Source organism: Coffea arabica, chromosome 7e (genome assembly GCF_036785885.1).
Source record: "Coffea arabica cultivar ET-39 chromosome 7e, Coffea Arabica ET-39 HiFi, whole genome shotgun sequence".
NCBI lineage: Eukaryota > Viridiplantae > Streptophyta > Magnoliopsida > Gentianales > Rubiaceae > Coffea > Coffea arabica.
This window is the reverse complement of record NC_092323.1, coordinates 40,413,776-40,485,864: the sequence shown is the minus strand read 5'-3', so window position 1 is coordinate 40,485,864 and position 72,089 is coordinate 40,413,776. Positions and strand designations below refer to the sequence as shown.

At 37.3% G+C, this 72,089-nt stretch overlaps 1 protein-coding gene and 1 long non-coding RNA gene across 2 annotated transcripts; both read right to left on the bottom strand.

The window, feature by feature from the left end:
• Positions 1-50,361: 50,361 nt before the first annotated feature.
• Positions 50,362-53,728, bottom strand: LOC140011442 (uncharacterized). Its single transcript, XR_011818598.1, has 2 exons — positions 53,267-53,728; positions 50,362-50,606 (listed from the first exon to the last, which is right to left on the bottom strand). It is a non-coding gene; the product is annotated as an uncharacterized lncRNA (long non-coding RNA).
• Positions 53,729-56,769: 3,041 nt separating this feature from the next.
• LOC140011363 (uncharacterized) lies at positions 56,770-67,017 on the bottom strand. Its single transcript, XM_072060155.1, has 6 exons — positions 66,649-67,017; positions 66,171-66,519; positions 65,754-65,931; positions 65,085-65,475; positions 64,506-64,952; positions 56,770-57,309 (listed from the first exon to the last, which is right to left on the bottom strand). The coding sequence occupies exons 1-6, from the start codon at positions 67,015-67,017 to the stop codon at positions 56,770-56,772; spliced, it is 2,274 nt and encodes a 757-aa protein (XP_071916256.1).
• Between the last annotated feature and the right edge of the window lie 5,072 nt (positions 67,018-72,089).

Below are 72,089 nucleotides of genomic sequence, written 5' to 3'. Positions count from 1 at the left end.
GCTACAAGTGAGGAACTTCCAAGATAAGAAGCGAGGCTTTCCTGGTAGTAGTTTAGGGCAGGGGAATAAAGGTACCTCTCCCAAGTTTGGAAGGGGAACCGGAGGAGGAAGGAAGCCAGGAATGTGGAGAGGGGCCCCGCCAAGAGGCGGCCAATTTGGGCGAGGCCAAAGGGGAGGTTCTCAAGGAGGTTCGGTTTCTGCATCTCGCGGTCCCTGCAGGTATTGCGGAAAGCCAAACCACATGGAGGATAATTGCTAGAGGAAGGAAAGAAAGTGTTTGCGCTGTGGGAGTGCAGACCACCAAATAGCCAATTGCCCGATTCTGCCACGAGACGGATAGGGAAGCCAGCAACCGACGAGGACCAATTCTGGACCAGTTAAAGTGGAAGGGACCAAACCTAAAGTGTCGGCTCGAGTGTATTCGCTAGAGCCACAACAGGTCCCTGACTCTTCTGAGGTCGTAGAAGGTACGATCCCTGTATTTTACCGATTTACGAAAGTTTTAGTAGATCCAGGTGCCACTCATTCATTTGTTAACCCCGATTTCATGTGTGGTATTGATATAAAATCTGCTAATTTACCTTACGACCTAGAAGTTAGTACTCCGACGGGGGAACACCGTTTGCTCACTAGCATGATTTATAAGAATTGTGAAGTTTGGGTAGAAGAGAGGAAATTGTTAGGAGAGTTAATAAGTTTGTCCATTAAGGGGTATGATGTAATTTTTGGCATGGATTGGTTAGCTCGGTATAATGCTCAATTCGATTGTAAGAGAAAAGTAATAGAATTCCGTATTCCCGGGGAGGCGACTCTAAGGTTAGATATAAGGGGTAGATTAGCCTCATTTGCCTTGATCTCGGGTATTCGAACTAGGAAATTACTAAGTAGAGGGGCGCAAGGGTTCTTAACTTTTTTAATCAATACCCTCACCGATAAACTGAAGGTAGAAGATGTACACGTGGTGAAAGAATATCCAGACGTATTTCCTGATGAATTAGTAACCCTACCTCCGGAGAGAGAGATAGAATTCAAAATTGATTTGTTACCAGGAATGTCACCTATCTCTAAAACCCCATATTGGATGGCCCCTGCCGAATTTAGGGAGTTAAAGTTACAGTTGCAAAACCTATTGGAACGAGGGTTTATCCGTGAGAGTGGATCTCCGTGAGGAGCCCCTGTGTTGTTTGTGAAGAAAAAGGATGGGAGTTTGCGGATGTGTATAGACTACCGGGGGTTGAATAATGTAACGGTTAAGAATAAATACCCACTGCCCCATATCGATGAATTGTTTGACCAGTTGCAAGGAGCAATGGTCTTCTCGAAATTAGACCTCCGACAGGGATACTATCAATTATTGATTAGGAAGGAGGACGTACCAAAAACTGCCTTTAATTCTAGATACGGGCATTTTGAATTCCCAGTCATGCCATTTCGACTAACTAATGCCCCTGCTGCTTTTATGGATTTAATGCATAGAATTTTAAACCCTACCTGGACCGATTTGTCGTTGTGCTTATCGATGACATTTTGGTTTATTCAAAAACCAGAGAGGGGCATGAGCAGCATCTACGAATTGTCTTACAAACCCTGAGAGAGCATCAATTATACGCAAAATTTAGTAAGTGTGAGTTTTGGCTGGAGAAGATTTCTTTCTTAAGGCATGTAATTTCACAAGAAGGTATCTCCGTTGACCCGGCGAAAGTAGAGGCAATGACGGAGTAGAAGAGGCCAGAAAATTTCACTGAAATTCGTAACTTTCTAGGGCTGGTTGGGTACTATAGACGTTTTATTAAAAACTTTTCTCGACTTGCCGGCCTTTTAACCGACCTGACAAAGAAAAATGATCGTTTTGTGTGGGATATTAGGTGTGAAGCTAGTTTCCAAGAATTGAAGAGAAGATTAACCATGTCCCCCGTACTAGCTTTACCAAACGGAATAGATAACTTTACTGTTTATACTGATGCCTCGAGGGAAGGTTTGGGGTGTGTACTGATGCAAAACAAGAATGTGATATCTTTTGCCTCTAGGAAATTGAAAACTCATGAGCAGAACTACCCAACCCACAACTTAGAGTTAGCTGCAGTTATTTTTGCTCTGAAGAAGTGGAGACACTATCTGTACGGGATAACTTTCGAAGTTTACTCTGACCATAAGAGCCTTAGATACCTCTTCTTGCAAAAGGAATTGAACATGAGGCAACGGCGATGGATGGAATTTCTGGAGGACTACGATTGCACCATCAACTACCACCCATGGAAAGTTAACGTAGTGGCCGATACCTTAAGTCAAAAGGCTCAAGTTGCGGGGTTAATGATTAAGGAGTGGGACTTGTTAACGTCAATTAGCGAATGGAACCCTTGTCTTGGCAATAAGAAGGTGATTTTTGGTAACATTAGAGTGACATCCACTTTACTGGAGAGAATTAAGGAGGCCCAGAAGGAAGATTCGATGGTACGGAAATGGGGGGGAAATGTGGAAAAGGGAGAAACGTCTGATTTCAATCTAAGTCTCGAGAGAGTTTTGAAGTATCGAAATCGAGTGGTGGTGCCCAAAGATGAAGTATTGAAAAGAAAATTCTTGGAGGAAACTCATCGGTCAAAGTATACAATCCATCCAGGTAGTAGTAAGATGTATCAAGACTTGAAAGGGGCCTATTGGTGGGACAACATGAAAAAGGAAATTGCCCAATACGTGCAAACTTGTCTCATCTGTCAGCAAGTGAAGGCAGAACATCAAAAACCATCTGGATTATTACAACCCCTTGAGATACCCGAATGGAAGTGGGAAAACGTAACAATGGATTTCATTTCAGGTTTGCCACGAATGCAACGAGAACATGATGCCGTTTGGGTGATCGTCGATCGGTTAACCAAATCGGCCCATTTCTTACCGGTAAACATGAAGTATTCCATGGACAAATTGACTCAGTTATATATGGATGAGATTGTAAGACTACATGGAGTCCCTGTGAGCATCGTTTCGGATAGAGATCCCCATTTTGTGTCTAGATTTTGGCAAAAGTTTCAAGAAACCTTAGGGACCAAACTCAACCTTAGTACCACTTATCACCCCCAAATGGATGGGTAATCTGAGCGAACCATTCAGACCCTTGAGGATATATTAAGGACTTGCATCTTAGATTTTGGGGGTAGTTGGCGCCAACACATGAGTTTAGTGGAGTTTACCTACAATAATAGTTACCACTCGTCGATCCAAATAACACCAATCTGTCAGAAAGACCTAATTACAGAAAGAAGTGCCGATCACCAATCTATTAGGATGAAATAGGCGAAAAGAAGGTTCTAGATCCAACAACCATTCCATGGATGGAAGATGCCCAAGAAAAAGTCAAGTTAATATGTCAAAGACTTCAAACAGCTCAAAGCCGACAAAAGAACTACGCGGACAACCAAAGGAAAGATTTGGAGTTCGAGGTCGGAGACCGTGTTTTGCTTAAGATCACGCCACTACTAAGTGTCACTGCGGGTAGAGGAAAGAAACTTCAACCTCGGTTTGTAGGACCTTATACGATTCTTCAACGAGTTGGAAAAGTGGCGTACAGCCTCGAGTTGCCGCCAAGTTTGTCCCGAGTTCATGACGTCTTTCATGTCTCGATGTTCAAAAAGTATTACCCCGATCCGACTCACATCTTACAACCGGAGGAGATTGAGATAGATGAATCACTCACCTATGAGGAAAAACCTGTACAGCTACTCAACCGAAAAGTTAAGGAGCTGAGAAACAAACAAATTCCTTTGGTGAAGATTTTGTGGAAAAATCACGGGGTAGAGGAGGCGACCTGGGAGGTGGAAGAGAAGATGCAAAAGAAATACCCTAACCTATTTACGAATCACGGTAAGAAATTTCGAGGACGAAATTTTTATAAGGGAAGAGAGTGTGAGAACCCGAAATTTTCTTATTTTCTAGCCATTATTTTATTTATTTACACACATTTTCTATATTTTCTTTATTATGAAAAATTTTTTAAATAATTTTTATGAGTAAATATAGTTTTAAAATTATTTTTCTAGTATAATTAGTTCAAGAGATATTAGGAGCATAGTGGACGTGGGACCCACTAGTGGCGTTAAGTGCGATAAATTTGACCAATTAAATTAAGTTTTGTATACCAGGATTAAATTACTAGGTGTTAAGAGGTAATTAGAGATTACTTAGATGGTTTAATTTTGGAGAGACAAAAGGATAACTTCAAGCCTACAAGGTGCCATGTGTCACTTTTTAATTCAAACTTGATTTTGACCACTATTCCCTAACTTTACCAAATATCCAATTTGACCCAAAATCATCTTCATTCTTGCTCCTCTTGGCCGAACTTCATAAATAGAAAAGAGAGAGGAACCTTTAACTTATTTCATCTATTTCTTGCACAAATCTTGTGATTCAACTACCAAAACTTAAAATCACTCCATAAAATTCCTTTGCTAGGTAGGATTATAGAAGGTGGTGGAGTTGTTTTGGAAGAAAGAAATCTAAGCTACTACCTTTCTTGAGGTGTCAAGGTATGTTGTGTAGAAATTCATTATTTGTTCTTAATAATGGTTTATTAGTGACTTGTGGTGGCTAAAAATGTTATTTTGTGGAAGACTTTATGGTTTTAAGTGGAGTTTGTGAAATTTCTGATTTTATTCATGATTTTTCTGATTTGATATGATAAGTGTTGATTGGCCATGGATGATGGCTTGATAGGGTCTAAAGTGGAGTTTTGGTGTGTTAATTGTAATTATTTGCGGAGAATTTCAGTTTTGTGCCGAAATTTCAATTTTAGGGTTTTAATTTGGGGCTTTTCTAGGGTTGTTGTGGAACTCTTGATTTGGCTTTAATTAAAGGATATTGTAACCCTAATAAGGTGTATTGAATGGCTTATGACTTGTAATTGTGGTTGTGGTTGTGTTGGATGAATATAAATGATTATTTGTAGGATGGAAAATCTGAAATTTTAGGGGAAATACTGTCCAATTTTTTAGTCTAGGTGATTTCATGGTAATTGGCTTGTTGTGAGTGGACATGAGTGCCTTTAGGGATTGTCTAAACATTTGACACCCCTTGTTCCATATTTTGTTTCCAAGTTCTGTTTTGGCCATGCATTAGTCGTTTTGATTAGGTTTATGACTCGTGTGCGAGTCTCAATTGTGTTTCTTGATTATTATAGGATGTGCCGATGACTCAAGGCGTACGTCGGGCAGAAATTTGTGACTTTACTTTGCTTGAATTGGTGAGTGTACTACTCACGTGATTGTTATTTCATGGCTTTATTGTACTTGACATCTGTGATTGGACTGTTTGTGCTTCTGCTTGTGCTAGATGAGACGAGGGTGTACTTGATCGCTCTCGTACCCTATGACTTATTTGACTGTTTACTGTATTACCTAGAATCCTCTTGTTTATACTTGAACTGATGTCGGTTAGACGTGTTTCCAACGACTTTTACTGTTAACTATGAGCTCAACCTCATTAGAAGTCAATTGACTCGAGCCAGTAAGGACTTGGTCGAGGAAAATTGACAAGCCATGGGGACTGTTTTGAGGAATCTATGGGTATGAGACTCTTGATTCCGGTATACTCGAGTATTACCAATTCTGTTCTGTTTGGTGTTCGGGCCCGGTAAGGGGAATGTGTGGTGGACGGAAATCAGAGTAAAGAGAGGTCTACGGTTATGGTTATGCTTTATACATTGATAGAGGGTCAATGAGGTATAGTCAAGTATGGCAAAAGAGGAAAAGGGCTATTGAGAGTCATCCGTATCCTTTTACTCTCATTTGTTGTGTGGTGTTAGTTTGGCTCACTTGATGAACGTATTTGATTTGAGTATCATTGTGTTTTTGTGCTCTTTGAATGCTTGAGGGATGGTACCTCATTGGGCGAAATCTCACCCTATTAAATTTTGTTTTCCTTACAGGGAACAACCTTTTGGACCTGTGATTTTTGAAGAATGAGTTGAGCTAGTCTAGTTATTTTGTATAGCTCCTCAGTGATTGGAAATCCTAATGTATTTTGATCCAAATGTTTCCCTTTTGATTTGTAAATGTGCGAGTATGGTATCTAAAAGTGTTTAGTCATGTTCATGTGTTATTTTGGTTTGTAAATGTCCATTTTCTAGGTTTATATGAAGTTACTTGTATTCGATTGGGTTTCGGACAGGTTCGGATTTTGATCGAAGAAGGAAAAAATTTTGGCGGGAAATTCTGCAGTGGAATCCGGCCTCAAATCCGGCCAGTTTTTGGCCGGATTGTCAAGGATTTTTGGATCCAGTTGGATTTGGCTACTGCCTCCAATCCGGCAGGGAATCCGGCCAGAATCTGGCCGGATTGTGACGTGACAGTCACTATTCACTTTCCGTTTTGATTTTCGTTTTTCCGTTTCGTGATTGTTGATTTGTTTAAGCGCGCTAATTTATTTCAGAATGATTTGAGTTGTGTATAACCGTCTTAGTAGTCCTGACGAGAGTTGGGCAGGCAGTTCGTTGACCCCTTTGGTACGCCTTAGGGGAAGGTGGGGCTGTCACAACATTACACACCAACTTCATACAACTTTGAAAGCCAAGCAATTCACAAAATACAAACCGATATTCTCCATGCAATTCTCAAACTTTAAACACACACAAAAGGAAACAATACAATAACACAAACTTTTACAATCACGCAGCTACTAGCTCAACCCTTAGTTTAGATTCCACTTAAACTTCATGAATCTAGTTTTGAACAGTCCCACTAGACCCAAGACCCAATTTCTTCTTTCGGTTCCACTTCCCTAGGTTCTTCTTCCTCCGGATCCTCCTCTATTGGTTCAACAGGATTTCCAACTCCAGGAGCCTCCAAACCTTGGCCTTCCGCATTTAAATTTTCTCCCACTACCTTTTCCATTAGGACCTCACACTCAGCTAGAATTCCTTCAGTTCGGTATCTTACTTGCCTTACCATACCTTCCAAGCGATTATTAGTCGCTTGTAATTGCTCCCTCTAGGTGTTGGTCATTTCCTATTCAACCATCAATTCCAAATCCATCTCTCAGATTCTCTCACCTTGCATTCTAGCAACTGCCCTCATTTTTTGAATTTGGTTATAACATGCATCGCTTCGATTTGCCAACCTCTGCCTTTCATCAACTATTGCCAGTACTACCCAATCTGGGTAGGAATATGTCCTCCAACAATCACACCGTCTAGTCATTCGTCGAGCTGGGAAATATTGTCGAAAAGACTGACCAGGTCCTTCTTGATACCAAATAGTCCTTCGTCTCCTTTGGGATGATTCAGGAGTATCTCTTTTCGGACTACGTCCCCCTCCATTCCCTTCCATCCCTACAATTACACTGTTAAAATAATTAAACTCTATTTAGTTCAGCTAAATCCTTTACCTAACACTTTCTTTAATAATTTAAACAGTTTAAATCACATATTCATTAACACCACAATTTCATTTCAACCTAGGCTCTGATACCACCTGTGATGACCCCACTTCCTCCCAGGGCGTATCCTAGAAGTTAGCGGATCGCCTGCCTGACTCTCGCCAGGACCTCCTAATAACATATTAACTTCAGAGATAGTAGATAAATACTTCCATTATCCTTATATTAACTTCACACATAATGAATACATAACCAAAACTAACCATACAACTCTTTTACAATACCTAGTACAATATAATGTTCCAACTTTAACAAAACACTAAAAGACTGCACAACTCAAAATTCTCCAAGCTAACTTTCTAAAATCCTTCGTTTGATCCCTGTCCACCAACTCCTGTAAGAAAAACAAAGCTAAAAGGTTGAGCTAAACCTCAGTGAGGTTTGTCGAGTAAGTAACAGTTAATAAGCACTTGAATCATTACAATTACATAAACGGTGCACAATGCATTCACTGGACAATCACATTCAAAAGGATACACACTCCACCTGGAAGTCATTTCAATGTCATTCCAGAGTCACAAGACAATAATTTCAATATCATTACATTAACTCGGCCAATTTAGCCCCTCATGTCCTCCGAAATAATAAACAATCTCCTACATTCAACAACTAGTTCAGTAATCTCCCAACTACCAGGTAGTACTCGAGTATACCAAAACATTTACCCTATCCGACCAAGTCCCTTGCTGGCTCGAATAGTCCGTTGAACAGAGGATTTTAAGGTCCAATTCAGCCGAAGGCTTACATTCATGCACATTTATAGTATCATTCAATCAATAATCAACCTTCGAATTCAACTAAGTCGAGTGCGATAAAGTACACTCCCGACTCAGAAGACGAGAGACCATTGATATACATATCACAATAAATCACTAGCAATATTCAAAACAAGCACATTTCTCACCTAAATTCATTTAAAGAAACATAACCAGTTAAACATATACATTCTACAACACTCACCAAAAATTCAAATGACTACTCTCGAGTCTCGAGTTAGTTTCCTGATTTACAGCTACTTCCTGGTACAAGTCAATAATTTCATGGTAAATATATAATTTGTAGACAATCATTTATTAGTCTTTTATTTAAAATTATTAAAATCAATTTTGACCTTTAAACTTATTAAAATCAAGTTTGACCTTAAAATACAAATTTAACATTCTCAATATTTATTCATCCTTTTATTTTCGATCTTATTAACTTTATTATTTTTAAACCATGAGACATACCTATCTTCAAGTTTATAAACTTGTATAATCATTCAAACCAATATACTTTCTCAATTCAATATTAATTACGGCTTATAGGTACTCCATTTTCCCTTTTTAGAACTACTAAACTCTAGGTTGTTTGTAAATTAAATTTTATTCCACAACCCTAACCTCTCAAGTTTTATAGTCTCTAAAATATTCATGAAGACAAGATCAAGTGATTAGAAGGTAATTTATATATATAATTATCATAAGTTTTCCTCTCAATTGGCTTAGTTTAATTCTATTCGTAGAACTAGATGTAGTCATTAAATCTCAAGGCAGCCGTAACTATCATTTATGTAAGCTTACAAAGTTGGAAATTAAAAGAATTGCTGCTCAAAATATGGTTTCCTCAAGGCCAGCATCAAAGCAAGTTACATTCGGAAACAGGACAAAAGCACAATAAAGGCAGCTTTGCCATCCTTTGATGTTTTGATCACAACTGAAACTACACTCATCGGATTGAGGCACATTTTATAACGTTTCGAAACTAAGACCTAGACCTACATTTCTTATGAAGACATCGACATCCAGTTCTCATGTTTTCAAGGCCAAAAAGGGACGGTTAGAAGCAAATTCTGCTTCATTCTCTTGGACAACAACCACAAAATTTTTAGTAATATTATTTCAAGCTTTAAGCAAAAACTCTATTCTTTCAGTCGCTTCAAACTCTAAATACTTAAGGTACAATCAGCCCAGCATATACTAAAGCAATTAGCATCTAGTTTCAACAAATTATTCAACCAAAAGCCACAACTAATTCTGTCATCAGCTAACTACCACATCCGGCAATAAAACAATTTACTACACGGTAATTTCCTTCAATTTTAACTCCAACTCAACATCAAAAACATAATTAGCAAACTACAGAGTACCATCAGCTGGGATATAAAGTTTTCAGCCAACGGAAATCGAAAAGCAATGCTGGTCCAGGTGCAAATTCCCTCCCTCGGCCATGTTTTCAAATTTCTCACAGCAATCAATCTAATACAAATTTTCCCCAAACAATCTCTTTAATTTGTGTTCAAATCTTTCATGCATGTTCAGACCAAGCCATTATACGATATATATAGATTAGAGTTTAACATAAAGATTTAAGGCCATAATTCATGAGGACAGCTAGAAACCTCTTCATTTCCCTCTCTCGGATGAAGCTGGAAAATTCCAGCAAGTTTTCCACCTACGGTCTCAACCCACAATTCCAGTTTTTCCCCAAGTTTCTTCAACTAATCTTCTTATAATACTTAAGGTAAACATTTTACATGCATTTCCTGTGACGCCCCCACTTCTCCCAGGGGCGAACCCAAGGGTATCTGCAGGACGTCTGCCCAGCTCTCGCCAGGACTCGGTACAAATTCAATTCAAACTTAAAATCTAATACTAACAATAAAATCGGAATAAAAGTACGAAGTCATTTCCATATGTAAATATTCAATCTTACATCACAATTTCAAACTTACAATTACTTTTCCCAAAATATACAACTTCCAAAAGTTGTCTAAACAATTGCATTCAAAATTCTAATCAAATGAGCCATCAAGTAAGCTTCTTCATAATTCCTTCCATTTCAGCTCCTGTTAAGGAAAACAAATCTAACAGGGTGACCGGATGCTCGTGAGGCCAAGAAAACATGCAAGACACGTAGTTCAATAACAATAACACTTACACAATAATGGAAACTATAACATTCGAGTAGTTCACAATTTATAATAAACACACTTGAGTAGGGTGCAGGAGTAGGATGCAGGAGCTCTCAGGAGTTAATTTTTCAATTGATTTGCCCCAAGTTCAATTTAATATATTCTTGTGACGACACCCCGTCACCCGGGTAAGTAATTACATTCGTAGCACTTCACTTATTCCATTTATGTTTCTGAAATGACTCGAGAGGTACCTCTCACCAAATCAGTGTGGTACTTGCTATCGTTCAGGGGTTTAGGGTACTGAGACGATTCGAGGGGTACCTTCCACCCGAATCGGTGTGATACTTACTATTGTTCAGTTTATAGTTCTGAAACGATTTGAGAGGTACCTCCCACCCGAATCGGTGTGGTACTTACTATCGTTCAGAGGTCGATGAGACATCGCGCTAATCGACTAAGAATGCTTTGTGGTTCTGAGATGATTCGAGAGGTACCTCCCACCCGAATCGGTGTGGTACTTACTATCGTTCAGAGGTCGATGAGACATCACTCGAATCGACTTAGAATGCTTTAGGGTTCTGAAACGACTCGAGAGGTACCTCCCACCCGCATCGGTGTCGTACTTACTATCGTTCAGAGGTTGATGAGACATCGCTCCAATCGACTTATGCAGCCATAACATATTTTTCCAAGTCAAGTCATGTCAGGTCAAACAATTCAAGTCAGCTCAAGCGATTCAATTTAGGTCAAGCACGAGTCATTTATTTCAAATAAGAACGAGTATGGTAAAGTACACACTCAACTCCATTTCCAAAATTTCAAGTCATTGATATCAAGTAAGCACGTATCAAGTTCACAGGATTTTCACTATTCATGCACTAATAATAATCGAGCACGTAATATCCATGTACAATTGTCAATCATATTCATTCATATAATAAGTATCACGTAGTTACACGAGAAAGAGGACGAGAGCGATAAAGTACACCCTCACCTCGGTAAGTTTACGTATCATGTATAACACTCGTACGACTAATATCTCAATCACATAAGCATTTAACATACACTTGACACTCACCAAGTAAACAAGAAGAAAAGTCACTTAAAGTTCAAGTGTCCACCGTGGGATCCTCTTGAAGGTCCTCGCACGAGCCTGAGTAATTAATAATGATTCATCACTCATAAACCCCAATTATCGAAGAAGATTGCACTAGTGCACAACCTAAGGAAATCTCATGAAAATTAACCCCAATTATTCGTAAATCGAGGCTCAAAGATGGGGTTTTAAAACACAAGAGCAATCGAGTTTTCATCTTTGAAATCAGGTATAAAACGTTCAAGTAATTTCGAAGGAATAAGGAGAATTCGAAAAGTTCCATTTCCTTAAGATTCGGAAATTTCAGTTTTGATACGAGATCTTTGAAAAATCGTATCTCACTCTTTACAAGTCCAAAATTGGAAAACTTGGTACCATTGGAATCCTCTTCCAAAGTACTAAAAGTTCCTAAAATACACTTTTCCATGATTCCAAACGGAAAGTATTCAAAAATTAGCTCAAAGTTGCTGTTTTGGGCATTGAAGACAGGTTTAGGCTGGTTTTTGGCCAACTTTGAAAATTCGGCAAAATTCACACAGTACAAACCAGCCTTTGAAATTTGTAACTCAATTAGTGTTGCAAACAAGGTTTAAAACACAATAAGCGGATCAAGAATCGGAGTTTTGAGTACCAAGATATGGTAGCTCAAAGTTACTAGAATTTCCTTGTTAAACAAGGGTTTTCCAAACTCAAGTCATAAACTTTGGAAGCTTAGTTGAGCAACGAAACAGACTCGGAATGGCACCAAATAGTAGTATAAAACTACCATATAATAACTACTTCTCTGAAAAATTTCATAGAAAAATATGTACGGGAAGATGATTAACGAAACCACTAAAGTTCCAAGGAGTTCCAAGGCAAATCTGCCTTGGACTTCCGTTTTGCCGTTTTCAAGCATTTGGCCAAAGAAAATCCCTGAAACATGGTTTATTAGTGTAGAAAAGGTCTAATATTCATCCAAGATGTGTTTGGTAGGTGGTTTACACCAAGAATTTCGAATAATAAGTCCCAAACCAAGATTAGTTAAGGATCAGTCCAAAATGAAGAATTCCATCACTGAGTCAGTTTCAAACTTTAGTCACAAATCTCTCAATTCAACTTGGAATTGAGCATGGTTGGTGGCGTTGGTAAACACATTCATAAAGCTACAATTTTTTAGAAGAAACCATTTTCAAAATCCGTTCATAACTAGCCCGCATTTGAGCATCAAGTTGTAGTTCATGTTCTGCCCCGTAGTGAACCAATGAAACAGGACAGAAATTTTTAAACGAATGGTTTGGATCACTCAAGTGGAACCAGGATGTGCATTTTATACCAACAGAAATCTGGGAATGTCTAGTTTCCAATTCCACAAACGGCACTCAATTTCAACATCGGAGCAACAAGTTATGGCCGAAACAAGAAGACTGCCCAGGCAATCCGGGAACAAAATTCCAGTTTGCTAACCTTTCGAAATTTCAGCATTTGAGTGACCAAATCAAGTTATTTTTCAATGAAACGTTTTACACAACCAATATAACATGTAAAAAACATAAACAAGCCATTAGAACCTCAAAATTTTGCACAATAGTGGTCAGGCAAGGCAGGGGTAAAACGATCACTTTTGCTCCAAGCACCTCTTTTGATTTGCTACCAACAATACAACATTAATCCACTAATTTAAGCACTAAACCACCATTAAATTCATCATCAATCATCAAATCAGTCCTTCCATCAAAAGTGGGAGTTCATAGAGCCCACACAACTAAAATCCACCATAAAGAAGACTACCCACATGCATACAAGAGTTTATACGTGAAATTCTACTTCCAAAAACCAAGATTTGAAGGTTGGATCATCATGAACAAAGGAAGAATTTCGGCTCCCTCCTTGCTCCAAGAAAACCGTGAAAAGCAGCCCCCTTTTGTAGCTTAATGTGATCTCCAAGTGATTAGCTAAGTGTGGTGTGAATTTGAGTTGATTTGTGTAAGAAATGAAGCAAGATTTGATGAAGAATATGGAAGAGTTTCTTGGTTCCTTTTTGTTCTTGATGGCCGGATGTTTTGGAGCAGGAAAACAAGAGCTAATGCGGATAGTAAGCTTTCGTGAGAAGCTTTAGAATTTGGCCAAAAGTTATTTCAAAAGTCAACTAGGAATAGTGCGCGTACGCGCGCGTTTTGTGCTCGATTCCTCTCGGGTTTGTTTCACTTGTGCACTAAACCTCTAATGCACTTATATTCATACTATTATTATTCACTCTTAATGGTCAAAAAATAAAGGCCTTAAATCTCTTAATTGATCGCGCGCGTAAAAACGCGTACTTTCAATTTTGCGCGATAACACTTAACTTTCAAGAAATTCTTATAATGATTGTATTACTAACTAATATTTGAGCACTTAAACATAAAAATACCTAATTTGAGACTAATGTACAAGCCTCCAATTTTCCAAACTTATTGTATTCTCGAATCAATTATTTACTCCAATTGGGTATTCACATTTTTCACTTAACGGGTTTCGAGAAATTAATTTTTGAAACGAGCCACTCTAAAATTATAAGTAAGTCATAGATCAATGTAATTAGGTCTCAAGAGACTAGAAAATAATATTCGGGGCAAACAGGCAATTAAATATTTTAATAAACTTGTAACAAGAGTTTAAAAATAAATAAATTTTTGCGAGTCCTCGTGACTTTTTCTTAATTTACTATTGATCATTCTTACTTTTCCAAAATTAATACACTCTCAATTCAAATATAGTCTCAAAAAACGTGTACTCGTTGTTCCGAACTAAATGAGTTTTCAAAAAGTAATTTTCTAGCAAAACACTTTAAAACCATAAGAGAGGCGTTTTTTCCTTATAAATGAATTTTAAATAGTCGAATTAATTAATTAATTAGGCCAGTAAAATAAAATAAAATAAGGAAATTTTCGAGTCCTCACAACCTTCCCTCCTTAAAAGAATTTCGTTCTCGAAATTCATACTCTGATTTATGAATAACCCCAAATACTTTTTCCTCCCGTGACCAATTTTCATCATTTTTAATTCTCCCTTTCAAAACTCACACTTATAGAACTTAACTATTCTCAGGTGTCATTCATGATCTTATTACAGGTCTAGAGGCATGGAGCAATAGAGTACATATACGTACAAACCGTAAAATCAATTAAAAGTAAGGTAAATTTTTATATGCCATAAAAGATCATAATGGTTACACTAAGTTATAATAAGTTTCTCAAACCATTTCAAAAGAAAGGGGAAAAAACAAGATCAAAATGTACTAAGTCGCAATATACAAGAAAAGGATGTCATCCCCTATACAAAAGATTACAACCTCTAAAAGTGCCAGTCCATGCTAGGGTAAAACTACGATTCTATTTGTCGAGTGGAGTTAGATTCACTCCTACTCGTAGAATTTCTACTATTTGGGTTCCCCTTACAATCATTAGCATTAATCACTCCTTCTGGCACTCGACTGATTTGCAGTGGATTTAGCAGGTTGTTGAGAATTCCCTTTTCCCTTAGATGATTTAGGGCAATTCGAAAACTTATGCTCAGCACTACCACAACTCAGACATTTTTCTTGCTTTCTCCAGCACTCGGCCTCAGTGTGATTAATCTGGCCACAGTATCCACAAGTTATGTGAGGAGTCACGGCTTGACCAGTTTGACATTTCCCTTTTTGTTGACCTCTACTACCCCGATTTCCTTTTGGCGGGGTTTCGCTTGATGGAGTTTCTCCAGGTTGGTCATGCATATTCACTCCTCCAGCCCCTTTTTCCTTATTAAGGGGTTGGATAGACTTCTTGAACGGTTTAGGGATATCACTTGGGTTACCCCTCTTTCTAGCATGAAAAGCCTTAGATTGAGACTTAGCATTTTCTACCCTCTGTGCCTTATCCAAGGCATCTGTAAAAGTGGTAATCTGGGCTGCTGCTAGAGATTCTTGGATTTCTACATTTAACCCTTGAATAAACTTCCTTATCCTTTTCCGTTCAGTGACTTCAAGCTCAGGGGCAAATTTGGAAAGTTTGGTGAACCGCTCCTCGTACTCGGCCACACTTAATAATCCTTGTTTTAACTTAATAAAATCATCCTCTCTCTTTTCTTGTATAATTGGCGGGAGGAACTTGACATTAAACTCCCTCTCAAAGTTTACCCAAGTCCAAGGGATTTGTTCTCTTTCCCACTTTGCACTAACAACATTCTACCACGAGCGTGCCACCCCTTCAAATTGAAAAACGGCAAAATTCACTTGTCTTTCCTCGGTATTGTCTAAAGCAGCAAAAATATCAACCATCCTTTCAAACCAATTTTTCGCTACTTCGAGATCGGACCCTCCATGGAACTTAGGGGGAGCGAACTTCAAGAATCGCTCGAGAGCTCTATCCTCACCCCTCTCTTGGTTCCTAGGTTGGTCGACTAGTTCAGGTCCCTGGCGCTCAGCTAAGCGCTCAAGGACATCAGTCATGCAGTTAATGGCCGTAGCCACTTGGTCACCCTCTTCATTTCTAGGGTTTTGGTTTGGTCCAGTCGCGGACCCCCCACCTCTCTCGGGAGTGTGGGGTTGTCGAAACCCACGCCCACGCCCCCGTCCACGTCCTCACCGATCCATTTTGCAAGGTTCTAAACGCACGGTTAAAGTGAAAAGTATAAACGCATGAATTGAAAATCATGTACATATTGCAAGAGCACTTTAAATCACGGCATAGATATTTGCATAAACCAGAAGTCATGTCACATGTCAATGTGCATACAACTAGTTAACAATGTTATCAAATATAGGTCATAGGCAACTAAGTGCCGCAATATAGGAGTACATGTAGGTAAAACATAAAAGACCTCACGGCGAGCACCACCCCTACTATATTAGGTAGGAACAACAGAAAAATCATAAGTCTAGTTAAGGACAAAACTAGAAGAACCCATGATACCAAGCCACATCATTCAAATGATTAAAAAATCCAAATTCCATCCTAAAGCCTAAGCTACTTTCTAAATTCTTAGCCTTCTCACTAGATTCAAGGTGAAAGTTCTTATACAAACTAGAGTAATAAATCAAATCAAATGGAATGCAAAAGATGTCTTAATTCCAAGTTTAAAGTGGAGTTCAAAATTGTTCAAATGACTCAACTTTTCTTTCAGAAAATTCGGCAAGCAAAATAATGGAGGAACAAGGTTCCTAACCTTTAAACTCACCAAATGGCCATTTAAATTTCCTAATCTTGACTCACCTCCATCCTAACTTGAAGGGTAAAGTCTTATAGTATTTTGTGAGCAAAAATAGTGCTACTACCTCAAACACCAAGATCACATTGCACGTAATACACAATCAAATCCCACAGTCCGGCATCCTAAACTTTTAGGCCTAGGATACACTACAAAGATCTGAAGCCTAAACTCTGATACCAACTGTGACGCCCCCACTTCTCCCAGGGGCGAACCCAAGGGTATCCGCAGGACATCTGCCCAACTCTCGCCAGGACTCAGTACAAATTCAATTCAAACTTAAAATATAATACTAACAATAAAATTGGAATAAAAGTACGAAGTCATTTCCATACATAAATATTCAATCTTACATCACAATTTCAAACTTACAATTACTTTTCCCAAAATATACAACTTCCAAAAGTTGTCTAAACAATTGCATTCAAAATTCTAATCAAATGAGCCATCAAGTAAGTTTCTTCATAATTCCTTCCATTTCAATTCCTGTTAAGGAAAACAAATCTAACGGGGTGAGCGGATGCTCGTGAGGCCAAGAAAACATGCAAGACACGTAGTTCAAGAACAATAATACTTACACAATAATGGAAACTATAACATTCGAGTAGTTCACAATTTATAATAAACACACTTGAGTAGGGTGCAGGAGTAGGATGCAGGAGCTCTCAAGAGTTAATTTTTCAATTGATTTGCCCCAGGTTCAATTCAATACATTCTTGTGACGACACCCCGTCCCCCGGGTAAGTAATTACATTCGTAGCACTTCACTTATTCCATTTATGTTTCTGAAACGAATCGAGAGGTACCTCCCACCAAATCGGTGTGGTACTTGCAATCGTTCAGGGGTTTAGGGTACTGAGACGATTCGAGAGGTACCTCCCACCCGAATCGGTGTGGTACTTACTATCGTTCAGTTTATAGTTCTGAGACGATTCGAGAGGTACCTCCCACTCGAATCGGTGTAGTACTTACTATCGTTCAGAGGTCGATGAGGCATCACTCTAATCGACTAAGAATGCTTTGTGGTTCTGAGACGATTCGAGAGGTACCTCCCACCTGAATCGGTGTGGTACTTACTATCGTTCAGAGGTCGATGAGACATCGCTCCAATCGACTTAGAATGCTTCAGGGTTCTGAAACGACTCGAGAGGTACCTCCCACCTGCATCGGTGTGGTACTTACTATCGTTCAGAGGTCGATGAGACATCGCTCCAATCGACTTATGCAGCCATAGCATATTTTCCCAAGTCAAGTCATGTCAGGTCAAACAATTCAAGTCAGGTCAAGCGATTCAATTTAGGTCAAGCACGAGTCATTTATTTCAAGTAAGAACGAGTATGGTAAAGTACACACTCGACTCCATTTCCAAAATTTCAAGTCATTGATATCAAGTAAGCACGTATCAAGTTCACAGGATTTCCACTATTCATGCACTAATAATAATCGAGCACGTAATATCCATGTACAATTGATCACTCTTACTTTTCCAAAATTAATACACTCTCAATTCAAATATAGTCTCGAAAAATGTGTACTCGTTGTTCCGAACTAAATGAGTTTTTGAAAAGTAATTTTCTAGCAAAACGCTTTAAAAACATAAGAGAGGCGTTTTTCCTTATAAATGAATTTTAAATAGTCGAATTAATTAATTAATTAGGCCCGTAAAATAAAATAAAATAAGGAAATTTTCGGGTCCTCACATTTCCTAACATTATTCTCCACAGAAAGCACGGTTAACGAGCTGAAATTCCAATTCATCCTCTCGGTTATTCCAGTTTTCTTCTCTAACACTTAGTCTGTCACTAAACAGAATTTTCCTCGGTCAAGAACTCATTTCCTTGCTGAATTTTAACATGCAACTTAAGCATTCAATTATACCAAATAAATAAGAGAGTGTTACAGCATTTTACCTCTTTTTTCCTATAACCAAAGCTGAAAAGAAGGAAAATGAAGGCAAATTGCTCCTAGCTTCAGTTCCTCCTCACTATGGTAGCTGATATGTGAAGGTGTAGGTTAGCTTCCTCCTCTTATCACTCACTCAGCTCTCTACTCACTCGGTTGTGGCTGGAAGGAACCAGAAATGCTTCTTCACTCTCACTCTCTCTCACGGTTTTGGGTATGAAGAAGAAAGAGAGTTTCATTCTCTGTTTTCTTTCCTTATCTTCCTCTCGGTTGATAATACCAAAGTAGCTAATCACTCCCAACTCCCTCTTCAGTCGATGATTGATATAACCAAAGTTTCTCCACTCAGTTTTTTTTATTCCTACCATTCTGATAGTCTACAGGTCGCATGGTGATTTTGCTAGATAAAAAGGTTAGTTAAGTCATTGGATACCAACTCAATTACTTATTAAGGAGCTATAGTTTTATTAGTTCACACATTAACTCCTAACTTTTGTTATATATATTTTTACACCATTCCAAAGTATTTATAAATTCTCGATTTTGTTGTAAAATTTAAATTTAGACATTTAATCGATCAATTATTATTTCTAATAGCAAAATTAAAGCCTATTGAGATTAATTGATTGTTGTCAAGAAATGTAGAAAATTTATAAAACAATATGAAATGGAATTCTTTGTTTGATGTTATAAAATAGTTCATTTTGAAATGTAGTAAATGGAAAGAAAAGTATTTTATTGAAATATGGATGAAAGCTAAGTAAAGATATCAAAAATTTATTTAAAAGTGAAAAATCTTAAATAAACAAAAATCATGAAAATTTGTTTTGTTTGGTTTTTAAATATTAAATGCTTTGAATTTGACAAAAATTGTCACAGTTATTTTTAGACTCCATTTGTCAGAAAGTTAAGTATCTATAAATGAATGAATGAATATATGTAAGCTATTAATTCTATTTTTTAATATAGCATGACTTTGCTAAACCCCAAGAAAATAGGTACACTAGATTTTGAAAATAGTTAAACAATAAAGGAAAATGTTAATAAAAAGATTTAGTGGTTAAGGTGTTGATTTGAAGAATATATATTGGCATAAAATAATTTGGTCTCTTTGTAATTGTGATGATGTTATCAAAGATATTCATCATGTGCATGTGTAGATGGTGGGAGAAGTGTACTAAGAAAAATTTGAAATTAACTAACATTTTTTGCAGTTATGTTCATATCAATGTGGTACGCACAGGCAATGGCTATTGAGATGTATTGGTTGGTGGGAAGAAATGTGGAAAATTTTTAGTTGTAGAAGAAAGCTTTACTGTGAGGACCTGAAATTTTTTTTTTAATCTTATTTTACTGGCTTTTTAATTATTTATTCACCCGCTTTCTCCAAATAATTTATTTCAACCATTTTAAATCCATTTACATGGAACAATGCCTTACTTATGTTTTTAAAACGTTTCGTTAGCAAAATTTATTTTTCGGAGGCTCGTTTAGTAAGGAATAACGAGTATACGTTTTTCGAGGCAAAATTCGATTCGAGAGTGCAGTACTCTTGGAGAATTAAGAATGATCAATAGTAGACAAAGAAAAGTTAATTGAGGGATTCGAGGTTAGTGAGTTCAAATTTCCGCCTTATCGCAAGCGAATCAAAAGTTCGCGTAAATCGAGCCGGAACGGGTAAGTGGAGATTTAAGAAAATTATATTAGACTAGTAAGAGTGAATAATTACCATATTAAAAAAATTACCTTCGAGGATTAGTGCACGAGAAATTATCTTGGAGGATTAGTGCACGAGTGTATTAAACTCGAGAGAAAACGGAGGTACGAAACCCGCACGTGATCACTAGAGAGAGTTGACTTTTGCACACAACTTAAAGTAGCTTTTCTTCATTTTTTCTCCCCAAGTTTCACCACACAACCACTCCCTCACCATCTCTCATTCTAGGCTAGCCAAGGGAAAAAGAGGGAAAGAAAATTTTCATTCTTTGGCTCCAAGTTTGCTAGCTATTCATCATTCAAGCTTTCCTCACAAGCGAAACACAACCAAACCCTCTCTCTCTTCTCTCCATAGCTGGCAGAAACTTCAAAGGAAAAGAAAAGGAAGAGAGCTATTCTCATCTTGCACTATTTTGCTTCCACTCACTTGAGAAATCTTCACTCAACTCACACACCGCTTGGAATTCGACTCTAGCTTGGAGGAAGACACCAACTTGTGGACTTTTCTTGGAGGTTTTTAGTGCAAAAATTTCTGTTTTCATCTAAAGCTAAGGAGGTAACCATCAACTCTTGCTTTCTTGTTCCATCTCTTGGCCTTGAAGCTTGTAGCTTCCTTCTTGTTGTGGTTGGTTGGTTGAAGTGGGCTCTATGAACTTCCACCTTGGTTATGTGAGGGCTGCCATGATGTTTATGTGTGTGTTAGCATGTTTGTGATGAGTTTTAATGAAAGAAACTAGAAGAGGAAAAAAGAAAGAAAGAGAGAAACCGTGAGAGGACAAGCTGGCCGAAATCTCTCCTGTTATTGTCGTGCCATTATTTCAAATTTTGGATGCTCAAATGACTGTAAAACTGATGTATATATGTGGTATATGCCGTGTAGAAAGTTTCTACCGAAAATCATTTGAATTGGTTTGGAAAAACTTGAGATTTCGAAATATGAAAAAACCTGGAAAACATGTTCAGGGAGTCTGAATAGTGCCCCTTTGATCGAATATAACTCTTTGTACAAAAGTCAAAATCAAGTGCCGTTTGTGGAATTTGAAACTAGACATCCGTAGCTTTCTGATAGTATAAAAATCACTTGCTAGTTCGATCTGAGTGAACTGCAGTGAATTGATAAATTTGGCTGTTCTGTTCTACTCTGTTTGCCTGTTCCATTCTAATGGACATGATAAGCTGCAACTTGTGGCTTGAATTTGAACTATTTGTGAACTGATTTTGGAAATATTTTCTTCTGATGAAATGAAGTATTTTGAACGTAGTTTCCAATTCTACCAACCATTCTCAATTTCAAGTTGTATTGAGTGAGATATGGTCCAATTCCCGAACTGTACCAAAACTGGAAATCTGGAAAACCCTTCATTCTTGCTAGCCGACTGGTCTAGTTTGATTTGGGACATTGTGTTTCAAAAATTTTGGTGTTAATCACCTACCAAATGGTTATTAAACATTCCTAGAACCTTGGTTTCAAAAATGGATAGGATGGGAGTTGATTTCATTGGACAAAATGTTTGAAATTGAAGAGAAAGCAAGAAGACAGATTTGACTTGGAAATTTCTTGAACTTTGGTAGTTTTGTTAACTACCTTCCCGTACTAATTTTTAAGTGAAATTTGATAGAGGAGTAGTCCTCATATGGAAGTTGAATTGTACCAAATTTGGTATTATTATAAGACCATTTTGATGCCCAAATGATGTTCCAAAGTTTACTTTTAAAACCTGGAAATTCACTGTTTAGTAGTGAAAGTTTACCGACTTTGAACTGCTATATCTTGATACTCAAGACTCCGAATTTAGTTCTGTTTGTTGTGTTTGAAACTTTTTTAGGAACTCTTATTGTGTTACGAATTTCAGAGGCTAGTTCACTTTCTGTGAATTTTTTCAAATTTCCAAAGTTTGCCGAAAAACATGACCAAAACTGCCTTGCTTGTTCAAATCAGCCACTTTGAGCTGAAATTTGAATGTTTTCCGTTTAGAATCTTGAAAAAGTGTCTTCCAGGAGCTTTTATTACTTTGAAGATTCCAACGGTATAAAGTTTTTCAATTTTGGACCTACTGAGTGCAAGTTCTAATTTTTCTAAATTTGACGTGTAAAACTGAAATTTTCCGACTCGATGGGAAATGAGTTTTTGGAAACTCTTCCCTATCTTTTGATAATGATTGACCGTTTTAAACTTGATTTCATGAAGAAAATCAATTTTCTTTATGTTATTAAACCCCGCTTTTGAGTCTTGATTTATGAGTAATTAACGCTCTCTTTCATGACATTTTCTTAGTATTGTACAAGTGTACAATCTTCTTTGTTAGCAAGGGGTTTATAAGTAATAGTGTGTGATAGTCAATTATTATTTGCTCAGGCGTTGAAGGGGACTTTCAAGAGGATCTCGAAACGGATACCTAAACGCTTGTGTGAACACTTACTCCTTATTTTGATTGGTGAGTGTCAAGTGCATGAATTTGTTGCTAAGTGCTTGACTTGCTTCTTATCCGTTACATGAATTTGGAATTTTAGAAATGAGTGTGTACTTTACCGCACTCGTTCTCTTTCAAATGAAATTATATTCGAATTTTGCTATGTGAATCCATATTCGTCTTGTGCGAAGTGATGTGGATGTGATTCATATATGTGATTCGTATTTGTGATTCGTAATTTCGAATCATCGATTGGAGCGCTGCCCATCGACTTATATTCGTATTCACATTCGTATTCGGGGGACGCCCAAACTCATTGGCTAACTTTACGAATCGAGCCATCATGGGCTTTGTTGACAAGCTTAGCAAACCATGAGATATTCGTAAAGCATGATCTATTGGAGAGATCTTGCTTGGCATACTCGCGTAGTATTGCCATGATATACTCGAGTAATATCAAAACTTTGATGAGCGGGCCCGGTAAGGGAGTGTAAAGGTGACGGGATTCGAAGAAAGTGGTGTATCTACAGGATTCGATATTTATGTGGTTGACGGAGTGTCAACATGGAATTTGATCAAGACCTTGGCTCGACTACGTGGAATTTAGTTTCGGAGAGCTACAGTATCCTTGAATTGTTTCTGTTTATTTTTTCTACTTGAAATGCTAAATACTCGAACTTTACAGTTTTTACTTATTGTGTAAATGTGGTTACTACTTGAACTACGTGCTTGCATGTGTGTTTCTTGGCCTCATGAGCATTCGCTCACCCCGTTAGATTTGTTTTCCTTAACAGGATCGGATTGGAAGATTTTGAAGAAAGGCCGACTAGATTACTCTTTTGATTAGTACCTTGGTTGTAATTGTTTAGTCGACTTATAATGGTTGTATTTTGGGACTTGATGCACTTTTGATTGGAATTTTGAATGTATTTGTCTGGACAACTTTTGGAGGTTGTACATTTTGGTGAATGAGATGTACTTTTGGTATCTTGTGATGTAAGACTTAAATATTTATTAAGGAAGCGAACTTTCTTTATATTTTTTACTTTTACTATCGATAGTTATTCTTAAATTTGAATTGAATTTGTATCGAGTCCTGGCGAGAGTTGGGCAGGCATCCCACCGATACCCTTTGGTTCGCCTTAGGAAGAAGTGGGAGCATCATAATTATGTAAAGGAAAAGAGTTTATAAAGCAATATGAAAAGGAATTCTTTGTTCAATGTGATAAAATTGTTCATTTTAATAAGTAGTCAATGGGAAGAAAAGTATTTTATTGAAATATGGCTGAAAGCGAAGTAAAGATATCAAAATTTTATTTAAAAGTTGTTTGCTTTTTAAATATTATACCTTTTCAATTTGACAAAAACTGTGACAATTATTTTTAGGCCACATTTCCCAAAAAGTTAAATATCTATAAATGAATGAATATATGTAAGTTATTTATTCTAAATTGTGAAGAATAAATAATAATGTTTAGTTAGTAATGTTGGTAAGAATGAAAATTAGTGAAAATACGTACAATCAAATGGAAGCATAAAGCGGAACTATATTATACAGGCATATTAGTGAAAATTAGTAATGCCGGAAAGAAGTTTTAATTATACAGGCATTTTAGACATAAAAAGTAGACAAGTTTAATTTTAATCTTGAATGTTTTGGTTGTGGAAGTTGAGCTGATGAACGGCTTGAAGATCATCCAGAAAGTATGAAGTTATAATGTTAAACGCAGTTGCTCGAGATAGCCTGAATGTTGGAGGAGAAGGTTGAATGCAGAAAATAAGTGTTTTTTCGTGCAATTTTGGTGCAATGAGGCTGACAATATTAAGATTCTGTTTGACAGTAAAAGAATAACGAAAAATGTTAATGTAAAGAATGAAAAAGGAAGGGCAAAAATTTTGTGTGTAAATAAAGGGAATAAATTATTACTTGCTGGTTTGCATGATAAAGTTCAGTTGTTGAATATCCAACCAATTTTTCAGCTTCAGTATCCACAGCGATTGCATATAGGGAACCGGTTCTATCAGAAAGTGAAATTGAAATACATGCTCTGTGAAAGGAAAAGTGATAATATTTAGTGAAATACGAAATTTCTTGGAGAATGAATTGCTTGATTCATGAGTAATGCAAGAGGCCATAAAGAACCTGGGTAGTAGTTGAATACTGTGTTCACAATGCTGACAGAATGTCCGAGTCACATGTGTAGTGTAATGAGGTTCTTCACAATTAGAACATGTCATACGGTACATTTTACCATCTCTATAGTTTATCTCAGCAAAACCTCCAATCCATGCTGTGCCAACTTCCTATGAATGAAACATAGGAATTGTGAAAAAGTATAACTATTCTTGAATTAAATCTAAACACAATAGTATTGAATAAAAGAGGTGTCTGGAGGCTTACAATTTGTTTTGCAGCAGAAATATCTATGATTTGATTATTATTGGGAGCCGGAAGAAGGATATTGGGATGTGTATAACTTGTGTTGGTTAGCAATTGTGTTGATTGGTTAGAATTAGCATAAAACTTGAATCATATATAGAAAAATTAGCTAGGAATTTCAATAATAAAAGTACATGATAGAAATTTGGAATTGGTACCAGTTATGTAGGTCCACTGCTTCTTCAACGTCTAGATTTATGAGGATCACAGATAATGGTTGAGTTGAGAAGCTAAGATCTGGTGTGATGCAAAGAAATTGCTGTGTGAAATGTAAACTTATAAAAATATTTGCGAAAAAGATAAATATGTATGCTTACATTTTTTTAATTGTGACTTTGATCCTAATAGCAATAACAACTGGAAACAGTTCATGCTGGGAAGCAATAATAGGTCCATCGGACTCTTCAATTTGATTAGAAAGAGTAAGAAGTAATGGTCGCAGACTGTAGAAGTATCAAGAAAAAGAATGATAATTACTATTCTATAGTATCATTCAAAAGGATCATGAAAGTGTCAATAGTAAAAAATGGATTGTAACCTGCGATCAGCAATTAGATAATCTCTACTGATGGACCGTTTTCCTTGAACATTTGTTTCTTTTATAGGTAGGACATGCAGGATTTTGCCCATGATATCTGATGTAGTTATATAAAAGAAACAAATTAAAAAGATTTGATAAAACAAGTATTATTTTGTGCGGGAAAAATGAAATAAATAAAAAGGGACGGGTGTGTGTACTTATCAAATGATTTGTATTAGCAAGTGTGTCCAACATGGTAAAGGGGTGTAATTGGAAAGAAACTGGAAGAGAAGGTCGCTGCAGTTCTTGTATCTGCTGAATGTGTGTGTTTTTTGTGGCAACCCAATAGTACAGGTATTCTCTAGCAGGGATATCGCCGAGTGATGGATGCACAATTGCATTAGATATGTAGTATTTCTGAAAAGGAAAACGCAGGCTGGCAAATTACTGAAGATAGTGTTTAGACACATGCATATGGACCCTAAGTCCCTGTATTTTAGCATTGTTAGTTGTTGTTAAAAGGTAAATGAAGAACAAAAGAATAATTCGGAAAAGCAAAACTGGCAAAGCTCTGGTTCAGCAAGTGCATAATGTTGATAATGGGTTTGAGGTCCACCAAAACGTATGATATGTGTCATTTCAACAACTTGGACAATTGCTGTCCAATTTAGTAGATCTGGATCAATTGTTGATAGAGGAACGATAGTATTTTCCATTAGGGCAAAAACTACAGTAAAACCATGTAATATTATGAAGGTAAAATCCGAGATATGTAAAGCTATGAATAATCAGCATTTAGTTATAAATAATTAGTGTATATAAAAGCAAAATTGTGTATAGAATATATTAATGGAATAGAAAAAGGTAAATAAAAGCAATTTATTAATTCATTGTATAGGAAAGCGAAATAAGGAAGTATAGGATTAAATATATCTAATTGTAGAGAAAATATAAGGGAGAAAGATGTATAGGAATTTTTTGTTGAATTTTGATTAGTGATTTCACTGGAGCAGTATCATTAAGATGTACATATTAAAATATTACAGAGAAAGTAAGGATCAGACAGTTCGATAAGCATATAGATCCTTTGGGTAAGTACATGGAGAAAGGTAAAAAAAGATACAGGAAAAGTAGAAGAAGAATAACGTGAAGGAAAAAATTGAACAGATATGGTATGTAAAAGTGCAGGAAGATAGGAAAATGAAAAAGAAGAAAGAAGAGGAGAAGGAATATTACCTTAAGAGTAAAGGCGATGGGATGGTAGGAAGAAAGTTGGGCGGGGAAATGATGAGTGTGAAATGAGGCTCTTAAACAGTTGGAAACCAAAGTGATTGATAGAGCTGCCGGGTGGTATAGGAGACAGCTAAGATACTGTGTGCAGTGTCAAGCTTTATAGTAAGGGAGTCATACATTGGGAAGGGATATATAATAGACCAGCGGTGTTTTGTTTTGCACGGTATTTGCTCATGTGAGTTCTTTCGGTAAGCATGTATTTTATGCAAGCGTCAACTGTTATTGTGACGACCCACCTCCCCCTAGGGCGTACCCTAGGATTTAGTGGACCGCCTACCCAACTCTCACCAGGACTCACTCACGTGTAACTCGAGAAAGATACCACGTCCATAGAGAAGAAATGAAACAACAATCTCAAACTTAACATATACGTTGATGTTCAAATCCAGCTACAAGGTTTATACACGCCCAAAACGTTAAAATATTTACAACCCAAGTAAAATCAACCCTAGTCGGGTGTTAGCGCGAGTACAATAGCAAAATCCAAAAAAAACTAGACTACGCTAGTCTGTACAAGTCTCACGTCTCGCTCGTACCTCCTGTAAGGAAAACAAATGGAGTGGAATGAGCTAAAAGTCCAGTGAGGTTCCAAATAGCAAGTTGACCATTATTTAAAAGTACAAGTATCAACGTAGCAAAAGAGCGAGCAAAACAAATTCATAAAAGTGAACAATACACTTCAAATAGCACATTTCAAAATGAACGAGTGAAAAATTCTTTTCTAAAAGAAACAACAACACTACGAATAACAATCCAGGTGTAAGGATACCGATGGCTCTCAGGAGCCAAATTTTCATTGCTTCACCAGAGCTTGATCAAGTATTATTGACACTCCGTCAACTTTCAAGTAAAGTAACCAGTCCAGTAGTACTTCGCTTAACTCCAATCCGTCCACCATTCAACCCCCTTACCGGGCCAGAACACCAACTAAACACTGGTGGTAATACTCGAGTATACCGATTAGTCGAGGAGATAACACTCTACTCGACATTACGAACTACCGATGGTTCGTTATCTAATCGACCAAACATTTGTCGGCTCGACTCGATTAACTAGCCAGTAGGGTTTGGGTCCCGAAGATATCGATGAGATAACATTTCCAATCGACTGAATCAAAATAAAAGTATGGAAACGGGAATGAAAGGCATCTCCCACTCGGATTGAGTGTGGTACATACTGCCGCTCCACACTTACAACTCAAGTACAAGTATATCAAGTTAATTGCAACAATAAACAAGTATATACCATATTAGGACAAGTGTGATAAAGTACACTCTTGCCAGATCAAACAAATCATATATCATGTATTTACATTGATCAAGTATTGACAACAAGTGTCCAGTTCAACCAGGTATTTGGAAGCCCTCACCAAAATGTAGTGCTTTTCAAAAATCATGTTCAGGTCCAACTCCTTGGTTGGAGTCCAAATCTGCGATAAAATAACATTGACGAATGTAAAACTCTCTAGAGTTCGAAACATAGGAATTTCGCTTCAAGAAAATCAAGTAAATGCAACTCGTTTAAGTAGTATTCAAGATACTTATCAAATCCCAAAAAATTTATGCTCGCTCGTTTAGTTTCAGTAAGGAAGCGGTTAAAATTTTAGGACTCCCATTGGAGTGGAAAGAACAAGAAAAACGTATTTCTATTGATTATTACTTTCATTTTCCAAGGGTACAAGGTCGGCCAAGTTCTAACTTATATACCTCGATAAAAGAAGATGCAAATATCCTAGATGGTTCAAGTGGTATTCGTTCTCAAATCCTTACGCAAATCGCGAGTATATCTACCTAGCCCTCGAACGCAAAATTGGGCAGCACGCCCTTTGTATTTACCTATTTTCCAGCCATTTATGGCTTCATTCTTTTTCTCAATCAGCCCCAAAACATATACAAATAATTTCATCACAATAGCCATTCAATAGGCTAAAAGTCATTCAATTACAAAACCAAGTTAGAAAAGTGAGGGGAAATAAGGTTTAAGGCAAAGAACAAAATGACAGGTTTGATGTCTTTTAGCGTATTGATCACAACCGAAGCTATGCTTATCAGATTGCATTGAATTTTATACCTCTACGAATCTAAGACAAAGGGGTACAACTTTCATGAAAACCACTCAATCCGGTTCACAATTTATCTAGGTCAAAAGTACAGATTACAGATCCAGAATGTCCTTGTCAGTACGGTTGTCAGTACTGAATTCAAATGATGATAACTTAGGCTACAAAAGTTCGATCGAGGCATTTTTAGGGGCGTTGGAAATCTAAAACATAGCACCATCTAAAAATTATGTGTTTTGGTAAAATGCTAATTCAGTACGGATCAGGGTGAAAAAAACGCGGTCAGATTGGTGAAATGTCAAAACCGTCCACAAAGCTCTACCTATGGCAGTCAGGGGTATTTTTATCTTTTTACATGATATTGTACTCGGATTGAGTTGAAATTTTACAAACAGTTATAAAATATCATTTCCTACAACTTTCATGTTTTGTGCTAAGTCTAATTCGACCCCTATCGTGGTCAAATAGAACCAGTCAGAACAGGGTCACATGAATACTCCAATTTGGAATTTGGTGAATTCAAAGGGTAAATTTTGCATTTCTAGCTTAAACCACTACCACAACCTCCTATAGAAGATTACATACACCATATACCATCCAAACAACAAGAATTATAAGTGAACCATTCAAAACCCTAACTCAAAATTCATCACTACAATCATCAAAATCACTTAGATTAGGTATCACCAAGCATGAAGTCAAGTTACTACATAACTCAAACAAGAGTAAGGGAAAAGGAAAGGATGGTCAGCCATAATACCTCAATAAAAGGGCTTGCAAGAGTTATCCTTCACCTTTCCTTGTGAAATTTAGCTCCCTAAGCTTCTCAAGCTCTCAATTTGCAAGTTAATCGGTTTAGTTTTCTTGTTTTCTCACTCAATCAAGCAAAACCCAACATGGATTGAAGCTCTCTTTCTCTTGTTCCTCCCTCAAGGTTCGGCCATCATGCTAGAAAAATGAAGAAGAATGAAGGCCAAGAAAGGTTAAGAAGCTTAGTCTTGCATTTGGTCAAAGATGGTTGGATTGTTTTCACTTGTCACCACAAGGTTTCATCTTGAATTTTTTCTTCTTTTCCTTGGTTTTATTGGTAAAAAATTTTGGCCATAGTGAGCTGATAAGGGCTGATATTGTGGCTCTAATAGCAATGAGATTAAGTTAATGAAGTGGTGTGTTCAATCGGTAGTGAACGATACCCATCGGTTCAAGCCGATTTTCCTTAAATCGCGTATACTAGGGTTTTAACTTATAATTCACTAAATTATTATTATCACTTCTAATCACACACTTAATATCATCTAAAACTCACTCTTAAAAACCCTAATTTATCGTAACAATGAAAGTAAAAGGAAACCCTTGTTTCTATGATTATTTGTAGCTATTGGGGAAGTGAATGTGTATTAAAATTATTGTAAAGTAATAAATTTCAAATTAAAGAAAATTTTAAGAAAAATATAAGGAATTTTAACGAGTCGTCACAGTTATTAATATAATGTATCCTTGATGAAGATAAGTACTGGATAATATATTAGATTTAGTATGTAATGGCTGTTTCCAATTCAAGGAAGGCAAGCGGAAAACTATTTCAGAAGAAGTGTAAACAATAGAATGATATGCGGACAAATAGTTGATTGCGTGTTCTGGAAATTAAACATAGGAAACTAAGCACCTTGTCCTGATTATAGCCACAAATATTGTTTGTTGGTGGTGCCTTGTATAGTTGATACAAATATAGAACATATATAGGTGGATATTATGAGGACACGAATTTTATTTTACTTACTTTTATTTTATTTTACTGGCTCAATTAACTATTTATTTATCTGTTTTCTCCGAATAATTTATTTTATCCATTTGCACGGAACAATGTCTAGTTTATATTTTTAAAATGTTTCGTTAGCTAATTTAATTTTTCTACGGCTCGTTTAGCGAGAAATAGAAATGTACATTTTTTGAGGTAAATTCGTTCCGAGAGTACATTAATCTTGGAGAATTAAGGATGATTAATAGTAGATAAGAAAAGTTAACCGAGGGATTAGAGGTGAGTGAGTTAAATTAAACTCAATTAGGAGCACTAATTGCTCACTATTCAATTGTTCACTTTTGGGAACAAAAGCACTATTATGTTAATCTTTCTTTCACACCATTAAACCACCCAACTAACACCCAAAATCTTTCTTCCTCCTCTCTCTCCATTGGCCGACTCCCCCTCCCTCATTTCCTACCAAAAAATTTCAGCTCCCTTGTCTTCCATTTTCCTCCAAGAAGACTTTCCAAATTTGCTTCTTTTCTTGGTTCTTCATACAAGTTTGGAAGGTGACTTGAACAAGGAAGAAACTTTGGTGATTTAAGAACTTCTATACTAGTGGTTGTTCTTCATTCTTGGAAGCAAAGGTAATCCTCCAAGATCTCATCTTTTCCCTCTCAACTTATAGTAGTAAGTTAGTCTAGCTAGTTAGTTGTTGGGTTGTTGATGGGTTCAGAAGAACCTTGACACTAGGTAGAGGACTTGAAGTGGCTTTATAGGTAGAGGTCTTGAGGATTATTGTGTGTATACTTTCTTGTTTGATGTTTATTTTGAGAAATTATGGCTTAGTTTTAGTGGAAAGTTGGATAAGAAAACTAGAAGCATGGATGATGCTTGCTGTCTGAATTTTGGCTGCATAAAACTCTCATGTTAATTTTTGAATTTTATTGTTGTTTTGGTGCTATAATGTTTGTTATATGATGGTGTGTATGTGTGTTAAATATCCCCTAAAAAACTTTACAATTGGTTGAGTTAAAGTAGGGTTAAAGTGAGGAAGAAATCTGGAAAATTTTCTGATCAGGAGCCCCGACTAGTGCTCACGTTTTGGGTCATAACTTTTTATCTGGAAGTTAAAATTGAGTGCTATTTATGGCATCCGAAACTAGACTCCGAGGACTTTCCAACGGTATAAAATGCACATCCTAATTCGTTTCCTATGAACTGCAGTAAACCGGCAAAGATAACTGATTTTTCCTCACTGTTTTGGACTTACTAAGCTCGAGATATGAGTTTTCCAAGTAGTGTCGAACCATGCTGGAAATTTTCTGGTTTCAAACAAGGTACCTTTTTAAGCACTTCCAACCTTCCTTTGTGATTGTTGGTCTGTTTTAAGTTTAATTTCATGGTCGGATACAAGGCTCCTTTGGAACTTTAAACTTTCATTTTGAATCTTGATTTCCAAATGGTTAAACCTCTCTTGATGCGTTTTCTTGGTTGTTCAACTTCCTTGGTTAATGGCACCACTTTTTATACTTGAGTCATGGATTCCAATCCCTAGGCTTATGCCCTTGATTTCCATGACATTTAACTTTAAAAGTGGAGCTTTTTAACTAGAGCAAATCTTGGAAAATTTTCACTAGTTTTCTACTCAAAATTTGGAACCTTTGACTATGACATTTATGATGAATAAGTGGAGTTTTGGATGCATTTTGACTCCATTAGTTTGAAAATGTGAATGCTATTTATATTTTAAAGTTTGGATATGAGATTAGAAGTTTTGAGGAATGAAAACCATCTATCTTTTCCTCGATTTTTGTGTCGAGAGTGAATGTGATACTTTCTTTTGGAATTGAGATTACTTACCACGATTTGAATCAAAAACGACCTTTGAGTTCTCTTTGAGTATTATTTCAATGATTTAGCGAGAAAAGCCCTTCTTACTTGACTCGAACTTGTGACCTTGAGAGGGGGTAGCGAGAAAATATTTTTCTTATTCACCTTGATCGAGTACCTAGGTAATCATGATTGTGCATGTCTCAGGTGGTCACGAGGACTCCGAAGAGCTCGTCTGACTTCTCGCTTTGCTCTTGTTTTGCCCTTGACTTGTGGTGAGTGTCTAGTGCATGTTCAATTCTAATATGATTGAAATAATATTTGTATGAGTGCCATATGATACGTGAACTTACAGAGGCGAGGGTGTACTTTACTGCCTTCGTCCTCTCTCTCTCCTGATTACATGATACTTGTTAAATGAATATATATGACTTGCATTTGTACATGAACATGTTTTAACTCGTGAGCACTGAGCGGCTAGATGTACCATGCCCTATTCGGGTGGGAGGTACCGCTCATCCCGACTCAGTGCTGTGAACGATTCAAAGTCGATTGGAGCGTGGTCTCGTTGACTAATCAAGCTTGTGGAGACGCCCTAACCCATTGGCTAACCTTGTAACTCGAGCCGGCACGGGTTTGGTCAATAAGTCTGGCGAATCTTGGAAAAGATTATAGCTAGATCTCAAAAGATCTAGCTTGGCATACTCCAATAGTATTGTCATCTCATGCTTGTTTGATTCCGGATCCGAGAGGGTGTTATGTTGGATGGAGGAAGTAAGTGGAGCACTATGGTCCTGTTACTACTTGAGTTGACGGAGAGTCAACCTCAGATGGCTTGAAGCGGTCGAGACGTGGAAATAGCTCCTGAGAGCTCCCGTATCCTTCCATGTGTGTTTATTCCTACTTGTGCACTTAAATGAAACTTCATGTTTAAAGTTGCTTTTAAATATGTTATTTGATTGATTGGTGCTACTTGCTTGCTTGTTTAAGTTTTCTTGGCCTCACTGAGCGTTCGCTCGTCCCTTTAGGTTTGTTTTCTTTAACAGGCTTTAGAGGTGGAAAATTGGAGATTCTAGACTAGCGATTTTTGGTGGAAGCTAGTTTATCTTTTGTATGAAATTTTGGTGGCTCTTTAAGTGTAATTTTTTTATTTTGGTTATGGTGGTTTGTAATCTAAAATGCTAGCCTTAGAAGTTGTGGCTTGTATATTCGAAGTACTTCTTAATCAAGTCAATGGTTGACTTGTGGATCTTTATTAAGCTCGAATGAGTGCGTGAGTCCTGACGAGAGTTGGGCAGGCGTTCCGCTGATATCTTGGGGCTCGCCCTAAGAAGAGGTGGGGGCGTCACAGATACAAAAGAAAGATAATAGAATCTTTGCAAGCGAGCGTATCAAACTGGGAGTGTTGTCTCAAATTCATATGATTGAAGCACCCTCCTTCTATCTTCAGCAACATATTTTTCGTGTCTGTTTTCAATGCAGATGATAACCTGATAGTTGAGAATTTTTGTTGGGAGGAAGAGTAGGAGTTCATTTGGTTTTGCATGAATTTGGACCAGAAATTCAATCCAGTGCTGATTAAGATAGCTGTCTATGCATTGTAGGTGAGCATGAATTTGTTGGCGATGCAGATGAATGACTAAAGAGCAGTTCTTTTTCCAATCTCGGGTGATGATCTTAAAGGGTAGCTTTTGTGAAAATATATTATAAGTTATGCTCTTTGGATAACAATTTATGATAGCAATAATATAAAGATAAAAGATACCAGGTAAAAAGCATCATTAAGAGTGACTCGATGGAAAATTGTCGAAAAAGTTAAATCCTGTGTGAAGTCATCTGATAAGCCGATGATAACTTGTTGATAAACACAGTTAGTCCTATCAAAGTGCATCTGTAAGAACGGATCTGACTGGCATTTTTGTGTTAGTTGTGTAGTCCAGGGAAACGTCTGCTACTGACAGTTTTTTGTAAAGATGGCTACATTGAACTCCATGTTTCCTAAATATTTAAACAGAACGATGTCACCTGTGCTAAGTTTATAGTCTACTGCAAAGCCATTACAACCTTGACCAAACTGAAAGTTTGTTAAGGCGATCACCAATGTGCATCTCTTGCTTTGATGGTTAGGAATGGTTGTCTGCATTGTTGTATCATTGGAATAAGGTCATGTGGAATACGCTGTGCAATTAACAATATGTTTAGCTATGGTTGTTAGAATTTTGTGCAGGGAAAAAAGGGATTAGCATGAATCAAAGAAGTACCAGTCGTTTATTTTTTGTAAAATGAATCGTAAAACAACATGGTTGCGGGCCATATATATCAGGTATAAACTGAGGAAGAGTAGCATTTGGAATAAGAGCGATTGAATTAGTAGGCAGTCAGAAAAATAGCTTTTTTGTAAAAGAGGAATCAAATGATGCAAATTTACAATTACCTGGTGGGTATGGAGAAACAAACATCAGGACACGCTCCAACCACTTAGGAATGGAAATAGCATTTTTAAGCTCAAGAATTCCAACATCTTCAATCAGGGTGGAATGTTTTTCAATGAACGCATTATCGTATTTATAGGTATAGTATTTGGCGTCTCTGTGTAAATCTGTAGTAGCAACCGTTTTATGGCCAGTGGGAGTAACTAAGTAGTATTTGTGAGGACTTGTAAAATCCCTATATTTTCTTTAAAATTCCTTTTTTTTTGGAATTTATTCCTTTCTAATAGCCTTACTACTCATTCACCCCACAATAAGTGCAAACAAACATAGAATCGAGGGTTTTTCCTTTTATTTTCTCATTAGCATAAATTAGGGTTTTTACGTCTTTTGGAAGTATAATTATTCGGTACGGAGTGTGTATTAAATTTAGTGATTCAGAGTGAGTTTTAGATGATAGTAAGAGTGTGATTAGAAGTGAGAATAATAAGTTAGTGAATTATAAGATAAAACCCTAGTATAGGCGAGTTAAGAAAACGGTGCGAACCGACGTGTACCGTTCACTACCGATTGAACACACCACTTGACCACTACTTCATTAACTTAATCTCATTGTTATTAGTGTAAAAATATCAGCCCTAATTATCCTAGAGGGAGAGCCGAAATTTTTGACTTAAAAAAAAAGGAAAAAGAAGAAAATTCAAGATCAAATCTTGTGTGGACACTTGGAAGACATCTAAACCTCTTTGACCCAAAGCAAGTCTTGCCTTCTTATCCTTTCTTGGAGACTTATTCTTCTTCATTTTCTTTATATGGTGGCCGAACCTCACAAGAGAGAAAACCATTTCATTCCATCTTGATTTCTAGCTTAGGTGAGTGAAAACCAAAAATCCAAACCGATTAATCTCTAACTTGGGGGCTTAGGAAGCTTGGTGTGCTAAAGTTATTGAAGGGAAAGGTGAAGGATTTCTCTTGCAAGCATCTTAGGGAGGTATTATGGCTGTCTTCCTTTATTTCTTCCTTACTCTTGTTTAAGTTTGTATAACAACTCATACTTGTGGCAAATGATAGTTCTTTTGATAGAGTTGATGGATATGGTGGATTTTGAGTTAAGGTTTGTATTGTTCAGTTGTATTCCTTGTTGCTTAGAGAGCATATGATGTCTATAATCTTGTATAGGAAGTTGAAGTAGTGGTTCAAGCTAGAAATGTGAAGTTTATACCTTCAAGGCATTAAATTCCAGATTTAAGGATTGAAACTGCCATGTTCTGACCAGCATTATTCGTGTATGTTAGAGGCCGAATTAGGCTTAGGTTAAAACATGAAAGTTGTAGGAAATGATGTTAATAGCTGTCTACAAAATTTCAGTTCGATCGGAGAACTGTAGCATATGAAATGACCGAAATACCCCTGACTGCCAAAAGCCTCATTTCGTGGACAGTTTTGAGATTTCACATGTTTGGCTTCATTTTTCACCTTGATCCGTATCAAATCAGCCTTTGGCTAAAACACAAAACTTTTATCCCTATGTTTCAGCTTTCCAACGCATCTAAAAACGCCTCAAATGGAATTGTGTAACTTGAGTTATTGCCATTTGGATTCAGTACTGACAACCAGACTGACCATGAACTTCTGGTTCTATAATTTGCAAATTCAACCTAGATTAACTATGAACTGGGTTAAGTGATCTTCATGAAAGTTGTAGCCCTTTGTCTTAGCTTCAAAATGGTATAAGGTGCACCCCAATCCAATAAATGTAGCTCTATTTGTGACCAAAATACTATAAGATGTCAAATCTGTTGTTTAGCTTTTTGTCTTCAAAACTGATTTCCGATTGTATTATTACACTTGTGTTGTGAGTGGATGATTTTGGAGCCTAATTGAAGGGCTATGTTAGTAACATTACTTGCGTGTGATTGTGGGGCTGAAATGAGAAAAACAATGAAGCCAGAAATGGCTGGAAAATAGGTAAACCCAAAGGGCGTGCTGCCCAAATTTTCACTTGAGGGTTAGGTAGAGATACTTGCGACTTGACTGACGATTTGAGAACGAATCTAACTCGAATTGTTTAGGTTATTCGAGTCCCCTTTTGTGGAGGTATATAGGTTGGAATTCGGCCGAAACTTGTACCCTTGGAAAAATGAAATTTACGACTAATAGAACTACGTTTTCCCCATTTCTTCGACTCAAATGGTATTTCAAAGTATAATTGTTTCAAAGTTTCACAGTTTGAAGAGCGAGCAAGAGTTTTACGAATATTCTCTAAATAAGTTTCAATTACTTGATTCTCGTTAAACGAAACGTTTAAATTTTGAACCTTAGTTAATTTTCACAGCTCTTAAACAATGTTTTCTCACAGATTTGGATTCCAAACCCGGAGTAATACCCAAACCTGACCCGTAGAGGCACTATATCTTTTGGTAAGTGCTTCCAAATACCTGATTGCACTTGACACTTGTGTTTAATTCTTGAACAATGTGATTACATGATATATGAGTGGATTGATAGGGCAAGCATGTACTTTATCACAATTACCCTAATGTGATTTGTTCTTGGTCATTGATTTTAGTTGAATTGATATACATGCATATAACTTATATCTTGTTTGGAATTCCAAAAATCATGTGGCTAGTTAGTCGAGTCGAGTCGGCAAAGGCCTGGTCGATTAGATAATGAATCCTGGGTAGTTAGTGATGTCGAGTGGAGTGTTATCTCATCGACTAATCAGTTTACTCGAGTATTACTACCAGTGTTTATTGTGGAGTTCAGGTCCGGTTAGGGGTTTGGTCGGTGAACAGAGATTGGAGTTAAGTCGTGTACTACTGGACTAGTTACCATACTTGAAAGTTGACGGAGTGTCAACTACTACTTGATCAAGCTACAAAGGCAACTGTATCCTTTTATGTGGAATACAGAATGTGAAATATTAGCTATGCAAAGTATATGGCTCATTTTCTTGACTTGTTATGCTCGTTATTTCACTATTATGATACATTCACTGTTCATTAATGGTCAATTTGAAATTTGGAACATCACTGAGCGTTAGCTCACTTCGTTAGCTTTGTTTTCCTTACAGGGGGTACGAGCGAGGCATCAGATATGTACAGACTAGCGTAGTCTAGTTGTTTTGAATTTTGACTTGTACTCGCTGTAGCACCCGACTAGGGTTGTTTGTACTTGAATTGTAACCACTTTAAAGTATTTTTGTGTGTAGAAGCTTTGTATCTGGATTTGTGCATCATTTATTTTTCTACGGATATAAGTTAATTTCTCGAGATACGAGTGAGCGAGTCCTGGCAAGAGTTGGGCAGGTGACTTGCTAAACCCTAGGGTATGCCCTAGGAGGAGATGGGGTCGTCACAGTATTTGTATAATCTTTGTCTTTGGGGTGTAATCTGGACGGTTAGTGTCCAAGAAACAAACGCATCCTTGTCCATGAAACTGTAGAGAATTTATGTTGTTAGGGTAAAGCAGTAAAATGCTTAAGTAGTGGTATGTAATTAAGCATAATATTGGTTTAAGTATAAATGATTATGTAATCATGCATGTTATATTTGGCTAGATATACTATATATTTAGAAGGATGAGCTATTAAGGGATATAAGCTTGGTTTGATATAGGGTTGCAGAAAATAGCAATGTGAATTTTAGCAAAAGGGTTAAATCTGAACATTCAATATGTTGAAGAACCAAAAAGCTGTGCACAATGCAGAGAAATAGGTGTGAAAACAATTAAAGGATTGGATATGTTTGAAGTAAAGTGTTCAGGTATCAGCGAAAAATATATTAGAGATTGATGCAAGGTTACCTGATGTGCAAGCGAAGGAGGAAATTTTGCTGCATTTTCACCGCTGGGAAGCTTTTTACTGGTCAAAGATTCAAGGGGAAGATGAGAGTGAATGTTCAGGCAGGGGAAGGCGGTATATGTTCCAGTAAGTGGGGGTTGGTGGAGGGCTTTAATGGGCATTTATTTTGAACAGGTAACGACACAAAGTGGGTGGCCCGAGTATTCAGTTGAGTGGTCTCTAGTTTGGGCAACCATTAAATATTACTATTAATTGTCAATGGTAATTTATAATTGTATGATTATTATTATATGGTAATATGTAAATGTTATGGGGAGTATATTTTAGTTGTATATAATATAATTTAGGAGGAAAATTGTTTATGCTTTGTTTAGTAAGGGAAATGATTAGTGAATATAAATATTAATAAATTCTATTAAATATGAGTTGCATAAATAGAAAAGAAATTTTTTGATTTCTTTATATGACGATCAATGCTTAATACAATATATAAATTTTTTTATTGATGATATAACAATATTAAAGTATGTAGGGTCTATAAATTATTATAGATTTTAACAAAATACGGGTAGTTATATTTTTTTAACAAAGGAATTTTTATAATGCAGTGATATGTATTATTTAGAAGTTTGAATTTGAAAAAATTTAGCAGTTTGGCTTATATATAAAGAATAATAAAATTATTTACTATTTAGTATTATAATATGTTTTAAAGTTATAGCAGATGAAACACTTGTACATGGAAGAAATGTGGTATACTGTATAGATGTACCTTTGACTGGTTACATGTGGCTGTTTAAAAGTGGGAAAGAAAGCAGTGCGGCGGGTGGAAAAACAAATGGAAGTGATAGAGGCAGGCAGTAAGAATGAGAGTTGAATGTGCTTGATAGGATTGACATTATGGTTATTTTGGTGAGGGTTACAATATATTTTGAAATTTACCGAAGAATAAATAATGAATAATTACTATTTAAAAATGTATAATAAATAAAAGAATGTCTTTTAACTGCAGTATTGTTAAATTAGTCTATAGCTTATGTAAATTTAAATAGTTTTTGTTTTATATTTAAGCTAGAAGTATAACTGATATGTGAGGACCCGCAAAATTTTTTTTTATTTTATATTATTTTATTTTAATTCTTTGTATGCATTTTCATTACTTTACTTTCTTATAATTATTTCCAGAGATTTTTCTAAGGGAATATAGTTTTTAAATCATTTTTCAAGTATAAGTTAGTTCGTGTTAGGTTTGGAATGTATTACGGACGTGTGACCCGCTAGTGCGGTAAGTGCGATAAAATTTTGACAACTAGTTGAAGTTTTGTATTAAGGGATATTATTTTACAAGATGCTAGGAGATAATTAGAATTTAGCTAGATAGATTAACCATTTGAAGACAAGAAGATTAGAACAAACCCTTATGGAGCCACATGTCGCGACACTACTAGAAGATGGATTTTGACCAATTTCCTACCTTTACTAAATATCAAAATTTGACCAAAAATCATCTTCACTTTGCACTTGCTCTGGCCGAAACTTTGAGGGAGAGAAACTTCTTCTTCTACTTCAATTTCTTGCTCACATCTTGAGTTTCAACCATTGAAATCTCAAATTACTACATAAAAGTGGCTTGCTAAGGAGGATTAAAGGTATTGGTAGAGTGAATTTGGAAGGGGAAGTACTAAGCTACTATTTTTCTTGAGGTTCCAAGGTAACTTGCTAAGAAAATCCCTCTTTGCTCTTAATAATTTCAAATTAGTGGCTTAAGGTTGTAGTTTTGGTAGTTTTATAAGCATATTTCATAGTTTGAAGTAGTATTATGGAATTTTCAGTTTTTAGGGTGAATTTTCTGCCCTCATGTGATGATTAATGATTGGTCATGGAATGATAGTTTCATTATGTGTAATATGGAGCTTTTATATGCTAGCTTTGTTTGCCTACAGAAAATTTTCGCTTGTAGGGCTAATTTTCAGTTTTAGGTTTTCAACTTGGGGCTTTATTGTGATTGGTTTTAGAGCCACCAATTGGCTATATATGAAGGGTATTGTAACCCTAATTTGGTGTGTTTAATAGCTTATGAGTTATATGTGAAATTGTGGTTGATTTGAGTTGAGATTGGTGATGAAATATAGGGTGGAAAGTAAAGGATTTAAATGGAAATGCTGTCCAATTTTCTACGCCGTTTGATTCCTTTAAGTTTGAGTTACATTTTTGGTAGAAATGAAGGATTTTGGTGTTCGTATCCCTAGGACCAACTGTTATTTTTTTGCTCAAAAGTCACATTTTTATTCTTTTGTACTAGTAATTAACTTGGAGAGGCGTACGACTTGTAGTCGAGCCTCATTTATGCATTCCGTTTACTGGGTTTATGGATGTGGGAACCATAATTATTTTACCTTGGTTATTTTAGGGTTTCTCAATGATTAAAGCCAAACTTTTGGGTGAAAACTTTTGAAGTATCTTTGCTTGAATTGGTGAGTGTACCACTCCTCTCAATTGTTGCTCAACTTGGTTTATCTGTACTTGCAATTTGTGACTTGAATGACTGTACTATCTATTTATTTTGAGTGAAACGAGGGTGTGCTTTATCACACTCGTTCTCTTGCCTGTGTGATCGTTTCCTGTGTAAATCTGCATCTGTTATCTGTGTCTGATCTGATGTCGTTTGGAGGCTTGTATCCAACGACCTTTCTGATAAATCTGAGCTCAACCTCCTTGGTAGTCAATTGAATCGAGCCAGCAAAGGTTTGGTCGAGGAAAATTAACAATCCATGGGGTTTGTTTCTAGGGAATATTTGGGTATTGGAGACTCTGGATTTCCGGTATACTCGAGTATTACCACTTCTGTTTCTATTTGTTTTGCGGGCTCGGTAGGGGTATGTTTGGTGGACGGAATTTGGTGTAAACTGGTGCTCTACTGGATTGGTTACGTTACTTGAAAGTTGACAGAGTGTCAACTACCACTTGATCAAACTCCGGGGAAGCAATGGGAATTTGGCTCCTGAGAGCCACCTGTATCCTTTCTATTTGACTCACTGTGTTTAACTATTTCATTTTATATCTGCTGTGTGGGTATTTGAATGATTAAAAGTGAAGTCTCATGATTCTTGACTGTGTGTACTTTTGGTACCTCATTGAGCGTAAGCTCACCCCCTTCCCGTTATTTTTGTTCTCTTTATAGGGTCAAATTTTGAAACCATGATTTTGGAAGAAAGGGGCGAGCTAGTGTAAACGTTCTTTTGTTAAGCTCCTTTGTAATAGAAAACCCTAATTGTATTTTACTCAAGTATCACATTTTGATTTGTAAAGTTTTCAATGTATGTAAATAAGTGTTTAACCATATATATTGAATGTATTCGTTTAAGATGGTACATTTTACGACTTTGGTGAACTTTACTTGTGACCGTTGAACGATCGGGCAAGCGCAGCGTTTGTAAGAGGAAAGAAAATTTCTGGCGGGAAATCCTTCAGGGAATCCGGTCATATATACAGCCAGTTCTTGGCAGAATAGTTGGTCGGATTGGCAGGAGACATTGGAAAAAATGTGGTTTCGCTACTGTCTCGAATCCGGCCGGATTGTGATGTGGCTACGGCTCTTTCGTTTCAATTTCAATTTTCGTTGGAGCGTTGTAACAAAGTTCTATTGCATCGTTCAGTTTAGCTAATTTAGTTTCCGAAAGTTCACTTTCTCGAAGTCCTTGTAATGTGTTGTAGGGTTTACGTGCATATCGGTTCAGTAGTCCTGGTGAAAGTTGGGCAGGCGGTCCGCCGACCCCTTTGGTTCGCCTTAGGGGGAGGTGGGGTTGTCACATGATATAAGCTGTCATTAAAGTACCAAGAAGAGATTATAAATAACATTTGGATCGATATTTGAATATATTTTACAGACTGTACATTAAAGATAAGAATGTACATAGTAGTTATGGTGCCATGGGAAAATTTTTTCGGTTCCATCTTTCTTGTAGATTTGCATGGTAAATGAGTTAATTGTCTCTGGTATGAAGACTAACTTTTCCTTCAGCTGCAGATCATGTTGTTGAACAAATGTTTGCCAATTGTTAGTGAACTCCCGGCAATTTATCTTGACTTGAAAAACTCTATATCCAACTCTTAGAGTGATGACTGGTGTTGTTCTTTCATTTAGGAATACGGCAATGAACTTTGGTATTTTCTAATATAGAAGAAAAAGGGAATATTTTTAGCGTGATATATAAATATATAAAAAATGTATATATAGAAGAATTATACTTACAAATTTGTTTCTGTTCTTTTCATCATAAATTTGGTAAAAAAAAGATGAAATTTATAATATCATGAGTTATATTTGGTTTGATGGAAGAGCATATATGCTGATATAGAATATATTTAGGATTGATATCACCTGAGATAAAAATCAATGAGTAAAAAAGCTAGAACAAATTTGTAGGCAGCTTGGGTAGAAAAAAGCATACTATCTTTATTGACCATGAACATTTGCAGAATACTGCAACTGGAGAACATTAGCAAAAGGAACTGTCCAACTAAGGTTAGTGTGCATTTTAAGTTCTGTAAACTGGATAACATCAAAGTTTAGGCTGCCAATGTGACGCAGCAGTATATAACTATCTTTGTTAAGCAAATTAATTTTTTTGAATTCTATCCATCCAGCTCCAAAATTTTCTCCTGTAACTTGAATAGTCCAACTTGGTCTTTCTTGAATGATAGTTATGCTACTTTTGTTATGGAGTTTCAGTTTATAGTGAAAGCTCGATGCCCAAATCTGGAAGTTGAAAGTGCAGACGATGAAGCTGAGGAATAAAATTTTTCTTGCTGCTTTATATATTTATATATAAATAAAAGATTATTACCTTTTTATCCTGGTTGCATTTGAACAAAAAACAACCTTCAGTAACATTGTAAACATTAGGCGCGTGATTGGAGGAATTGCCGCTGTCAATGTTTATTGCCATCGATTTTGATCTAGTCTAAACAAAAATAATACAGCATTAGTTTTATAAATAGCAAAGAGGTTTGTTGATAGAATGCAGAAAAAAGAAAGAGCGGGTTTAGATGTTCTTATGAGGTGATGAATATATAAAAGAGGAAACTTACCACGTCTATGGGGTGTGCTGATTGGAATGTGCTTGAAAGGGAATGAACTTGTAGCTGATATATATTAGAGAGCTAAAGAAATGCACATCGATAACATGCAGTGCAAGAAAGTTATGAAAGAGGAACATTGAATATTGTATGGAATATAGCTTTCTTAAAAGACAATTGAATTGAAGTATGTGCGGAAGGACAGTAATAATAGCTCTATTGAATTACCCCATGAGGTTTCGCAGGCAAACCGACAAAAAGAGAGAAAGGGAATACTAGTTGTACGTTATAATAAATTTAGTTGTTGATAAAGGTTTGGGGAAAAGAATTTGTAATGTATAAGCATAACATATTTAAGTGTAAATGCTAGGTTAATATTCAAAATGAAGCTTTTTTTTATATGCCAAAATTGGGGGTGAAAAAGTAGCTTACAAATTTTCACATTGATGCATTCATATTTCTATTTAAATAGACAACTATGCATTTAGATTTAAATTTATTAAGTCGTTCATTTAACTGAATATTGTTAAATCTATTATTTGTAGAATATAATATTTTTCAATTATTTTTGTAAACTTCAGTTGAACCAGTTGTATAACCATTTGAAATTTAGAAATTAATTTTTCTTTTATATTGCTCTTTGTAATTTTATCAAAGAATGTATACATAGGAATTTACTTTTAACTTGATAGCTTGGATTCCAAAAGCAGACATAACAGAAAGATAAGTAAAAATTGACAATAGAAGAAGAGCAACATTAGAATTTATATTCATTGCCTTTGGTGTAAAAGAAACTTGATAGAGTTTGCTATTAGGCGAAGGAGAGTGCTGAAGGAGTCGAAGTTATCACTTGTTTGATCAATAGATTCATTTTCTTAAGAAAGCTAACTTTTTTGTCTAATTAGACTAAATATGTCAATGCTGAAAGAACAAAGCAGTACCAATTTCAGTGACTCTTCTAGATTGGTTTTGCTGTTTTATCTAGTAATTGATGGTAACAATTTCGTATAGTATTGGCTAAATTATGGCAATAGAGATTCTTCATGTATCAGCTAGTGCATTACATTTCATTTGTCCTACAAACTATGAAAGTTGCATTACAGCTGCATGGCAGACATCAAGGAAATGTTAACAGTATAGAAGGTTTAAAACAAAATTTGATGTTGTGCACTTGTTGCATTTATTTAATTGTAGGTTAATAGGAGAAAAATTTAGATAAGTAACTTTTTTATCCATTAACTTGCCGAGGCTAGACATCAAAGGTACAACAGAGCAACGTAACAACTACAGTCAACATGGAAGTAGATAGAAGTCGTACTACTTATGTAGGCATTAAGATTCAAGAATCAGGTATCTTGAGCTACGAAACAAAATATCATTGCACTTAATGCAGGCTGTTTTTGAACAGCAAAAGTTAAGTAGTTACAGTCCAAATAGAAATTGTGCAGAGGCTTGATCGTAGGCAGTATTTTTGGTTTCTGTCAAGTGTGCTGAGGAGGTGTGACTTCTTCTTCATTGTAGCTTGTAATTATAACATGATTAGTGCCTTTGATTGTTTTTTCATGTGGACTTGACGGTTTGATGTAACAAAGTAGTATTGTGACAGCCCCACATTCCCCTAAGGCGTACCAAAGGGGTTAGCGGACTGTCTGCCCAGCTCTCGCCAGGACTACTAAAACGGTAAAACAGTAACTCAAGGCGTTCGGGAATCTACTAGCGCGCTTAACCAAACCAACAAACGAGAAACGGAAAATTGGAAATCCAAAACGTAAAGCAAATAGAGCATTGCCACTTCACAAACCACCAAGGCCCAACTAAAAACAGGTAACTTTCAACAATCCCCAAAAGGTATATATACAAGCCAAATATATTACATAGAACAGGAGTACACACACATTGTTACAAACCACATTCGTGGGTTTACAAGCCAAAAGGAAACATTTAAAATCCAAGTACAAATAAAGTTTCCAACTATTGAGGAGCTATACAAAATCTTTCAACTAGCTCTACGCAACTCATCTTCAAACTCAAAAGTCCAAAAGGTAAATCCCTATAAGGAAAACAAAATTCACGGAGTGAGCTTTCGCCCAATGAGGTACCGTCACGTAAGTAGATCGGGATCACATAAACATAAGAATATTCAATCCAAATACATACGTCTAGTAAGCAAAAGCAACAACACCCAAGTATCAGGAATAAAAGGATACGGATGGCTCTCAAGAGCCCTTTTCCTCTTTTGCCATGCTTGATCTCATCTCATTGACTCTCCGTCAACGTATACCAGGTAATCATGACCGTAGACTCCTCTTTACTCCATTTATCCGTCCACCTCACTTTCCCCTTACCGGGCCCGAACACCAGACAGTACAGAGTTGGTATTACTCGAGTATACCGGAATCAAGGGTCTCATACCCAAAGATTCCCAAATACAATCCCCATGGCTTGTCAAATGTCCCCGACCAAGTCCTTACTGGCTCGAGTCCATTGACTTCCAATGAGGTAGAGCTCAGAGTGAACAGTAAAGTTGGTATCCAAGCGATACCAAATCCAGTACAGTCAATAATATTCAAGTAATATCATAAACAGTCAAGTAAGCTTAGTATAATAACCAGTCAAGGAGGCTAGAGAGTACGAGAGTGGTAAAGTACACCCTCGCCTCACCTAGCTCAAACAATCATCACAACTAGTCCAAACCACAGAATTCAAGTACAAGAAAGCCACGGAATAACAAACATGTGAGTAGTACACTCACCAAGTTTAACAAAGAAATTTCACAAGTTTTCGCCCGACGTGAGCCTCGGATCACCGGCACGCCCTATAACAATCAAGAAAGTACAATGAAAACTCAAACACAAGTCGAATACCTTTTTCTAGGAACTATTAAGGCAAGACCCAAATATAGCTTGGAAATGAAAAATACATAACATTTAGGGTTAAAAGGAGAAACAAACCCAAAACCGTTCATTTCTAATCCATCTCAACCCAACTCACAAGAATCTAATACCCTAGACACTCGGACAGCATTTCCCCTAAAATTTCAGCTTTTCCAACCTGCAAGACAACCAATAAAACTATCCAACACAACCACAAGCACCCAAACAAGTCATAAGCCATTCAATATACTTCATTAGGGTCACAATACCCTTCAATGATAGCCAATTAGAAGTTCAACAATCAACTCTAGAAAACCCCCAACTTGAAACCCTAAATCTGAAATTTTCCGCACAAGCGGAAATTTCCCGCAATTAACTCCAATTAACGCACAAGAGAGCTATATAATGCCATTTAGAACCATCAATTCCAGCTCAATCATATCATCATAGGAAAACAGAAAAATTCCAGAAAAAATCAGAAAATTAGGAAACTTCACTCCAATCCACCAAATCTTCCGAAAAATCGCGTAAAAAGCTACTATAAGGCACCAATTGGCCAAAATTAAAACCAAAAGATGAGTTCCAAGCAAGATACCTTAGTTCTTCAAGAAAGGTTGTAGCTTGTGAGGTTTTCTTCCAAACCAACACCACTAAGTTCTTCAAACACTCCTAGGAAGATGATTTTATGGACTACTTTGGGAATTAATCGGTTAGTTTTCAAGATTTGGCAAGAATTTGTAGATGAAAGGTTGAAGAGTTTTTCTCCTTTGCTCCCAAGAAGTTTCGGCCAAGACAAGGCTGAAATGAAGAGCTCTTGGTCAAAATTACACTTTAAATCAAGTAAGGTAAGTTTGGTCAAAAGTTAGGCAAGGTTGGTCCAACCAAAATTGGACACTTGGCACTTTGTCTTGCTAGAGTTATCTTCTTGTCTCCTCAGTATTAATTCATCTAGGTAACCTCCAATTATCTCCTAACACCTAGTACTTAAATCCCTATATGCAATATTTAACCGAATCGGCCGAATTTCTCTCACTTAATGCACTAGCGGGTCCCACGTCCAAAATACGTTCCAAATTTCTCACGAACTACCTTATACTAGAAAAATGATTTTAAAACTATATTTACTGATAAAATGTTGATAAAAGTAATATAATAAAGAAAATAAAAAAAAAACGGGTGCACAGGAATAAAATAATAAATAAATAAATAAAATTTTTTTTTCTGGGTTCTCACACTTTCTCCCCCTTAAAGAATTTCACCCTCGAAATTGCTCACCTGGGTTACTAAATAGCTCAGGGTATTTCTTTTGCATCTCTTCCTCCAACTCCCAAGTTGCCTCTTCTATTCCATGATTTCTCCACAAAACCTTCACTAATGGAATTTGCTTATTCCTCAGTTCCTTAATCCTCCGATCGAGTACTTGTACAGGTCTTTCTTCGTAAGTAAGTGCCTCATCTAACTCAATCTCCTCTGGTCGCACAACGTGGGTTGGATCAGGATAGTATTTTTTCAGCATCGAAACATGGAAGACGTCATGAATCCGAGATAAACTTGGCGGCAACTCGAGTCGGTATGCTACCTTCCCAACTCGTTGGAGAATTTTGTAAGGCCCCACGAACCGTGGTTGAAGTTTCTTTCCTCTACCCGCAGTGACGCTTCGTAGTGGTGTGATTTTAAGGAAAACACGGTCTCCTACTTCGAACTCCAAGTCTTTCCTTCGGTTATCTGCGTAGCTCTTTTGTCGGCTTTGAGCTGTTTGGAGTCTTTGACGGATCAATTTAACCTTCTCTTGTGCATCCTCCATCCAAGGAATGGTTGTTGGATCTAGAGCTTTCTTTTCCCCTACTTCATCCCAATAAATGGGCGAACGACACTTCCGTCCGTAGAGAGCTTCATATGGTGCCATTTGAATGGACGAATGGAAACTGTTATTGTAGGCAAACTCTACCAAAGTCATATGTTGACCCCAATTACCCCCAAAATCCAGAATACAAGTTCGTAACATATCCTCGAGGGTTTGAATGGTTCGCTCTGACTGTCCATCCGTCTGGGGGTGATAAGTGGTACTAAGGTTGATTTTGGTCCCCAAGTTCTCCTGAAACTTTTGCCAAAACCTCGATACAAAACGAGGATCTCGGTCTGAAACTATACTCACTGGAACCCCATGCAACCTCACAATTTCATTCAGGTACAACCGAGCCAACTTGTCCATGGAATCCTTCACATTCACAGGTAAGAAATGGGCCGATTTGGTTAACCGATCAACGATCACCCAAATGGCATCATGTCCTTTTTGAGTTCTTGGCAGTCCAGAAACAAAGTCCATCGTGATATTTTCCCACTTCCATTCGGGTATCTCAAGAGGTTGTAACAGTCCAGAGGGTTTTTGGTGTTCAGCCTTGACTTGCTGGCAAATCAGACAGGTTTGGATATATTGAGCAATCTCCCTCTTCATCTTATCCCACCAGTACAACCGTCGCAAGTCTTGGTACATCTTATTACTACCAGGATGGATCGTGTATTTCGATCGATGGGCTTCCTCTAAAATTTCTCTTTTCAGGTTTTCATCATTGGCTACCACTACTCGGTTCCTATACCTTAAAATCCCTTCAGGACCCAAATTGAAGTCAGGTAGTGCTTCCTTTTCCACCTTTTCCTTCCACTTTTGTACCATCGGATCCTTCTCTTGGGCTTCTTTAATTTGATCGAGAATAGCAGATGTCACCCGAATATTCCCAAAAGTTATTTGTTTGCCTCCCAGTCTAGGGTTCCACTCGCTAGCTGCTCCTAACATTTCCCACTCCTTGACCATTAACCCTGCTACTTGAGCCTTCCGACTTAAGGCGTCCGCTACTACGTTAGCCTTACCGGGATGGTAGTTGATCGTGCAGTCATAATCTTCTAAGAGTTCCATCCACCGGCGCTGCCTCATATTCAACTCTTTTTGGGAGAAAAGGTATTTAAGACTCTTATGGTCTGAATAAACCTCAAAGGTAACCCCGTAGAGATAGTGTCTCCACTTTTTCAGAGCAAAGACCACAGCAGCTAACTCCAAGTCATGGGTAGGGTAGTTTTGTTCATGGGTTTTCAGTTTCCTAGAGGCAAAAGCAATCACGTTCTTGTTTTGCATTAACACACACCCTAAGCCTTCCCTCGAAGCATCGGTATAAACAGTAAAACTGTCCTTCCCATTAGGCAAGGCCAAAATAGGAGCCACGGTTAACCTTCATTTCAACTCCTGAAAACTGGTTTCACACCTAGTATCCCACACAAAACGGCTATTTTTCTTCGTTAGATCGGTTAAAGGGCCAGCCAGTTTGGAAAAGTCTTTAATAAAGCGTCTATAGTACCCAGCCAACCCTAAGAAACTGCGAATCTCAGTGGGGTTTTCTGGCCTCTTCCATTCAGCCACTGCCTCTACTTTCGCGGGATCCACTGTAATACCTTCTTTTGAAATCACATGTCCCAAGAAAGAGATTTTCTCCAACCAAAATTCACACTTACTAAATTTGGCGTATAGCCGATGATCTCTCAGGGTTTGTAACTGTGACGCCCCCACTTCTCCCAAGGGCGAACCCAAGGGTATCCGCGGAACGCCTGCCTAGCTCTCGCCAGGACTCGAGACAAATCAATTCAAACTTAACAATATATAACAATTTATACCAGTCTAATAAGGAAAAATCGCTTCCATAAACGAATATCCAAGTCTTGTACCACGTGTTCAAAATACATCCGTTATCCAATTCTTACGTCAGGATCCAAAAGATACATCAATTCCCAAATATATACAATAGCCAAAATGTCTAGTCAATTACAATTGAAACCCTAATACAAAAGTACATCCAAAGGGTTCCAACGAGTTTCACTCCATCCATTCCTGTTAAGGAAAACAAATCTACGGGGTGAGCGAAACGCTCGTGAGGCCAAGAAAACACACATGCAAGCACGTTGTCCAAATAACAATCCCAATATTCAAGTAATTTACAATTGGAGCGAGAAAAATAAACAGAAACAATTCAAGGATATAGGAGCTCTCAGGAGCTATTTTCCTCTTGCTTCGCCACGGCTCGATCCGATACCCCCTCGTGATGACACTCCGTTATCCTGGTGGGTATTTTATCCGTAGAAACTTCACTTATTACTTCCTCCGACCAACATTCCACCCTCTCGGATCCGAAACCAAACACGCACGAAAAAGGCGATACTCGTCGAGTATGCCACACGAGATCTCAAGAGATCAAGTTTTGATTTTTGAACACGCACGGAAAGGGCGATACTCCACGAGTATGCCGAACAAGATCTCAAAAGATCAAGTTGTGTTTTGTTACTCTCTTGGTTTATCAAACTTCTCGACCAAGCCCATGCCGGCTCGAGTTGTAAGATTGGTTAAGAGAATTGGGCGTCCCCATAAGTCGAGGAGGTTCACTCCACCCGACAACATGACACGCACGACATACACGACATGCATGGCAACACGACACGCACACGAAAACGGGTATATTTTAGTCGACGAGATTCACTCAATCGACTTTGAAAACCAAGTTAATACAAGTAAAGTTCAAGTAAAGGAGAGCGAGTGCGATAAAGTACACACTCGTCTCATCAAGTGATATTCACGTATATAAGCAGGTAAATCAAGTAAACACGACAAGTCAGGCACTTGACACTCACCAATTCAAAAGTAATTGAGCGAGAAAATCTTTAGTTGTCCCCTCCGGGATTCTTTTCAAAACTCGCTTGAGCACCTGAAGCAATTAACAAGTATTTTTCACTCACAATCACGTATTAATCAAGAAAGGAGTTACGCTTATTTGGACTAGTCAATACCTCAAACCAAGAACCTTAGCCACTCAAAATAAAGGTTCAAAAGTGAGGTTTTATTAACACAAGAAAAACTGATTTCCTTCATGAAATCAAGTTTAAAGCGATCAATTATCATCAAGAAGGAGTAACAAGTTTTCAAATTTTCATTTTCTAAGAAATCAGCAAATTTCAGCTTTGCGCGTCAAATTTAGAAAAATCAGATCTTGCACTCAGTAGGTCCAAAATTATAAAACTTGGTACCGTTGGAAACCTCTTAGAAAGTACTAAAAGTTCTTAAAAGACACTTTTCCATGAATCGAAGTGGAAGGTATTCAAAAATGAGCTTGAAGGTACAGGTTCGGCGTACAAGGCAGAATTAAGTTGGATTTCGGCCAACTTTGGAAATTCGGCACGATTCACATGTTGCAAACCGGCCTCTGAAATTTACAGCTCAATTAGTGTTACAAGTGAGGTTTATAACAAAACAAGCGGATCAAGAATCGGAGTTTCGAGTACCGAGATACGGTAGCTCAAAGTTGAGGAAGATTCAAGACTGAAGAAGAATTTCCAGTTTTGAACCTCCAACACTAGCAATTTAATTCGGTATCGAAACGAACTTGAATTGGTGCCAAAATTGGCAATATTTTACTCCTATATGCAAGGTATTCCTCTATCAAATTTCAGGGAAAAATACCCTCGGGAAGGTAGTTAATTAGTCAACCAAAGTTCAGGAAAAATTCTAAGGCAATCTGCCTTGTGACTTTCATTTCACAATTTCAAATCGTTTAACCAAGAAAACTATCCGAACATGGTTCATTTGTGAAACAAAGGTCTAAGATACATCCATGATACCTTTGGTAAGTGATGAGCATCAAGAACTTCAATTAATAAAATCATTCCCAAGTTTTGCCCCAAATCAGTCCAAATACTACGTTTTTCCAAAACAGGGCAGTCCTCTTGTTTTAGTCACAACTCAATCAATTTAACTCGGAATGAGGCATGGTTTATGGCGTTAGAAAATACATTCACGGGAATAAACGTTCACAGAAGGAAATGTTCTGAAATTCGGCAAGCAACCAGCTCAAAATTGAGCCTCAAGTTGCTGCCTCAACAAGCCATTCCAGCAAATCCGAGAGACAGGACAGCTAACTTAAAACGTTTGGTTCGGATCACTCACAAAGAATCAGAACGTGCAGTTTATCTCAAATTAAAGCTAGGAATGTCTAGTTTTAAACGCCACCGACGGCACTTGATTTCGACACCCGAGGACAGAGTTATGGCCAAAATACAACCACTGGACAGTTTTACCCGAAAATAATTTTCCAGCATGCCTAGTTCATGAATAAATTCATTTGCCCATCCAATCGTTAATGTTTTCCAACGAAAATTTCTACACACATAATATAACATATACACATCAGGATTATGCCAATAAATCACCAAAAATGGGCCTTATCATGGCCGAACAACACAGGGGCAGATTCGGCAATTTCTGGTCATGACCTCTACTTGAGTTCCCAACAATAACACTCCATAAATTCATCATTATAACCATTAAACTACCATTAAATCCAACATTGATCCTCAAATCAGCAACAACAACCCAACTGTGGGAATACAAAGAGCCCACTATCACATTTTACATCCATATCAAGCTAACCAAATGCATGCATGAACTTAACAAGGTAAGATAGCTTCCAAACTTCAAGTTTCCAAGAGTGGATCATCACTTACTTTGGGTTGATGTTCAGCAGAATTTTCGGCCCTCTATTACCCCAGAAAAACCGTGATTTCCAGCCCTTGTTTGCAGCTCAAAATGCTCCTCAAGTGTCAAGCTAGGTGTGGTGCAAGTTTGGTTGAATTTGGAGATGATTTGGGGTGGTTTTGAGTGAGATTAGTGAGCAGAAATTTTGAAGCAATGGAGTTAGAGAGAGGAGGGTGTTTGGTCGGCTATGAGGAGAGAGAAGATGGAGAGAAATCTGATTTCCTTTAGCTTCCAAGAGAAGGTGAAATAAGTGGTGGAAATTCACCCAAAAGTCAACTCTCATTAGGGGCCGTTTGGTGCGATTACGGCTCGATTTTCTCGCGCGTTTGGTTCACTAATGCACTAAACCTCCAATGCATATATATTCATGTAAATATTATTCACTCTTAATTGTCCCGAAATAAGGGTCTAAAGTCCCTCAAATAAAGTCGCGCGTGTGAAAACGCTTACCGTCAATTTTAACGATATAACGCGAAACTTCCGCGAAATTCTTATAACGATTGTACTACTAACTATCACTTGAGTATTTATTCATAAGATTACCTATTTTAGGACCATAGTACAAGTCTTCAATATTCCAAGCTTATTGTGCTACTACGCGGATAAAATCTCCAAGTACTATTCACTATTTTTACTAAACGTACTCCAGGAAATTAATTTTCAGAACGAGTCACTTTAAAAATATAACGAAGTTATATTTTCATGTATTTAGGTCTAATAAGGCTAGAAAATATTCCTCGTGGCAAAAATCCAATTAAATAATTTATTAAGCCATAAATTAGGCATAAAATAATAGTTTTTACGAGTCCTCACAGTAACACTAGCTTCAAATGCTGCTCATGTTCCTCACGGGTTTTAGAATAGACCAAGATGTCGTCAATAAACACGACAACAAATCGGTCCAAGTAGGGTTTGAAAACCCGATGCATCAAATCCATAAAGGCGGCAGGGGCATTGGTCAACCCAAAGGGCATGACTGCAAACTCAAAATGCCCATATCTAGAATTGAAAGCAGTCTTGGGTACATCTTCTTTCTTAATAAGCAACTGATAGTAACCCTGTCGGAGATCTAACTTGGAAAAGACCACCGCGCCTTGCAACTGGTCAAATAGTTCATCGATATGGGGAAGTGGGTATTTGTTCTTAATGGTCATATTGTTTAATCCCCGATAATCGATACACAATCTTAAAGTTCCATCCTTCTTCTTAACAAATAGTACCGGAGCCCCCCACGGAGATCCACTCTCCTGAATAAACCCACGCTCCAACAGGTCTTGCAACTGTAATTTCAACTCCTTAAGCTCAGCAGGTGCCATTCGATAGGGGGTCTTAGAGATAGGTGATGTCCCCGGTAACAGGTCAATCTTAAACTCTATCTCTCTCTCCGGAGGTAAAGTTACTAATTCATCAGGAAACACATCCGGATACTCACTTACTACAGGCACATCTTCAACCCTCAACTTATCAGTAGGAGTGTTTATAAGAAAAGCTAGGAACCCTTGGGCCCCTTTATACAGAAATTTCCTAGCCCGAATACCCGAAATCAATGCAGATGAGGCTAAACTACCCCTTATATCGAGCCTTAGGGTTGCCTCCCCCGGTATACGAAATTCCACTACTTTTCTCTTACAATCAAGTTGTGCATCGTACTTAGCTAGCCAGTCCATACCCAATATAACATCGTACCCCTTAATAGCTAAACTTATAAGATTCCCCAAAAGCTTCCTCTCTCCTATCCAAATTTCGCAATTTGTATACATCAAACCAGTAATCAAACGTTGGTCCCCCGTAGGAGTACTAACTTCTAAGTCATAAGACAAGCTAACAGGGTTTATATCAATGCCGCACATAAAATTGGGGTTAACAAAGGAATGGGTAGCACCAGGGTCGATCAAAATCCTAGCTAGACGATGAAAAACAGGGATCGTACCTTCTACAACCCCAGAGGAATCAGGGACTTGTTGTTGCTCAAGGGAGTAAACCCGAGCTGGCACCTTTGGCTTTGTCCCTTCTACCTTGGACTGTCCCGAGTTAGCCTTCGACGACTGGGTAGTTACTCTAGCCTCCCGAGGTAACACCGGACAGTTAGCTATTTGGTGCTCCGCACTCCCGCAGCGCAAGCATTTCCTTTCTTTCCTCCAACAATTGTCCTCGGTGTGGTTTGGTTTCCCACAAAATCCACAGGGTCCACGTGCAACTGAGGCCGAACTTTCTTGTGAAGCGCTTCTTTGCGGGCCCCGTCCATTGTGACCACCCCTCGGCGGAGTCCCTCGCGTCATTCCCGGTTGCCTTCCTCCTCCGGCTCCTCTTCCTAACTTAGGAGGGGTCCCTTTATCCCCTTGGTTCGAACTACTCGCAGAGAACCCCCGTTTTTTCACCTGAAAATTCCTTACTTGGAGCCTTGCATTTTCAACTCGCAAAGCTTTCTCCACAGCGTCACTAAAGATATTGATCTGGGCTACCGCCAGATCCTTTTGGATTTCCACATTGAGCCCTTGAATAAAACGTCTAACTCTCCTTTGCTCCGTTAGAATGAGTTCAGGGGCAAACTTAGATAAACGAGTAAACTGGCTCTCGTACTCAGCCACCGATTGAGTCCCCTGGCGGAGTCTAATGAACTCGTCCTCCTTCTTTTCCTGGACTAGAGGAGGAAAGTATTTCGCATTGAAGTCCCTCACAAAGTTTACCCATGTTCTTGGGGTTTGTTCCCGGTCCCACTTCATTCGTATCACGTTCCACCAAGAACGCGCGGCCCCTTCCAGTTGGAATACAGCGAAAGTAACCTGTCTCTCTTCTGAATAGTGTAGGGCGGCAAAAATATCTATCATTTTCTCTAACCATTTTTCGGCCACTTCCGGATCTGGCCCTCCCAGAAATTTTGGCGGAGAAAACTTCTGAAATCTCTCTAGGGCCCGATCTTCACTCTCTACTACATGGCCAGGGTTCCCAGGTTGCTGGATAGGAGGTTGGCCCTGCTGTTGCACTACGTGGGCTAACAAGTCGGTCATTTGCTGCATAGCAGCAGCTATCTGGGCATTAGGGTCAACCCTAGGTTCAGGATTTGGTTCAGTCGTGGTATCCCTAGTACCCTCGTCAGTTGTGGGTTGCCTAACCCCGCGCCCGCGGCCTCGTCCACTACGAGTGCCTTCCATTGCTCTAATGTCACTCTAAAGTCGAGGTACAAAATATAGTCATATAAGCATATAAGCATATAAATATAGTCATATAAGCATGATCGAAGAACCAAAAATAAACACCACATAAGATATGTATACACATAGAACAGTTATACACAGAACACATAACGGTGACAAACAGTCATACATGAGCAGTCAAGCAAATATATACAAAAGTACTCCCGTGAAGCCAAAAGAGGGCCTATCAAAATACACTGTACAACCTAGGCCCCAAAAGGTACAAAAGGTACAAAACAGCTAACCAAAAGCTTCTCCTAGCTAACCAAAACCCTAATCTAGTCCTCGACGGAGCCAACCGACTCCCCCCCAGAGCTAGAGCTAGGGGCGCCTCCCTGACCTGGAGCTCCGCCACCTGGAACTCCCCCTGGCGCATTGGCGCCAATCACTCCCTGGATGAGTGCCCCACACTCATCGATAATAGCGCCGGACCGGTCACTCACCTCCCGGACTACCCTAGTGAGGCGGTCGTTAACCACCTGCAACTGCTCTCTCAGAGCGTTCGTCCTCTCCTGCTCCATGGCCACGTTCCCCTGGAGCTCCCCAATCCTATCGGCCTGCATCCGCGTGATGCCCCTAAGCCTAAGGGTCTCAGTGCGCTCCCTGGCGGCGGCACATCTAAGCCTCCGTCGCTCAGCAAGCACTGCCACAACCACGTGGTCCGCGTAAGAGTAAAACTGGCAACGCCTACAGCGGCGGGTCCGGCTAGCGGTATACCACAGCCGGATCGGACCTCCTGGCCTCTCCTGGAAGTCGATAACTCGTGGGCGCCTCTGAGGTGGCTCGTCTCCGCCCGCTCCACTAGTGCCAGCCATAACCTACAAAGATAACAAAGGTTTATAGCTTAGTCAATATATTCACACTTAATGGCGTCTACACACAATCCCAAAAGTTCTAAGAACCAGGTTTCAGGTTCGCCCAGAGTATTTCTAACCTAGGCTCTGATACCACCTGTGACAGCCCCACATTCCCCTAAGGCGTACCAAAGGGGTTAGCGGACTGTCTGCCCAACTCTCGCCAGGACTACTAAAACGGTAAAACAGTAACTCAAGGCGTTCGGGAATCTACTAGCGCGCTTAACCAAACCAACAAACGAGAAACGGAAAATTGGAAACGTAAAGCAAATAGAGCATTGCCACGTCACAAACCACCAAGGCCCAACTAAAAACAGGTAACTTTCAACAATCCCCAAAAGGTATATATACAAGCCAAATATATTACATAGAACAGGAGTACACACACATTGTTACAAACCACATTCGTGGGTTTACAAGCCAAAAGGAAACATTTAAGATCCAAGTACAAATAAAGTTTCCAACTATTGAGGAGCTATACAAAATCTTTCAACTAGCTCTACGCAACTCATCTTCAAACTCAAAAGTCCAAAAGGTAAATCCCTGTAAGGAAAACAAAATTCACGGAGTGAGCTTTCGCCCAATGAGGTACCGTCACGTAAGTAGATCGGGATCACATAAACATAAGAATATTCAATCCAAATACATACGTCTAGTAAGCAAAAGCAACAACACCCAAGTATCAGGAATAAAAGGATACGGATGGCTCTCAAGAGCCCTTTTCCTCTTTTGCCATGCTTGATCTCATCTCATTGACTCTCCGTCAACGTATACCAGGTAATCATGACCGTAGACTCCTCTTTACTCCATTTATCCGTCCACCTCACTTTCCCCTTACCGGGCCCGAACACCAGACAGTACAGAGTTGGTATTACTCGAGTATACCGGAATCAAGGGTCTCATACCCAAAGATTCCCAAATACAATCCCCATGGCTTGTCAAATGTCCCCGACCAAGTCCTTACTGGCTCGAGTCCATTGACTTCCAATGAGGTAGAGCTCAGAGTCAACAGTAAAGTTGGTATCCAAGCGATACCAAATCCAGTACAGTCAATAATATTCAAGTAATATCATAAACAGTCAAGTAAGCTTAGTATAATAACCAGTCAAGGAGGCTAGAGAGTACGAGAGTGGTAAAGTACACCCTCGCCTCACCTAGCTCAAACAATCATCACAACTAGTCCAAACCACAGAATTCAAGTACAAGAAAGCCACGGAATAACAAACATGTGAGTAGTACACTCACCAAGTTTAACAAAGAAATTTCACAAGTTTTCGCCCGACGTGAGCCTCGGATCACCGGCACGCCCTATAACAATCAAGAAAGTACAATGAAAACTCAAACACAAGTCGAATACCTTTTTCTAGGAACTATTAAGGCAAGACCCAAATATAGCTTGGAAATGAAAAATACATAACATTTAGGGTTAAAAGGAGAAACAAACCCAAAACCGTTCATTTCTAATCCATCTCAACCCAACTCACAAGAATCTAATACCCTAGACACTCGGACAGCATTTCCCCTAAAATTTCAGCTTTTCCAACCTGCAAGACAATCAATAAAACTATCCAACACAACCACAAGCACCCAAACAAGTCATAAGCCATTCAATATACTTCATTAGGGTCACAATACCCTTCAATGATAGCCAATTAGAAGTTCAACAATCAACTCTAGAAAACCCCCAAATTGAAACCCTAAATCTGAAATTTTCCGCACAAGCGGAAATTTCCCGCAATTAACTCCAATTAACGCACAAGAGAGCTATATAATGCCATTTAGAACCATCAATTCCAGCTCAATCATATCATCATAGGAAAACAGAAAAATTCCAGAAAAAATCAGAAAATTAGGAAACTTCACTCCAATCCACCAAATCTTCCGAAAAATCGCGTAAATAGCTACTATAAGGCACCAATTGGCCAAAATTAAAACCAAAAGATGAGTTCCAAGCAAGATACCTTAGTTCTTCAAGAAAGGTTGTAGCTTGTGAGGTTTTCTTCCAAACCAACACCACTAAGTTCTTCAAACACTCCTAGGAAGATGATTTTATGGACTACTTTGGGAATTAATCGGTTAGTTTTCAAGATTTGGCAAGAATTTGTAGATGAAAGGTTGAAGAGTTTTTCTCCTTTGCTCCCAAGAAGTTTCGGCCAAGACAAGGCTGAAATGAAGAGCTCTTGGTCAAAATTACACTTTAAATCAAGTAAGGTAAGTTTGGTCAAAAGTTAGGCAAGGTTGGTCCAACCAAAATTGGACACTTGGCACTTTGTCTTGCTAGAGTTATCTTCTTGTCTCCTCAGTATTAATTCATCTAGGTAACCTCCAATTATCTCCTAACACCTAGTACTTAAATCCCTATATGCAATATTTAACCGAATCGGCCGAATTTCTCTCACTTAATGCACTAGCGGGTCCCACGTCCAAAATACGTTCCAAATTTCTCACGAACTACCTTATACTAGAAAAATGATTTTAAAACTATATTTACTGATAAAATGTTGATAAAAGTAATATAATAAAGAAAATTAAAAAAAACGGGTGCACAGGAATAAAATAATAAATAAATAAATAAATTTTTTTTTTCTGGGTTCTCACAAGTATTTTGCCTTGGATAGCTTTAGTGATCTGATGCAGTAGATTCATGTCCTAGGCATAGAAAATAGTAAGCATGTTGCAGTTAAAAATATTAGTAATCAATGTGAGTTTAGACAAATATTGTACCTTATTGTCAATTTGTTGTAGGTGACTGGCATTGATGCACATCAGTGTTTCAGCTACTTCTCCCAATGTGACAACGTGTATCTTGGCAGTTGAGTTAGTTATGATGAGGTAGATGCAGGCTCTATATGATCAAGTTGTTTTGTTAGTTATTAAAGTGATAAATATTTTGTGTTTATATGATATATTTGTCACTTGCTTGGGAATAGGGCTAATATATAGTAAAGCTTGGAAATTAATAAGACTTACAGTTTTTTGTGGTCACTTTAAGCCTTAATGCTAGGACAACAGGGGACTCTTCTCTTGCTATGATAGAAGCACATTCATTAGTTTGGAAATCGTTGTAAAGTGTCATGAGCAGTGGCCTTCTTCTGAAAAGGAGAAAATTTTGTGGTTAGTAGATGATTGTTGTAGTTTGAGTAAACTATAACTATTTTTATAGTGAATGATGATGTACTCTTGGTTGATGATGATATAATCCCTGGCTAGAACTGTCTGTCTGTGAATTCGAACCTTTCTTAGGGGTAAAGCATGAATCACTGCGCCAAATATATCTAAAGTAATTTTTTTGTTAATTGTGTAATGTAAATATAAACAATAGTACTGAACAGAAAAGATGGATGAAATATTAGAATACTTATATCTATCAGTATATGCGTAGACATGCAGGTTGGAGATGCTGTCCAAATGTAAATATGGTGGAATGGTTGCAGTTTCCAGTTCATTGATTGGTTGAATGAGAGTTGTAGCTGTCAAGATCCAGTAGAATGGATATTGTTGTGTTGAGGATGATTGTTGATTCAGGCGAACTGTTGCATTGGATATATAGTATTTTCTGAATGGAATCAGTAAGCTATTAACAAGTGGAATGTCATTCTCAAATATGATTGCGTGAACTGTGATTCCCTGAAGAATTTGAAGCTGATTAGGTATTTTTAACAAAGTAGAATTTCTATGTAAATGATGTAAAATTGAAACATATCTACCTGTGAATTTGAGAGCAGGAATTGCCAATATCCTCTGGCTATTGGAAATCTGTTGGTGGTGCGAACAGGGGTTGCTTCAATTACTTGTATGATGGTAGTCCAATTGGCAGAATAAGATTTGATTTCAGTTAAATTGAAAATTGTCATGGCCATTGTTTCCTGCTAAAATATTAGCATGAATGTAAAAGAAGAATAGAAAAATTGGTTGTATGTAAAACTATCCAGGAAGAATAAAAGATTATATAGTTTTTATAAGTTGTAAGTTATAAAGTTGTAGAAGAAGAATGAAAACAGAAAGAGATGTGTAGGTTGAGAGTGAGTGCAGACTTGAGTGTTTTTTTCTGGGATGTTTGTGAGTAATAGGTGACGATTTATAGACAGAGAAGTCGTAGGTATATATAAAGAGAAATATAGAAAGCAGGAAGTTAGTGCATAAGGTAAAAACTGATTGAGTAGTATGCAATACTAAGTTTGTAAGTCACGTAAAAAGATAGAGTAGATAGCTTGTTAGTGATATGATTATGTGACTAAATTCACTGTGGTATAAGTTATGTTATTTGATGTATGTCAGAGTCAGTGAATGGTAGTTTGTTTGTAATGACTCTTGAGAAGTGTAAGTTTAGTGATATGAGTATGTGACCGAATTCACTGTGGTCTAAGTTATGTCATCTGATGAATCTCAGAGTCAGTGAATGGTAGTTTGTTTGTTTGTTTGTAATGATTCTTGAGAAGTGCAAGTTTAGTGATATGAGTATGTGATCGAATTCACTGTGGTATAAGTTATGTCATCTACTGAATCTCAAAGTCACTGAATGCTAGTCTATTTGTAATGATTTTTTGAAGTATAATTGTCTTTCAAAGATCTTTTGTTCAAATTTTTTGCCTAAGTTGACATGTTGCAGTAAAATTAAGCAGAGTTGAATAATGACTTGTGTGATGTTTTTCAAATTGATCAGACAAATAAGTTTGCATTTTCCATAAGTTTGCAGAATGTATAGGTTTATCAGGGAAAAATTAGCTATCACGTCTATTCATGCAGTTAAAATGTTCAGTTAACGTAATTTATGTAGTTTATAGTGAAGATTGTGCTTGATGCGTTAGCATTTGGATAATGGATGAAATGTAAAATTACAAAATAGGCTTTAAGGAGATATCCATCAGATAGTTTCACATTGCCATTCCATAAAGTTTTTTTTTCCAATTTGGCATTCCGTAATATGTCAACAAAAGAAAGAGCTTAGACAATGTGACAAAAGTTGTGTTTAACAAAAGATCTTTGCTGGTTAGACATGATGACTACTCAGATTCAATGATGTTCTTCAGCTTCTTTGATGGACTTGGTTCTACATTTTTCTCTGAAAAGCTGCTTTCTGGTAGCAAAGTAGAAGCATGCACGTCAAGATGGGCTTGTGGGAGTTCTGTTGATGTTTTCTATGCAGAGGGAGTTAGAGCGGGTATGGTTTCTTGCTGAAAGGATAGGCTTCTTTTTGTTGAAATCTTTAAGCCTGAGTTGTCATGGACAGTAGAAACGGCTGCAGTAATTTCTTCAAGTACCAATTTTGTTGTTAGAGAAAACATTTGTTCCTCTGGTTTGTGCTTTTGTTCCAGGATTGGTGGTGCAAGAAGGTTGGTTTGGATTTCTAAAATATTGTCACGTTTACAGCTAGCAATATTTTAGGCAATTCTTGCACACTGTAGGCTTTGACAATGGTGTTCTTTTTTTGTGACTGGCCATGATATTGTACATCATAGGAGCGAACAAAGCAGATAAGTGCATGCTTGCTGATAGATTCTGCAAGTTCCATATCTAAAGACACTCTCTGTATGATTTGTTCAAAATAGAAATTATATCAGATTTTTTATATTTGATTGACAGCACGTTACAACATTTATACCATAGGATCATAATAAAGTACATTACGTGGACGATACTGTAATTTGCTAGCTAGTATGGTAGAAGATTTACAGCATAGCAATAATTTTCATAATGAGTGATTTTAACAGAGAATAATGTATGTTCTACAAATACAGATGAAGTTGCAATTCTATGTTCTGTTTACTTAGTTTGTCTTAAAGGAAAAACAAGTATTTTGGCACCAAAATGCCCTAACCAAACTTAAGTCACATTTGTGACTTCAAACACATTTATAAACAACCAAAACACATGCAATACCATCAATGTAGCTATCATACACTACCTAAAGTTAGGTTACATCAACTCACACTTAGGTTTTGCAACAAAACTACACATGCACCACAATTCCAACCACCATTGCACCATGATGCACCAACCACCTAACTTAGCATAAACAACCTATGAAACCAAGAAGTGTGGCTGGCCGGAACCACCATGCAACCTCCACAAGCTATCTGCATCTTCACAACCATAATCCATACAAATTTGAGTCATGCAACCACATCAAATGAACCATACACCATCCCCTTAATCCATAACACATCATCAACACTAAGTTGCATTGGCCAAACCCTAGCTTTTCAACCCCTTTGCTGACCGGTTTTCTACTCACCACAAACCAACAATTTTGAGCTACCAATTTCACATTTTGAGCTCAAACCAACCAATATAAACACATACAATCCATCATAACAGAAATTTAAAGCATCAAAACTGGAAATTTGTATCACTTGCTGGAATTTTCTTAAACCACCATAGAAATCACCAAATCTTCCATACAAACCCACAAAAGTGATATATAAACCATCATTAACCCTTATTAGCCTCTTACAACATCAAAATCAACATTTCTACTCAATTGCTACAAGTTTTTACAAGAGTTCAAGGCTGCTTTACATTCCAAAGGTTGGTTCACAAGGTTGCACTTCAAGAACCAAATTCCTTAGCTTTCTTTTGCTCTGACTCCCAAGCTTGTTGGATGAGTTGCCCACAACCAGAATTTTTCTTGTTCTTCCTCTTATTTTCTCCCGGTTTTTTCTTCCTTCTTTTCTCCCAAAAGCTGCCCGAAATTTTCCTTGTTTGTTTGGCTTTTGTCTTGCTAAGATTAATACTAAGTCACTTGGTCAAAGTCCAACTACCTTTTTGATTAGCCAATCAAAATTGAGCTTAGGAATCTCATGGAACCTTTAGGAAGTCTAGCAACTTGTGATTAACCAAAAGTCACACTATGGCCCAATTAAATTCACAATCCTACCAATTTACTCCACAATTTACATACTTGATATATTCCAAAAACCTAATTACACCTCAATTACTCCACTAATCACCCAATCACTATAATTACCTATAATAAAATATGCATTATCATACATAATAACCTTTTAGTCACAAGTAAAACTAGGGTTTTGATTTAAATTTAAAGTGTCCAATAAAAAAAATAATGTTTTTAAAACAAAACAAAAGAAATAAATCAAAATTTTAAAAGAACGAGGGAAAAATATTATCCTAAAATTCGGGGTATCACAATGGTGACCAACTGCTATTTCTGCATGAATGACATTTTTAGTCAAGGACTTGCAGGTCAGTCTTGTTCTATTGCATAGCCCTTCAATTAGATCAAGATTTTGTAACAAAATTATTGGTGCATGTGGCTTAAGCACAAGCCTGTATAGAGGAAAACCACTTTGACTTAATGTGTTAAGGAAATCAACATACTCAGCCTGATGATTTAGGTCAAGTATTTGATTGAAACTGATGTATTCAATGCTTTCTCCTAGAAACTTTTCTATCATCAAATCATTGATTTCATCAACAAAGTGATTTTTTGTTGTCAATATTGCTCTGCTCAAAGACAAAGCTGCATTTTCTGATATACTGTTAATATTAGGATAGACAGCATCCATTAGTCTTTCAAGTGAATCAACTTCATTGGTGTACTTGATCAAAATTGAAGATGGTATAACAACTGAATCACCGTTGTGTACCTGTTCTAAACCATCTCATATTTGCAATATAAACTGTGTAAACAATGGATCTAATTTTGCTCTCATGTTTTCAGTTAATTGTAACTTTTGCAAGTGGGGCCACAAGAAAGAATTAATGAAGCAAGCATTAACTGTTTCAGCCTTAGTTCCACTACGAATAATCGGTAATATTTGCCTGAAATCTCCTCCAAAAGCCACTACCTTTCCTCCAAAAATTTCATTTAAGTTCATGATGCCTTTAAGCAGATCATCCAATGCTTTAATAGTTGCTTGTTTACACATTGAAGCCTCATCCCAAATGATCAACTTTGATTCTCTGATCAAAGTTGCTAGAGAGCTTTGCTTACTGATGCGACAAGTTCCTCCACCAGATATATCTATTGGAATTTTGAATCGCGAGTGAGCTGTTCTTCCTCCAGGAAGAATTGAAGTAGCTATTCCAGATGTTGCGGTAGCGAGTGCAATATAACCTTTTGATCTTATATCAGCGAGTAATATACGATATAAAATGTTTTTCCGGTACCTCCCAAACCATCAACAAAGAAAGCACCACTTTTGTTGTTGTAAAATTTTTCATAGATGACATTAAATGCTTCTTTTTTTTCTTTTGATTCAACAGAACACAAGCATCCAAATCAGCTGCTGCAACAATTATGTTTCTTTCTGCATTTAACTCTATTGTCGGACTTTCCATATCATCCATTTGAGAAATCATAGGGGTACAAGTTGAATGAAGAAATGTTTTTCCCCATAGATTGTAAGAAGCCATTTATTTGATCAAGTACCTTTGTCCTAACTTGCCTTGCTGTTAAGCTTTTACATCTAAGAAAATCTTCAGATGCTGGCGGATCATTAGGGCATGAATAAACCAGCAGTGTTGCAAACAATTTTCTCATTTCATATGGCCTATGAAAGTGAGAAGCTTCTTGCAAACAAAGTTCCTGGTTGTCATCATGCTCCAGTAATCCCCTCAATAGCACTGCTTCACAGAAAGTCTACACTTGAACTCCACCAAAAGTTCTGAGAACTTTTACCTTCACCAGGATGTGCATCAACTATTCTACCTATAGAATCTCTCTGCTCACGAATTTTCCACATTCTTTGGCTTGGTTTCCAAACAAAATGAATTCAGATCCTCAACTTCCTTATTCATTCTGTTCATGTAAAAGAATTTAGTTAACATTGTTCTTCTCAGGTGAGTGTTACTCAGAACATTACGTAGGTCAGTGTTCTTCTTGAAGCTCATCGGTTGCTGATTTTCCAGATGCAACTGTAAGTGGATAACAGCTGGCTTTATCTCGCTACTTGGAAACCTGTAAATTCTCCAAGTAGCCTTTGGAGGAGATATCCATCTTCCTGACACATACTGTTTGATTTCATCAATCTCACAATGTGGAGTATCAGCAATAACTCGAAAGCTGGTTCTGTCATGTCCCTTACAAATGTACTTGTATATATATTTGACTGCCTGTACTGTTGAGCATATCTCAACGTTGATGTGGCAATCAAGTTTTGCAAGTAGATAGGCGTTATAAGGGACAACCCAGCGATTATCGAGCCATACATTCTACACTTTAACTTTAATGCCATTATCTCTTCTTCTATACTTTGGATATGCATCAGCTGTTTAAATGGTTGCATCGCAGAAGCCTTTTGGATAAGAGTTTTTACAGAGTCCGTTTTTTTTCATACAGACATTCTGTGGATTTGCTGAACCACAAAGACCACGAAGCATATCTTTAATTATCATTTTATACAGATGGAAAAATTTCTGCTTGTCAGGTATCTTGGCACAAACTATCTTGTCATATTCATCTGCAGTATATAGCTTGTACTTGGATTCGAGAATCAAAAGGAAATGCGCGTGAGGCATACCTCGTTTTTGATACTCAATTACATATGTATAAGCAGCAATCTCACCAAAAATGTGTTTCTTAAAAAGTTCATCTTTCAACTTTTCTAACTTAGCATGAAAGACTCTCGAAATTAAATCTGGCCGATTCTGTGTTTCATCTGTGGGAATCAAATGCTCATTTATTTCTGGCCAATTAGGATTGCAAGTCATTGTCAAAAACAGATCAGGTTTTCCAACTTTTGCACTAAAGTTATCGCATCCATGTATCTGCGACGCATATTTCTATGACCTCCTATGAAACCTGGCGGCAATATAATTCATTGGCCAATATTTGACCCTTGAGTTTCTCCAGTAGCCACTGCATCCATTATGCCATTCAAAAATTCTCTCTTGATTTCTTCCTATTGTGACCTGAAAAAGTCAAGCCTTCGTTTCTCAATCTTCACATAGGCATCAACAACATACTGCTGGAACAATCTACAAAAATGCAGGATCAGAGATTCAGAGTTGTACGCGAAATATTCCCTCAACGAAACAAAAGCAGGATCCTCTTCCAATCTATGCATTGCTGTAAGACGACACCGTATAACTATTTAGAATGACTAAAAATTCGGTATTTATAATAATAGATGAACTAACTTTTAGTTTTGACTAACCAATTTCTTCATTGTAGAGCAGTTCATCAGCACTTAAAGCACCTATTAGTGCAATCATTTCAGCTGATTCTTTTTTCCCTATCTGTTTTCTGTTTCTTGCTTTCAAGCCTTTCTTTGGAATTCCTTGATGCCAACCAAGCTCTCCAAATGGAAACATTAAAGGGTACTATAACGGATCATAGCAGCCATAATAATACTGAATGTTACGTGGAGAGCCACCACGAGTATACACTTGTATATTACGATGGCTATTCTCACCATTTTCTTCTCCTGCTACCCATAATGTTGCAACCTGTGATTCTGTTAGCTTGTTATATACTCTTTGATCTAGACCAGGAAGAGTATGCAACACTATTTTGTAGCTGTCTAAGTTAGGAATGTAACATAGATTCCTAAAGAATTGAGCATATGGATTATACTGAAGAACAGTGATTAATTTCTTGATCACACTTTCAGACAATCTAGGATAGGCAGCAAGATGATTAGATACTTCATTTTCAATATCATGAAAGTAAAGCTGCATGTTTGTGCCTGAACCATTACTCGGTATCAAATCATTTAAAATATGATACACCTGTCCTTGAATCCTAAATGTATAGACTCCATTGTTTCGTCTACACAGATCCCTATCACACTTAACACCAAAAGATATGAATCCAAATTGATTGTTGTAAGTTCTAATGAGCTCCCTGAATGCTTTTGCTTCATCTGAAGATGAAGTTAGTAATTCTCTCAGAATATCAAAAAGTCTGTTCTGTGCCAGTATGATATCACCATTAGAACAGCAAAAGTTTGCTGCTTCTGAGAAAAACTTTTTAGCACCACAGTGTTGACAATCTCTCTGCTTTGGCAAAATGTCAGGAGTATTGGCTATTAAATCCAACAACTCTTTTCCTTTCCTAGCTCTCCTTCCTAATAGAAACAAAAAATAGTATTTGAAGTAACCAATAATTTAAATGCCTATCAACAATACGAATGTAAACCAGCAATAAAGGTCAAAGCTAACATGGACATTTTCTTATATTTTGTCCAGGAATTCTTTGATTAGCTGATTCTTGAACAGGTTGACTATTCATTACGAAAAGTCAAATGCAGAAGTTCAGATATTGCTACCATTAGAATCCATGGAAATTGAAGCAGAATTTTGCTGAGAATAGAAGATACTACCTAAATATGTATCTAGAAAGATAGAAGTATTGCTACATGAAGCAACTGGCTGCATTATATGTGCATCTCTACTGGAACTTGTAGTAGAGGCTGAATGAGAACACTGTTTATGTCCAACACTGTACTCTCTGGTAATTGTACCGGTCAACAAAGCATATTGTTAATGATTTTGTGATGAAGAACAGCTCAAAGGTAGCTATTTTTTTGGTTTTCTTGACTGTAGATTATGTAAGCGATTTTTTTTTATTTCCATCTCAAATAAGCACGTTGCCTATTGGTTTTTTTCTCCACATAAGAAGCCACAAATTCAGTAGGCAATGAACTCAATTGTTATGGTCTACAAAGAGAACCACTGTTCACTATGTCCGTAACAGCATACTGATGATTGCTAAGATAGCTAACATCAGCTGTCTTTACTGAATAACCACATGAACGCAGTTCAATAACTTTGCACGTTTCATCCATCAATTGTGGAATCGAAGAATCAAAAACAGGTGATATTCTCTGATGATAAATTAGCTTATCAGATATAACAGCCTTATATTGTAAGTTCAAGTAGTAAAAGCTTACGTGACGATGAGCAATGAAAGCATATAACAGACAAAATATACTAAAATCACTGAATATGTTTAATAAAACTTGCTTACTGAAACATAGTGGCTAGCAACTTTACAGCAGCTTTAACAATGTACACTGTGAGATTATAGTTCACTAATATCATATGTTAGTGAAATAAGTAGCGATTTAAACAATGAGTCAAATACTAAAAAGACAAAAGGAAAGTTGCTTAACAAGCATAATAGATGGCAGGAAGAAGAAACTAAGTTGCATGATAATGTCGTAAAAGGTATAAAACACAAGCATTAAATAGTCATGCAAAAAGAAACATATTACATGTCAGGAAATTTAATGCAGATAAAAACTGACCAAGAAATAAGTAAAGAATGAACTGAATGTTTCTTTCATTTTGTTTCCCCGGAATGAACAACAACCACGGCAGAATGAGACGAAACAAAGACAAGGAAGCCTTGTAAACTTCAGCCTTGTTTGTCAAACATAGTGACGCTGTTTACCATAAAAAATTAGAAATAAAGGGTAAGTAAACAACTTCACAAATGATCATTCAAATCTAACGGTCAATAGATGATAAAAGTACAAAACACAGAGAATCAAATGGCTAAAATTTTGACAAAAGACAACCTAATTAAAGTTAGTAGCCAACAACTATTTGCAGTAAGTTGATAGATGGAGTAAAACAATGATGTACTATCAACCACCCTCAGCTACCTTGCATTTGACCAAAAAAAATAAGTACAGTGGATTTTCAAAATAATTAAACAACGTTTCATTTACATTCAAATTTATTAAGATCTTGATTTAATGTTTCCATGCACAAAGCAGGCCACAAATCAACACTCAAAATAAATATTGTTAAATCTATTACTTGCAAAAAAATATTATAGCTGAAAAAAAAACTATCCATTTTTTTAATTTAATACAACATCACCTTGCTAAATCCATATGGTCAGTGGAAGAGGGTTAGTACAGCAGCTGAATAAACTTCCTATAGTGAAAGAAGCAAGGTCAACCGAGGGGCCAATTCACAAAATAAGGAGAGGAAGCGGAAACTTCAGCTCTAGAGCTGGCACGCGGTAGCTTGGGAAGAAGTTATAGTAACATGCAACTGGAACTTATATGTAGTTAGATAAGTTAATATTTTAAAAGTGAAAGATGAAAAAATTCATTTAACGAAATGCGAAAGGAATTTTGAATGAATTTTTCTAAAAATATATTATTATTCAGTATGCAAGAATTGAATCTTTTCCAACTATAAATATTTCTTGTAATAATAATTAACAAGAAACCAATTTCATAACCATAACCTAGTTGGTACCAACGTGGCATGTTAAGCTCGGGATCGTAGTTCTGAAAACCCGACTAGTATGTTAAGCACCTTGTTAGTAATAACAAAACTCAAGTTTTGACGCAAAAAAGTCATTAATTCACTCAGGATTTCCGGGTTCCATCCATCATCAAGGTCAAGTTTGTTAAACCAATCCTACAGCCGATTGCCTTATGTCAATTGGGCCCCAATTGCCATGTGAAAGATGTGCCACGCTGACTTGTCTTGTTAATACTTCTTCTACCCATGGTGGAGAGTTCACTCTACTTTCCACACTAGAAGCAACTAGAGCTGTTAAACGAATCGAACTGTAAGGTAGCTCGGTTCGTTTCGACTCGTTCGTGTTTGTGAAAGGCTCATTCGAAACCTTAAATGAACTGAGTTCGAACCAATTTTTTTGTTTGATTAATAATCGAGCGAACATGAGCGTGTTCGTGAGTTTTAACGAACATTCGTGAATACGCTTAACGAACATTCGCGAACACGAATATGTTCGTGAGTTTTAACGAACATTCGTGAACATGGATATAATTATCATTTGACAAATTTTAGGGTTAATTTTATGGCTGGATTTTTATATTTGGAGGCCAAATTTCTTTGTTTTATTTGTTATTTTTATGTTAATGTTAGTTATACAGTTAATGAATAATAGAATTTAATCACTTAATGCTTTAATTATTTTTTAGAATGATTAATAATTTGCATGGCATATTTAAGGTTTAAAATAATTTGGATTCGAGCATTTCGAACATGTTCGTGAATGGCTCGATTATGTTAAACGAGCCGAATATGAACTCGAACACGAACTTTGCTTAACGAGCCGAATACGAACACAGATTTGGAGTTCGAAAATGAACAAACGAACATGAACGTTGTTCAAATTGGTTAACGAACAGAATTCAAACATGAGATACTCAGTTCGATTCGGTTCGTTTACAGTTCTAGAAGCAACCCGATCAATCTAATTTCTTTCCCGATAGTTCTTGCTTTTCAAGTTATCAACTATAATCAAGACCCAAGATTCTTGACACAGGTCCGGATCCTTCTTCTTCAAATTTTCCCACTTAGAACCCTAATTTCTCTCTTTTTCATATATGTTTCTGCACTAGATATACTTCCTTCTTTCCTGACATTCCTTCACTTTACAGAAAGAGAATGCGTGTCAGGAGAGAAGGAAGTATATCTAGCACAGAAATTACTGAGCGGCGGCGAGAAGAATAGCAATGCTGTCACAGTATTCAACGATGTTAGAAGGAGGAATCGAAGAGGAAAAAGAATGTCAGGAAAGAAAGAAATATATCTAGCGCAGAAATTATTGAGCGGCGGCGAGAAGAATAGTGATGCTATCACATGATGTTAGAAGGATGAACCGAAGAGGAAAAAGAATATCAGGAGAGAAGGAAGTATATCTAGTGCAGAAATTACTCCGTGGTGGCGATTCGCGGCCATTTGATGAACTCATCTTCGAATTCAAGTCCAAAGTCCAGCCTTCTAACATCGTCGAATGCTGCAACAGCATCGCTATTCTTCTCGCCGATGCAAGTTTTTCTTTGTTC

What these genes read in the sequence shown, in the direction of transcription:
- LOC140011363 (XM_072060155.1), bottom strand. Translation starts at nt 67,017, where the DNA reads ATGACTTGCAATCCTAATTGGCCAGAAATAAATGAGCATTTGATTCCC. An exon ending in GTTCAGCAAATCCACAGAAT is followed by an intron (nt 66,520 to 66,648) that starts GTCTGTATGAAA and finishes GTTAAAGTGTAG; the next exon opens with AATGTATGGCTCGATAATCG. An exon ending in CAAGAAGAACACTGACCTAC is followed by an intron (nt 65,932 to 66,170) that starts GTAATGTTCTGA and finishes TCTGTGAAGCAG; the next exon opens with TGCTATTGAGGGGATTACTG.